General features: G+C 45.5%; 1 protein-coding gene and 1 long non-coding RNA gene across 2 annotated transcripts; one reads left to right on the top strand and one right to left on the bottom strand.

The window, feature by feature from the left end:
• The first annotated feature begins 13,818 nt into the window (after nt 1–13,818).
• On the top strand, nt 13,819–27,574 carry LOC120945289. The gene is made up of 4 exons (XR_005750551.1): nt 13,819–13,929; nt 20,483–21,646; nt 23,324–23,723; nt 27,045–27,574. It is a non-coding gene; the product is annotated as an uncharacterized LOC120945289 (long non-coding RNA).
• A 5,391-nt stretch (nt 27,575–32,965) lies between these two features.
• Nucleotides 32,966–61,029, bottom strand: ISY1 (ISY1 splicing factor homolog). Its single transcript, XM_040359350.1, has 11 exons — nt 60,890–61,029; nt 50,183–50,205; nt 47,664–47,715; nt 47,293–47,358; nt 45,448–45,490; nt 43,744–43,856; nt 43,276–43,393; nt 43,031–43,153; nt 40,179–40,291; nt 37,291–37,377; nt 32,966–33,187 (listed from the first exon to the last, which is right to left on the bottom strand). Exons 1-11 carry the CDS (start codon nt 61,001–61,003, stop codon nt 33,080–33,082), a joined length of 960 nt encoding a protein of 319 aa, XP_040215284.1. The 5' UTR covers nt 61,004–61,029; the 3' UTR covers nt 32,966–33,079.
• Nucleotides 61,030–72,089: the final 11,060 nt, after the last annotated feature.

Genomic DNA, 72,089 nt, shown 5'->3' with positions numbered 1-72,089 from the left:
AGAAAAGAAGAGGGAAGAAGAAGGCGACGGAGGAAGCCCGGGCTGGCCGCCGCTAGTAAAAGAGCTACAAAGAAGATAGTGGCGGCGCAGCCTGGCAGAAGGCACCGGAGAGCGGGAGAAGAACTGGGGAGCGCGGAGAGCAGAAGAAGAGAGCGGAGAAGATAAGAGAAGACTCCCGAAAACAGAAGAACACCCCCCAGAGAGCAGAGAAGTCAGAAGAAGACCCCCGGAGCTGACTAATAAATGATTTAAAAAACCTGTGTAGTGTGTTCATTTTTTTTACACTTTTCCTCCAGGTGAATAGGTAGGGGTACCATGTACCCCATACTCATTCACCTAGGGTGGGGGGGCCGGTATCTGGGGGCCCCCTTGGTAAAGGGGCTCCCGGATACCGATAAGCCCCCTGCCTGCAGACCCCGACAACCAACAGCCAGGGTTGTCGGGAAGAGGCCATGTCCTCATTAACATGGGGACAGGGTGCTTTGGGGTGGGGGGGACACAGGGCGCCCCCATGCCCCAGAGCACCAACCTCCTCATGTTGAGGGCATGCGGCCTGGCACGGTTAAGGAGGGAGGAGCGCTCGCTCGTCCCCACCCCTTTCCTGACCGGCCGGGCTGCTGCTCGGATACGGGTCTGGTATGGATTTTGGGGGAGCCCCCACGCCGTTTTTTTGGCATAGGGGTTTCCCCTTTAAATCCGCACCAGACTCATGGGCCTGGTATGCTCTTGGAGGGGGAACCCATGCCGGTTTTTTAGTTAAAATTTGGCGAGAAGTTCCCCCTCAAGATTCATATCAAACACAGTGCCTGGTATTGGCAGGGATCCAAGTCGGATCCCCGTTCATTGAAAGTCGGACATATGCCGGCTTCAAGTCGCAGGGCAAAGTCGGATCCAAAGTAGTACTAGTGTCGTGTCGCACCAGTGTGAACCCGGCCTCAAAGCTAGCCATACACTGACCCAAATTGGGCTAGTTTAGCGGTTTGGTCGACTTCTGCCAAAGGGACATTTTGTCGAACAGTGACTGCAGCCATTGATCAGTGTATTCTGATATTGGTGGATTCCACTGTTGGAAGGCTATGTCCCAATTGGAGGAATTCCTCCAACCACCTTGATTGTTTGGATGGAGGAATCTGGTATTTTTTTCCCCATTAGTCCCGCTGACTGAGTGAAAATGAAACGGTCTATGGCCAACTTTAAATCAGTGAGGCCACATATTACAAGACTGAGTAGCTTGCGAAGGGGGAGAGGGCACTGAATTTCTGAATTATTACAGTATATGTGAACCCTTATCTTGTTAAACAACCCATTAAAGCAGAGCTTCATCCAAAATGGGAAGCTCTGCTCTTTTTCAGCCTCCTACCTGCCCCCGCAGCAGAGAAGTCCTCCGCATGTGCAGTAGTGAACTGGCTGTGAAGCTGTAAGGCTTTTTCTTAGAAGGAATGGCAGCGGCAGCATTAGAGAGCCGATTGAAAAATCAGCTGGGGTGCTAACTTTGGGAGAATCCATAGACAGGGATTCCCATACCTCCCAACTGTCCCTGATTTTGAGTGACTGTCCCTGATTTGGAGCAATGTCCCTCTGTCCTTCATTCTCCTCATTTGTCCCTCATTTTGGTCTGATCTCTAGAGTTGTATATAAAATGCACTTTTTATCTATCAAAAAGTGTTTCCCAGTACTAAACCTTTCATCTGATTTCTAAATTGCTGCATTTGTAAATTCCAAAAGCCAATATAAAGAAATAGTAGTGGAAAAAAAAGCACTTGTGAGTTTAACCAATCTTATTTTTTCTGTACAATTCTCCTTTAAGGGGGCGTGGCAAGGGGTGTGTCCTATGCCTGCATACTTTTGCTGATAGGTGTCCCTCATTCCCATCTCAAAAAGTTGGGAGGTATGGATTCCCAATAATAAAAGTCAGCAGCTACAGTATTTGTCTCTGCCGACTTAAATGGAGCTCAGCTTTTTTTTTCAAATACCAAGCGCCCAGTAAATTATACAGGTGAAAAACATGGGGGGCCTAAGGGGGTGCAAATGGAGCTAAAGGGTGGGCCAGGAATGTCAGCCAGCTTTGCGGGGGGGTGTCCTGACCCTGAGATGGCTTGGTTTGAGGGCCCTTCTGCCAAATCGTAGGTGGGACAGCGGGGTAGCTACCAGATCCCATTCCTGGAGTCGAGGGACAGGAAGCCCCAATGTGTCGCAGAAAGCATCCAGGTCTTCAGGGTAGCATAGAGCGGCTGATTGGCTTTCTCGCCGTGCCGTCAGGCTGAAAGGGAAACCCCATCTGTAGATAATGTCATTTTCCTGCAGCGAGAGAAGAAGGGGTAGGAGAAGCCGGTGTTTCTGTAGCGTGATCCAAGAGAGGTCCAAGAAAAGCTGTATCTGTGCGTTATCAAATACTACCTTGCGAATGAAGCGAGCTTTGCGCACAATGTCCTCTTTCAGAAGGTAGGAGTGGACTCTACAAATGATATCACGTGGTTTAGAAGCAGGGCCTTTAGAGTGTAGCGCACAATGTGCCCTATCCATTTCAATGGGGTTGGCTGGGGGTTCTCCCAGGAGGTCATTGAATAGGGTTTGCAGGGTATTTTGCAGGTCTTCATGGCCCTCCGACTCAGGCAGGCCTCTGACGCGGATGTTGTTCCTACACCACCTATTGTCCAAGTCCTCCACATGGCATTGCACGTCCCTTAACAGCATACGATGGTCTGAACCTTGTAATTGAGTTTGGTGTATTGCCAGCTTAGTTTCTTGTATTTCTTCCTCCGCCATCTCCACTCTGTCTGAGAGGTGTTTAAAATTTGTTTGGAGTACTTGGATCTCAGCTTGGCAGGTTAGTTGCCTAAAGTCCTCTTTAGTTTGTATGGCTTGGAAGTATGCCTGCCAGGAGGGATGTGGCTGATGGTGGTGGTCTGGTCCCATCCTGTGAGGGGTATAGTGGGGGGTAGGAGGTGGCTGCTGAGGGTGAAGTGAGGCCGTGGTCTGGTCCTGTGTATTAGGCCACACTTGGGGGTCCTGGGCCATACTCCATGATGGGAGCAGTGTTGGTGAGGGGGGTCGATTCCACGGGTCCCCTGAGTAGGTGGGGACAGGGCAGTTGACCACCTGGGCATAGGTGGGGGCCTGGTCTGCTCCCCAACCGGTAGCTCCGGGGTGCCTGGAGCGGGATTGTCTCTGCGCTTTGGAGGGGGGAGCAGGGGCAGGGAGGTAGGCTCGCTGCCGTGTGACTCGCCCCTGGTGCCCTACTTGAGAACGCTCACTGTGCCGTGCATAGGTGGGATCAGGGGGGGGAACCTCTGAGGGAGCTAGTGAGCTGGGACCCCCTGCAGACAGGCCAGGGTCCGAAGCCGTATGCAGTAGTCGTGGAAAAGCATCTCTACACCTCAGTGAGGCCTAGCGGGGCAGGCTGATTCCCATTGGATGTCGCCTCCTGGGAGGCATAATGTAGGGAAACACTCACTGCGACCATTGAAGGTGGCGGCCCGGTTTCCATCTATGCCGGCTCGGGTGAGCTCCGTGGGAGGGCTGGGGCTCGGGAGCCCGGCAGTGGTGGAGACCGCATGGAGGAGGTGGAGGCAGCCAGCGACATCTTGTCCATACTGCCGGGCGGCATGGGGGGCGGACTAAAATAGTCCCGGAAGGTCGCAAAGGAGCCAGGCGGAGGTTGGGACGATCCCCATGATGTGGAGGAGCGAGTGATGACAAACTCGGTTTATGACATTTTCACCATATGCACATTTTGAATTGTTTAGGTTTGCAACAGGTTCAGTTAAAAGGGTAAGTCCTGTTTGGGGTTCTCCCCTTTATTTTTTTTTATATATTTTCTCTCCCCCACTACACATAAAAGTGTTCACAAATGTCACAAATGTATCTAGGTGTTTACCCCCTTCCCCCCCTTTTTTTTTTTTGATCTTCATTGTGAACTTCTCATATATACAGTATACATATATAGGCATGGGAAAGTAATATACACTTATTTAGATACCACGTTTTTTTTTTATCTTTCCTTGAAGAGGGGGACAAGGTCTCTCTCCCCGATATCTCTCGGTCCTTCCCTTTCCTTCTTCCCTCTGTACCTTTTTTTTTTTTTTTTACCCTGTCTTATCCCTCCCTTGTCTTTCCCTATGTCTCTCTAGCCTATTATCTCCCGACATTGGGTCTAATGTAGATGGAGAAGTCGGAAGGAATGAGGATGATATGTAAGCGATAAGGGGATATGTTATTATAATAACAACAATCAATATAAATCTACGGTAAGTAAAATTTTATTAAGGGGTTAGACTGAGACCGTGTATGTGTGTTTGTATAATGTTTGTTATTTTAAATAATGTGTATTTATTTATTTGTTTTTAATGTTTTAAAAAATAATAAAGAAACCTTTGTAGATCATTGCCCCGTTTCCTATACCTTGACATTTCAATCCTCATGCCGCGTACACACGATCGTTTTTCGGGATTAAAAAAAATACGTTTTTAAAAACGTCATTTAAAATGATCGTGTGTGGGCTTCACATCGTTTTTCGGCTTCTGAAAAACGAAAAAAAAAAAAATTCATGCTGCATTTTTTCACGTCGTTTTTTAAAATGTCATTTTTCGTGTTGTTAAAAATGATCGTGTGTGGGCAAAAACAATGTTTTAAACCCGCACATGCCCAGAAGCAAGTTATGAGACGGGAGCGCTCGTTCTGGTATAACTACCATTCATAATGGAGTAAGCACATTCATCACAGACAAAAAAGCGCAAATCTTCTTTTACTAACAAGGAATCAGCTAAAAGCAGCCCAAAGGCGAATAGAACTTCCCCTTTAGAGTGCCGTCATACGTTTTGTACGTCACCGCGCTTTGTTCATCTTTTTTCAAAAGATGGTGTGTGGGGCAACATCGTTTTTAATGATGAAGTTGGAAAAACATTGTTTTTTTCATGCCGAAAAACGATCGTGTGTACGCGGCATCAGCTTCAGCAAGAAGTCTCTCATTCTACGCAAATTTTTCAAAGCCCAAAATAAATGAAAGATCCAACAAGGGACATAAAACCTTTTCATACTGGCCCTGACAGTTACAGGTGAGCAGACATTGTCACTGGAGTCCCTCAGAGCTAAATAAATTTAGAGTGCATTTCAATCCAGCAGCATATACCAAGAACTGACAGTTGTGGACTAATCCTTTTAGTCGTCAAGTCATAAAATAGGAGAATAACTGAGAGCAAATTAGAAGCAACGTACTCTCAATCATGTGCTGTATAGTTTTATTACTCCCACAACTTTCTGACTTCCTCTCCCTTTTTGGTTTAATTGATAACTGTCCTTAGATGCCCTCTAAAGATAGTGCATCTAAAAAAAATGATATTGTGGAAACTGAAGTTCATGCTCTAAGAATGCTAGTTAACTTCTTTAGACAGGTATCTGCACCCCCCTCCCCCCTGAAAAGTGCCAAATGTGACATCAGAGGGGGGGCGGGTTCCAATAAGCGCGAGTTCCACTTTAGGGTGGAGCTCCGCTTTAAATTTTTATAATCAGATGCAAGGCGAGCTTCCTTCTCCGCTCTCCATTTTTCTATGGCCTCTGCAATGGCTGATAAAAAAGGAAGATGTTTATAAGCAAAACAAAATTCACTGTACAAATAATACATATTACAAAGATCATACCAGTTTTCTAATTGGGTTGACTTTGGGTAAAGGGTAGTTGAACTGTATAAAACAGGAAAGGAATATAAAAAGATATCCAAGGAATTGAGAATGCCAATCAGCAGCATTCAAACTCTAATCAAGAAGTGGGAAATGAAGGGTTCTATTGAAACCAAACCACGGTCAGGTAGACCAACTAAAATGTCAGCCACAACTGCTAGGAAAATTGTTTGGGATGCAAAGAAAACCCACATATAACTTCAGGTGAAATGCAGGACTCTCTGAAAACATGTGGTGTGGCCACACCCGCTCCGTGGCCTCTTGATGTCTAGGCCGCACAGCGGGAGTTAAGCGGCGACCGCGGCCTGGACAGGGTTAACACAGGCCACCGCTCACCTACCGCTATACGGCTATACCTGTGTCCCCCGCCATGCAAGCACGCACTCTCTGGTGGCTGAAAACGGGCAGGCCGTGACCGTACGGATTTCACCCAGCAGTGCCATTGTGCCGAAGTATATCGGTGTGACACGGTCGGCAACTGATTAAATGCTCCAATAAAGCTTGCTGAAAGCTCTGCAAATGCTTTGTCAAAGCTTGCTATTCACACTGCTCTTCTGCTCTTGTACAAGCCAAAGCCCGTGTGAAACAGTCCTTCCAGATTTGAAAAATACCCATCATAGACTTTACAGCTATAAGACAAAGGTGCATTAAAATGCATAAAAATATATGGGGAAAAAAAATTGCACTAATTAGAAGTGTAGACTGCTGCACATTTAGGCCCCATTCACATGTGCGGACCGTATGTCCGCATTTTCATCCATCCGTTGCGGATGAAAACGGGACATACATTGGTCCCTATGTGATTGCGGGTGTCAGCGGATGACCATCCGCTGACACCCGTAATCACCCGCCTCCCCAAAGATCCGATTTTTCGCACGGAAGAAAATCCTATTTTTCTTCCGTCTGGCAGATCGCATCGGGTGAACACGGACATACGGTCCGTGTTCATCCGATCCCCCCATAGGGGAGAGCGGAGGAAAGACAGGGCGGTCCCTGTACAGTGTGCGGGGACCGCCCTGTCAGCCGACGGCTCAACAGGGATTTTACGGAGGATCCCAGCTGAGCAAAGCGGACACATGGAGGCGGATCATTACTGATCCGCCCCGTGTGAAAGGGCCCTTACTCCTTGGATCAAGGATAGTGAAAAAATCGAAATAAAATATATTATAAAAGATTGCGCTGTCTCATAAAAGTTATAACAAACAGTGTATCAACTAGTAATTAATAGAGAGTTCAATAAACACGTGTCCATGTGTGTCAGAAATTATTCCATTGGTATTCCACCAACTGAGTGTGCTATCCACCGTTCCCATTAATAATAAAGTATATCAATCCAATTAAAAATAAAGTTGGCTTCTTACCAGACCCCGATGATTTCTAGATTATAAGAGATCATCTAATGCATGAGGCAAGAAAATGCCCGATGCCTGGCCACATCCTCGATGTGTCTCCCGATCTGCAAGATGGATAAATCCAACAGTCCCCGGCTCAGTGTCCCCACGTTGCACTCTCCTGACATTGTCTCCATACTAGACATTTACTCCACAACATTTACAGCACAGCTTACTCATGATGTGTTCCCATATCCTGCACACACACCTAAGGCCCCTTTCACATTAAAAATAGCGCTGCTATACCGCACGTAACTATGGTTACGCATACGCAATTGCTTTCTGAATCTACCCCATAATTTTTTTCTCAGTTTAGGCCGATATGTATTCTTCTACATGTTTTGGTAATAAAAATTGCAATAAGTGTGTATTGATTGGTTTGTGCAAAAGTTATAGCGTCTACAAAATAGGGGATAAATTTATAGCATTTTTATTATTATTATTTTTTTTCCTAGTAATGGCAGAGATCTGTGTTTTTATCGGGACTGTGACATTATGGCGGACACATCGGACACTTTTGACACATTTGTGGGACCATTGGCATTTATACAGCGATCAGTGCTATAAAAATGCACTGATTGCTGTAAAACTGTCACTGGCAGGGAAGGGGTTAACACTAGGGGGCGATCAAGGGGTTAATTGTGTTCCCTAATGTGTGTTCTAACTGTAGGGGGATGGGACTGACCTAGGAACTCACGATCTACATTTCCTCACTGAACAGAACAGGGATGTGTGTGATTGCAGTCTCCGCTTTAATTCATCCCAAAGGTGCTCTATCGGGTTAAGTTCAGGACTGTCATGGACCTTGCTTTGTGCACTGGTGCGCAGTCATGTTGGAACAGGAAGGGGCCATCCTCAAACTGTTTCCACAAAGTTTCCACATTATCCAAAATGTCTTGGTATGCTGACGCCTTAACAGTTCCCTTCACTGGAACTAAGAGGCCAAACCCAACCCCTGAAAAACAACCCTAATAAAACCCTGAAAAACACCATAATCCTCCCTCCAACAAATGATTTTGACCAGTGCACAAAGCAAGGTCCATGAAGACATGGATGAGTGAGCTTGGGGTGGAGGAACTTGACTGGCCTACAGTACTGACCTCAACCCGATAGAACATCTTTGGGATGAATTAGCCAGGCCTTTTCATCCAACATCAATGCTTGACCTCACAAATTTGCTTCTGGAAAAATGGTCAAACATTCCCTTAGACACACTCCTAAACCTTGTGGACAGCCTTCCCAAAATAGTTGAAGCTGTTAAGTTCATGTGCGTGTAAAGGCAGGCGTCCCAATACTTTTGGTGTGTATGTGTGTGAAAAGAGGGATATAGAGAATTATGGAGAAATATAACAACAAAAATAGTTAGAAAGACTACCCAATCCTGAAAAAAAATAAAAAGATTTATAGCAACATGCTTTATAATAAAAAAATACACGCAAACCCCATGTGTTTAACTGTAATACATATGTGAAATCCCCCCCCTCCGCGACTGAAGCAGAGACAGCGCCGCGGGTTTAGGCAGCGGCACGGCGCGGTGACAAGACACATACGGAGAGCCCGAGCTAGTGGCTTAGCAGGAGGGGTGGTGGTATTGCGAGCTGCACCCGAGCGAGTCGCAACAATCCGATTCTTCTCTTCTCTCAGTGCTTGCAGCTCTGATTAGTCTCGGCAGTGGCTTTCACAGCTGAGCAGAGTAAAGCCGCCTCCCCTCCTCCTTTATGTCTACACAGTACTGTGTGCATGCAGGAGGGGAGGTGGCTTCACTCTGCTCGGCTGTGACAGCCACTGCCGAGACAGATCAGAGCCGCGACCACAAAGAGAATGGGATCATGGCGCCGGGTCCCGGGTGTGCCGACTGGCTCGGGTTCGGCTTGCAATACCCCGCCTGCAAAGCCACTACCTTGGGCTCTCCATGTGTGGTCTGAGGTACATTATGGGTCTGTGGGGGGGGGGGGGGTCTGCACTGTTGGGGGGTCTGTATTGTAGGGAGGGTCTGTATTGTTAGGGGGAGTCTGCACTGTAGTGGGGATCTGTACTGTTAGGGGGGTCTGTACTGTTAGGGGGGTCTGTACTGTAGGGGGATCTGCACTGTAGGGGGGTTGGTATTGTAGGGGGTCTGTGCACTGTAGGGGGGTTTGTACTGTAGTGAGGGGGTCTGTAATTGCTGTTTTGATCGTTTCTATGCATTAAAGAATTTCTGGACGTTTTTCTAAATGATCCTCGGTGTGCTGGCGAATATGTTTGCATAATTGCCTTTCCGGTTCCCAACTGGTAATCGCTTCAGCATCCTTCTTTCTTATCGGCCATTTTCCACGAAGGTGTGCAATTGGAATATTTTTGAGACTGTAATGTAGGGGGGTCTGCACTGTTGCGGGGTCTGTACTGTAGCGGGAGTCTGCACTGTAGGGGGTATCTGTACTGCAGGGGGTGTCTGTACTGCAGGGGGTGTCTGCACTGTAGGGAGGGGGTCTGCATTGTAGGGAGGTCTGTGTAACATACAGGGGTGCAGCTGTGGGCTGTGTAATGTAAAGGGGTCCAGAGGTGCAGGGTATTGTGTAATGTTAAGGGGTCCAGAGGTGCAGGGTGCTGTGTAATGTAAAGGGGTCCAGAGGTGTAGGGTGCTGTGTAATGTAAAGAGGTCCTTAGGTGCAAGGTGACGTGTAATGTAAAAGGGTCCAGAGGTGCAGGTTGCTGTGTAATGTACAGGGGTCCAGAGGTGCAGGGTACTGTGTAATGTAAAGGGGTCCAGAGGTGCAGGGTGCTGTGTAATGTACAGGAGTCCAGAGGTGCAGGGTGCTGTGTAATGTACAGGGGTCCAGAGGTGCAGTGTGCTATGTAATGTACAGGGGTCCAGAGGTGCAGGGTGCTGTGTAATGTAAAGGGGTCCAGAGGTGCAGGGCTGTGTAATGTAAAGGGGTCCAGAGGTGCAGGGTGCTGTGTAATGTACAGGGGTCCAGAGGTGCAGGGTGCTGTGTAATGTACAGGGGTCCAGAGGTGCAGGGTGCTGTGTAATGTAAAGGGGTCCAGAGGTGCAGGGTGCTGTGTAATGTACAGGGGTCCAGAGGTGCAGGGTGCTATGTAATGTACAGGGGTCGAGAGGTGCAGGGTACTGTGTAATGTAAAGGGGTCCAGAGGTGCAGGGTGCTGTGTAATGTACAGGGGTGCAGGGTGCTATGTAATGTACAGGGGTCCAGAGGTGCAGGGTGCTGTGTAATGTAAAGGGATCGAGAGGTGCGGTGCTGTGTAATGTAAAGGGGTCCAGAGGTGCGGGGCTGTGTAATGTAAAGGGGTCCAGAGGTGCAGTTGTGGAGAGGGGGTACACAATAGTGACAAAAAGATATTGAAGGATGCAGAGGTATGCAGGGGCCACAGTGGGGTGTTTTTATATTTTAAGGTGGTGGGGGTGCCAGATATAGGATCCGCCCGGGTGCCAAATGCTCTAGGTACGCCCCTGCCCAAAACTATTCCCTTTTTCAACTAGTATGTGGGGGAAAAATAACACACAGCGTATACAGTAAACAATTTCGCAATAATCCTCCAAAAGTGATTAGTGAAAAAAAATAAAAATAAAAGTCCAGTGTTTAGTAACGCTGATCAATCAGGCACTTCTTAGACCTCTTATAACGTTGTGTGTGTGGAGGTCTGTGCGCATATCCTTGTTGTTGTATGTGGTGAGAATTTTTTTTCTGGTTATATCAGCCTTACTAAACTTAACTCGATTTTACATTTTCTTCTTTTTCACTAATCACTTTTGAAGGATTATTGGGAAATAGTTTACTGTATATTTATGTGTGTGTGTGTGTGTTGTGTTTTTCCCCCCAAATACTAACTAAAAAAGGGAATTATTTTGTGTAGTCTCACCCATAATGCTGCACAATTTGTTTAGATATTTCACATATGTACACTTAAAGTGGAGTTCCACCCATAAATATAACATTACATCAGTAGTTTTAAAAAAATGTCATTAGTCCTTTACAATTTATTTTTTATTTTTTAGATGCCTTCAAAGTGTTGTTGCTAGGCAGAATAGTTAATCTTCCCACTTCATGCACCTAGGTGCTTAATGCTTCCTAACCTACACCGCACAGACTCCTGGGAATGTAGTGGGTGTAACTTTCCAGGAGTCTGTGCATTCCCCAGTCTCAAAGAATCATGTGACTTGGACAGCACAGGTGCTGAAACCTGATCTGACACTGCTTGTGCAGCACTGAGCATGTGCGAGATTTGCAAGCCTGAAATCCAGGAAGTCATACAGTCTGGCTTCATGATGCCCACACTTAAGATGGCCCCAGTCAATTTCTATTTTATAAAGTGTCTAAATGCTGTAAAAACCTAACAAAACGGACCTTAGTTTACAGACTAACTTTACTAGAATACATTAAGCTTGTGTATTACAGGGGTATTTATATTTAAAAAGTGAAATTGTGGCCGGAACTCCGCTTTAAAGGGGTTGTAAACCTTTGTGTTTTTCCCCTTAATGCATCAAGGTGAAAAAACACCTTGCGGTGTCCAGCCCCTCGTTTTACTTACCTGAGCCCTGAATTTCCGTAGGCGTGATCCCGCGTCCTTCTCTCCTTGGAGTCCTGGCTTTGATTGGATAGATTGATAGCAGCGCAGCCATTGGCTCCCGCTGTTGTCAATCAAATCCAATGATGCGCCTCTGTGGAGCGGGGCCGAGTCATACACTCAGCGGCTATGTACGCCGTGTATGATATGGGAACGCGCCCGCACAAAGATTTTTCACAGCCCCTTGAGAGAGAGCTTCCCTGAGGGGGTTATCTGATGTGGGGAGGAGCCGTCGTGGGACCCCAGAACAGGAGGATCGGGGCCACTCTGCAAAATGAACTGCAGAGTAGAGGTAAGTATGACATGTTTGTTATTTTTTTAAACGTGAATCTTTAATATCACTTAAACCACATCAATACCAGGCACTTACGCCCCTTCCTACCCGGGACAATTTTCAGCTTTTAGCGCTGTTACACTTTGAATGACAATTGCGCGGTCATGCAACACTGTACCCAAGCAAAATTTTTATCATTTTCTTCCCACAAATAGAGCTTTTTTTTTGGTGGTATTTAATCACCTCTGCACATTTTATTTTTTGCTAAACTAACTATAAAGGACCAACATTTTTGAAAAAAAATGTTTTTTCATTTAGTTTCTGTCATAAAATGTTGTTTTCCCCTTCAATGATGGGCACTGATGAGGCGGCACTGATAAAGTGGCACTGATATGTAGAATTGATGGGCACTGATGGGCACCAATAGGCAGCACTGATAGGTGGCACAGATGGGCACTGACAGGCGGCTGTGATGGGCACTGACAGGCGGCACTGATTGGCACTGACAGGTGGCACTGATGGGCAGCACTGATGACGAAGTACTGACAGATGTTACTGCTGGGATTTGAGATTGGCTCTGTGGTGGGCAGTGGCACTGTGGTGGGCAGTGATTGGCACTGGCATACTTTATTATGGGGGCACTGGTTGGCAGGTGCTTGGTACAGGGATCGGCTCTCCCTGTCATCGTGAACCGAGAAATGCCGTTTATCGGCACTTCCTGGTTCACACGATGATCAGCTGTGATTGGTCACAGCTGATCACGTGGTAAGAAGCCTCTAACAGAGGCTTCTTATTACGATCTGAGAGGCGGCGTGTCAGACTGACACGCCGCAATGCGCACCGTCATGTTATCCTGCTGGACATCAATAGACGTCCGGTCAGGATAACAAAACCACTTCCCAGACGTCAATTTGCTATTGACCGGGCGGGAAGTGGTTAAAGGGGTTGTAAACCTTTGTGGATTTTACATTTTCTTTTCTTTTTTTCCACTAATCACTTTTGAGGGATTATTGGGAAATAGTTTACTGTATATTTGTGTGCGTGTTGTGTTTTTTCCCCACATACGAATTGAAAAAGGGAATAATTTTGGGTAGTCTCACCCATAATGCTGCACAATTTGTTTAGATATTTCACATATGTATATACACTTAAAGGGGTTGTAAACCTTCGTGTTTTTCACCTTAATGCATCTGATTCATTAAGGTGAAAAAACATCTTGCAGCGTCCGGCCCCCCGTTTTACTTACCTGATACCTGAATTTCCGTGGGAGCGATCCCGCCGTCGCTCTCTCCACGGGTTATCGGCTCTTCATTGGATAGATTGATAGCATTGGCTCCCGCTGCTGTCAATCAAATCCAATGACGCGGGCACCGAAGGGGGTGCGGTGCTGAGTCCTGCATTCGGCGGCTACGGTAACCCCCTTGGGAGAGAGCTTCCCGGAGGGGGGTTATCTGATGCGGGGAGGAGCCGAGAGAGCTGCCGTGGGATCCCAGAGAGAAGAGGATGTGAGGAGCCACACTGTGCAAAACGAAGTATCACTTTAAACGCATGGGATTTCGTATGCTTTTTAATATAACGCATATAGAGATAAATGGAGAGAGGTGTGTATTGGGGGAGGGGGTACAGAGAGAGAGAAGAAATTGTTCTGATATCCAGTATATATAAAGACCTGTATACTGGGACTTTTTCTTATTTCTTGCACCTCCCCAATCTTATTCTTTTTATAATCATAAAATAGTGAGACAGAATATCTGCGTCTCCCCAGGTTCTCCCTCCCCCAGTCACAGCAATGTGGAGCTCACAGGGGGAGGAGCAAGCTGAGCAGAATGAAATGCTAGTGCATGTGCCAGCCCCTCCTATACAAGAACAAAAGCAATGTCCCAGAAGGCATTGCCAGAAGGAAGTAGGAAGCTTTCTGGGCAGTCACATGGTCTGCTGACATTACCAGTCTTTCTCCTGCATAAGAACTAGCTGCTGCCATTTCCTAAAATGACTTACAAAATGGGATATGCAGAACACAGGGGTGAGTATAAATAAATATAAATAACAAAAAATATGCACTCTAAGATTGTCATCAATGTTAGGCATGCTATTTCAAGGAATTCGACTTTTAGGGCCAGATCCACGTAGATCGGCGTATTATTAGGCAGGCGTAGCGTATCGTTTTTACGCTACGCCGCCGCTACTTTGAGAGGCAAGTGCTGTATTCACAAAGCACTTGCCTCTAAAGTTACGGCGGCATATCGTAAATCTCCCGGTGTAAGGGCGCGGAATTCAAATGATGAACAGGGGGGCGTGTTTTATGTAAAATAAGCTTGACCCCACGTAACTGACGCTTTTTTCGTACGGCGCATGCGCGCGCATGCTCAGTATCACGTCGAATTTTCAAATTAAATTACACCCGCTCAATGCTTAGACGACGTGAACGTAATTTACGCAAAGCCCTATTCGCAAACGATTTACGCAAACGACGTAAAATTTTCTAAATTCGACGCAGGAACGACGTCCATACTTAACATAGGATACGTCTTATATAGCAGGGGTAACTTTACGCCGAAAAAAGCCTAACGTAAACGACGTAAAAAAATGCGCCGGGCGGACGTACGTTTGTGGATTGGCGTATCTAGCTAATTTGCATACTCGACGCGGAAATCGACGGAAGCGCCACCTAGTGGCCAGCGTAAATATGCACCTTAGATCCGACGGCGTACTAAGACGTACGCCAGTCGGATCTTAGCACAATTCCGGCGTATCTTGTTTTGTGGATACAAAACAAAGATACGCCGGAGCATCCTAGAAGTTACGCGGCGTATCAATAGATACGCCAGCGTAACTTCTTTGTGGATCTGGCCCAGAGGCTCTGTTCACACCTAGGCATTTTTTTGCTGTAAGCCTCAGCTTCAAAAACGCCCAGCAGGACAAATCCCATTCATTTCAATGGCCCCTGTTCACTCCTGAGCGTTCTGTCACCTAAAGCAAAATGGAGGAGAAGACTCTGAGCCGAGCTGCTGCACCACACTGCCTGCCACCCGCTACAATGGAGTAAGTGCCAGACCAGCCGGCAAACAAGCGGGGTGGCTGCTGCTGGTGGAGGGGGGGTGGTTGTTTGCCACTGGCTGTCCGAGACTCCCCTCCTCATTGGCTGAGACAGCAGTGCTGCGCCGTTGGCTTCCACTGCAGTCAAAGAAAGTCAGTCAAAGACTGCAAAACAATTACACAGAGCAGGTAAGTATAACCAGTTTGTTATTTTTAACAAAAACAACAAACAGAACTGTTAGTATCACTTTAACCACTTCCTTACTGGGCACTTAAACCCCCTTCCTGCCCAGAGGACTTTTTGCGATTCGGCACTGCGTCGCTTTAACTGACAATTGCGCGATCGTGCGACGTGGCTCCCAAACAAAATTTACGTCCTTTTTTCCCCACAAATAGAGCTTTCTTTTGGTGGTATTTGATCACCTCTGCGGTTTTTATTTTTTGCGCTATAAACAAAAATAGAGCGACAATTTTGAAAAAATATATATATTTTTTACTTGTTGCTATAATAAATAGCTCAATTTTTTTTTTTACATTTTTTTTTTTATCCTCAGTCTAGGCCGATACATATTCTACATATTTTTAGTAAAAAAAAAAAAATCACAATAAGCGACTGCTTTGCGCAAAAGTTATAGCGCCTACAAAATAGGGGACAGAATTATTATTTTTTATTATTATTTTTTTTTTACTAGTAGTGGCGGCGATCTGCGATTTTTATTGCGACTGCGACTTTATGGCGGACACATCGGACACTTTTGACACATTTTTGGCACCATTCACATTTATACTGCAATCAGTGCTATAAATATGCACTAATTACTGTATAAATGTGACTGGCATTGAAGGGGTTAACACTAGGGGGTGAGGAAGGGGTTAAATGTATTCCCTATATAGTGTTCTAACTGTGGGGGAAGGGGGGGTGACTGGGGGGGTGACCGATCTGTGTCTCTATGTACAAGAGACACAGATCGGACTCCTCTCTTCCCTGACAGCACCGCTGTCTGTGAGAGCCGGCAATGAGAAATGATGTAAACATATGAGATCATCTCTCATTGGCCGCACAGATCGCCTAGCAAACGGCCACTCCGATTGGCCGTTCACGGCGATCTGTGATTGGCTGTGTCCCTGGGACACGGCCAGCACAGCAGTTCCCCGCTGCGCGCTCGGGAGCGCGGGGAACGCGGAAAGGGGCGGACGTGAAAACACGGCGCCCCAGAGATGTAGAACCACCCTGCGGCCGTATATAGTCGTACGGCCGTCGGGAAGTGGTTAAGGACTGTTCAATGTGTTTGTATGAAAGCGGAAGCTGTTGTGTGCCTGGCTGTGTAGCAGTGGGGAACCCTGTCATCTACAACCCTTACAGCGATAGTGCTACACAGAATACAAATTGTTCTGCTTAGCAAGTAAGGAGAACCTCTAATCAGTTTCAGGCTCAGCAAAAATATAGGATTGGGTCTTTTAGAACTACTGTTAGGGGGTCACAGCAAGCAAATTGCAGGCAGTGGACCCAGTCTTTTATAAAATTGGAGGTCCCGCGAAAAAAAAATATTAAAAGCCAGCAGCTACAAATACTGCAGCTGCTGACTTTTAATAAATGGACACTTCCTGTCCAGCGTGCCCGCGATGTCGGCAGCAGAAGATGAGAAATCGATTATCTCTCTGCTGCCCCGGCCGCCATCCTCGTGAGGGAATAAGCTTGCGGCTTCACTGCCCGGTTCCCTACTGTGCATGCGCGAGTAGCGCAACGCCTTCCCAGTGGTCCCCGCTGTCTCCTGGGACCAGTGTGTTTCCCAGAAGGCAGCGGGGGAGGTGGGGGGGCGAAGTGGAGTGACTCCTGTGGGAGTCTCTTCCTGGAAGTGGGTGCAAATACCTGTATTATACAGGTATCTGCACCCCCCTTCCCCCTGAAAGGTGCCAAACCGGAGGGGCAGGGGGAGGGTTCCGAAAAGCAGAAGTTCCATTTTTGGGTGGAACTCTGCTTTAAAGCGGGGGTTCACCCGTACATGACACTTTTTTCCCTTAGATGGATGCTCGTTTTGTCTAGGGGAATCGGCTAGTTGTTTTAAAATATGAGCATTACTTACCGTTTACGAGATGCATCTTCTCCGCCGCTTCCGGGTATGGGCTGCGGGACTGGGCGTTCCTTCTTGATTGACAGTCTTCCGAGAGGCTTCCGACGGTCGCATCCATCGCGTCACGATTTTCCGAAAGAAGCCGAACGTCGGTGCGCAGGCGCAGTATAGAGCCGCACCGACGTTCGGCTTCTTTCGGCTACTAGTGACGCGATGGATGCGACCGTCGGAAGCCTCTCGGAAGACTGTCAATCAAGAAGGAACGCCCACTCCCGAAGACCCATACCCGGAAGCGACGGAGAAGATGCATCTCGTAAACGGTAAGTACGGCTCATATTTTAAAACAACTAGCCAATTCCCCTAGACAAAACGAGCATCCATCTAAGGGGAAAAGAGAAAAAAAAACTTCATTGGGTGAACTCCTGCTTTAAGAAAATGGAAGGAAGCAATCGCAGGAACACAGACACATCAGCAAAGTGGTAAGTGACGGGCCTGGGTGGGTATGAGAACAGGTAGATGTCTCCTTGTCCTATGTACTTAAACATTTACCCACCTACATCAGCCCTGGTAGGTATTGCTGGAAATAATACACTTCAGTAGAATCCGCATGTCATGATTCGGTTCTTCACTGAAAAAAATGCAATTAAATAAAAACGTAACATTTCCTATTACCCAGATAAAGTTTCACGTGTTTGAGTGTGCGCTAAATTATGATAAATGCATTCAGATTCATGTGATGGCATTTCAATGAACTGTTCATTCAGCAGAAAATGATCTCCCCTTAATTACATTACACATTTCTCAGGATCTGCTTTCTTCTCCGGATACTGAAAGTTTGTAAACCAATTGCTTTTAACCATATTAAAAAATAAAATAAAAATTACATTACAAATTACATTACAATAATTAGATTCCATGTTAGTTAAAGCTTCCTAACAAATGGCACTGTGTTATAGGCTAGTGATAAATGAATAAATAGAGCCCTGCCTAATCTAGAAAAATATATATATAATTTTGGTGTTCTACAAAAAGTTCAAGGGGCAGTTCTACTGGATTTATTAAAAAGCTGTCATCATGAAAAAAATAAAAATAAAAATAAAATAAATCCTGCTACAAACTCTTCTGTAGTAACATGGATGAGCCCTTCTATTTCATGTAATCAACAGTTGGATCTACTTTACGCTGTAGTTAATGGCCCGGATTCAGGTAGATTTGCCCCTTTGTTACGGAGGCGCATGGCAGCGTTTTTGCCCTGCGCCCCCGCAAATTTCCTGCGCTACCCGCGATTCACGGAGCAGTAGCTCCGTAAATTGCGTGTGCGCTGTGTAAACTTGCCCTGCGTAAGGGCGCCTAATGTAAATGATCCCGTAGGGGGCGGGAATCATTTAAATTAGGCACGCTCCCGCGCCGAGCGCATGCTCCGTCGGGAAACTTTCCAGACGTGCATTGCGGCAAATGACGTCGCAAGGACGTCATTTGCTTCAAAGTGAACCTGAATGGCGTCCAGCGCCATTCACAAATCACTTACGCAAATTACGTAAAATTCAAACGTCGCGACGCGGGAACAACGGGTATACTTTAGCATTGGCTGCCCCTGCTATTAGAAGGGGCAGCCTTACGCTAAACACGCCGTACGGAAACAACGTAAATTGCGTACGCAGGGCTCGCGTAACGTTGTGAATCGGCGTTAGTATGCAATTTGCATACTATACACGGACCACAATGGGAACGCCCCCTAGCGGCCAACGCAAGAATGCAGCCTAAGATATGAAGGCATAAGGAGGCTTATGCCACGCATATCTTAGGCTGTAGTCGGCGTAACGAGCTCTCTGAATCAGGAGGACTCGTTACGCCGGGGCAAGTAAGCAATTGCGCTGCGTAACTATGGTTACGCAGACGCAATTGCTTCTTGAATCCGGGCCAATGTTTCCTGCACAAATTAAAGGCTCAAGCACACAGATAACATGTAACATTCAGTTCAAGGCAAAACTTCTGTGTATGGATATCATTTTTTTTATAAATACCTTATCCCCCCCCCCCTTTTTTTTTTTTTTTTATATAACAAGACAATACATGTTCACTCGCCGCCCTCGTGTACTCGCAATACAGAGGTAGTATCCATAGCACAGTTTCATTATATGTAAATCTATAAAATATAACACTTATTATGTGGGTACAGTGTTGCATGGCAGACGTATTGTCAATCAAAATATACTGTATTTCAGGGCTCGACAAAATCCGGGTGCCTGGTCGCAATTGCGACAGATTGTGACCTGGCGCCCGCCGGTAATTGAGGCCGCGGCTTTGCGGTCAATTACCGGCCGTTGCGCGGCGGGGGAGGTGGGGGCGCACGGAGGCACAGGATGTCTTAATGCGCCCCACCTCCCCCGTCACGCGATCGCGGCGGGCCCACGAAGGCCGGTAATTGAGGCCGCGACTTTGTAGCCTTGTGAAGGCCCAAGCTTCCTTCTGTGACCTGGCGCCATCTGGTGGTGGTCGTTGGCATTACAAGTAAAACAGCAGTTCCTAAAGTGTTTTTTTCACTGCCATCTCCTTCCCTCTAATTAGAACCCCCAAACATTATATATGTTTTTATTCTAACACCCTAGAGAATAAAATGGCGATCGTTGCAATACTTTGTCACACCGCATTTGCGCACTTTTTTGGGGAAAAAATACACATTTTTTTAATAAAAAAATAAGACAACAGTAAAGTTATCCCAATTTTTTTTTATATTGTGAAAGATAATGTTACACCGAGTAAATTGATACCCAACATGTCACGCTTCAAAATTGCGTCCGCTCGTGGAATGCCGACAAACTTTTACCCTTTATAATCTCAATAGGCAACGTTTAAAAAATTCTACAGGTTGCATGTTTTGAGTTAGAGGAGGTCTAGGTTTAGAATTATTGCTCTTGCTCCAATGATCGTGGCGATACCTCACATGTGTGGTTTGAATACCGTTTACATATGCGGGCGCTACTCAGGTATGTGTTCGCTTCTGCACGCGAGCTTGGCGGGACGGGGTGCGTTTTCTGGCTCCTAACTTTCTTAGCTGGCTCCTAGATTCCAAGCAAATTTGTCAAACCCTGCTGTATTTATTGGCATATAACACTTTTTCACCCTGAAAATAGAGGTTAAACTGTGCCTGCATGTTATACGCAGGGGGCTGTGGAAAGTTTTCTTTCCTGAAACTTCCCTCTTAAAGTTAGGGTGCGTGTTATACGCCTGTGCGTGTTATACACCGATAAATACGGCATAGGCCTGAAAAGTTGGTGTGAGGTTTGATTTAACAAGCTGTGATTGGCTTCAGACTGAGGCTGTGTCTCAAGTCACTTCTGCACTGGGAGCTGACCGAGGTGCATAGTCAAAGCTTTTCTCCTGATATTCACTGCGATCCTTATCATTTTTATTAATATTTATTGCTATTACTATCATACTATTATTAATTTAAAATATTTGTTTTAGCTATTTTCAAGCACACTACCATTCAACACCACAAGGATGCCACGACCTTCACGTCCCAGATCCCGTCAAAGGCGCTAACATGAGGAAGGCCAAGAGACCGCAACAAGACTGCTGATCTCCACCCAGCACCACCATCGGCTATGGAGCAGCACAGCAAGGAGGAGATGATGTGTCCTATTTGTCTTTCAGGATATGAGGATGGTGAGGACACTCCAATTCTGACCTGCGCTCACCAGTTTCACAGCGGCTGCATCCAGCTTGACTGTGCTCTCCCTGGTGGCCATCATCCCCACCGGACCGTTTTTCTGGCACCTCGAACAGGCAGATTCCTCTCTCCTCTGGGCTTGGCCTCCTATACTTTACACTAGACAAGGTGGTCACAGAAACAAACTGCTGCGTATAAACTGTATTGAGCTGTTCATTAAGGCAGGCATCTATGGCAATGAGCGGTATTGCAGCTGTGGATAACTCCGTAGATCATTATATATAAAATCTGTAAAATATAACGTTTATGTGGGTACAGTGTTGCATTAGACATATTGTCAATCAAAGTATGTATGCCTGAAAAGTGACAGCTGGTGTGATGTCACAAGCGGGGATTGGCTGCAGACCAAGGCTCAAGTCACTTCTGCACTGGGAGCTGACCGAGTCGCATCGTCAGAGCTTTTCTCCTGATATTCACTGCGATTCTTATTTTCATTAATATTTATTTCTATTACTATCGTTGTTTATATTAATATTATATCTTTTCTTTTTTTCCTATTTTTAGGTACACCGGCATTAAACACCATCAGGATGCCACGACCTTCACGTCGCAGATCCCGCCAAAGGTGCTAGTATGAGGAAGGCCAAAAGTCTCTATTCGCCCATCGGATGAGGTCCAGAGCAAAATGTTGGTGGAGACAGGAGGACGCAGCCATCAACAGGAGCCGTTCGCCCAGAGACCTCAACAAGGCTGCTGAGCACCACCATCGGCCATGGAGCAGCATGGCATGGAGAGGATAGTGTGTCCCATTTGTCTTGCAGGATATGAAGATGGAGAAGACACTGACCTGCACTCATCAATTTCACAGCGGCTGCATCCAACGATGGCTTCAAGAAAGTGCAACTTGTCCAATTTGCGGGCTGCTATTCCTAAGCAGCAACAGCGCCCGAGATTCCAGAGTGAGTTTGGCATTGAGGAATTTATAGCGGATGCTTGTAGTGGTTTTGTAGTAGTTGTAGTGGTTGATTTAAAAAAAACAAAAATATAAAGGAGTAATTGTTTAAATGGTTTGCTACATCCAGGTCTCCCTCAATGTATGTGTTGTGCCCAGTTTTCATTTTTGTGATCTCATTGTTTTTTTTTCCTTCCATCACTAACTAACCTAAAAAAAAAAGAAAAAGTTTTATCTTCTTTCTTAATAGATTTAGACAAATAGTAGGCACGGTTGAAAAAAGACACAAGTCCATCAAGTCCAAACTATGTGTGTGATTATATGTCAGTATTCCATTGTATATCCCTGTATGTTGCGGTCGTTTAGGTGCTTATCCAATAGTTTTTTTTAAACTATTGATGCCCCCCGCTGAGACCACCGCCTGTGGAAGGTAATTCCACATCCTTACTGCTTTTACAGTAAATAACCCTCTACGTAATTTAAGGTTAGACCTCCTTTTCTTCTTATTCTAATGAGTGGCCACATGTCTTGTTAAACTCCCTTCCGCAAAAAAGTTGTATCCCTATTGTGGGGTCACCAGTATGGTATTTGTAGATTGAAATCATATCCCCTCTCAAGTTCAGTGCTCGCAACCTTTCCTCATAACTAACATCCTCCAGACGCTTTATGTGCTTTGTTGCCCTTCTTTGTACTCGCTCAATTTCCAGTACATCCTTCCTGAGGACTGGAGCCCAGAACTGGACAGCATACTCCAGGTGCGGCCGGACCAGAGTCTTGTAGAGTGGGAGAATTCTTGTTTTATCTCTGGAGTTGATCCCCTTTTTAATGCATGCCAATATTATGTTTGCTTTGTTAGCAGCAGCTTGGCATTGCATGCCATTGCTGAGCCCATTATCTACTAGGACCCCCAGGTCCTTTTCCATCCTAGATTCCCCCAGAGGTTCTCCCCCTAGTGTAGAGATTGCATTAATATTTTTGCTACCCAAATGCATTATTTTACATTTTTCTAGATTAAACCTCATTTGCCATGTAGTTGCCCACCCCATTAATTTGTTCAGATCTTTTTTCAAGGTTTCCACATCTCCACTGCTTATCCTTCAGATGTTTATGAACAAATTAAATAGAATTGGCCCCAGCACTAAACCCTTGGGGACCCCACCACCCACCCTGAACATTTCAAGTATTCCCCATTTATCACCACCCTCTGAGCTCTCCTTTGTAGCCAGTTTACCATCCATGTACTCACCCTATGGTCCATGCCAACAGACCTTACTGTGTACAGTAAATGTTTATGTGGAACTGTGTCAAATGCTTTTGCAAAATCCAGATACACCACGTCTACGGGCCTTCCTTTATGGTGCCCAGATGGCAACTCACCTCCTCCTAGAAGGTTAATAGATTGGTTTGGCAAGAACGATTCTTCATGAATCCGTGCTGATTACTGCTAATAAAACCGTTCTCATTACTACAATCATGTATATGGTCCCCTCCAAGAGCTTGCATACTAATAATGTTAACTGTCTAATTCCCAGGGATGTATTTTGGGCCCTTTTTAAATAAAAAGTCACTGTCTAAAGACTGTCTCAAGTCACTTCTGCACTGCGATTCTTATTTTCATTAATATTTTTTTCTATTACTATCGTTGTTTATATTAATATATCTTTTATTTTTTTCCTATTTTTAGGTACACCGGCATTAAACACCATCAGGATGCCACAACCTTCACGTCGCAGATCCCACCAAAGGTGCTAGTATGAGGAAGGCCAAAAGTCTCTATTCGCCCATCGGATGAGGTCCAGAGCAAAACGTTGGCGGAGACAGGAGGACGCAGCCATCAACAGGAGCCGTTCGCCCAGAGACCTCAACAAGGCTGCTGAGCACCACCATCGGCCAAGGAGCACTATGCCAAGGAGAGGATAGTGTGTCCCATTTGTCTTGCAGGATATGAAGATGGAGAAGATACTACAATTCTGACCTGCACTCAATTTCACAGCGGCTGCATCCAACGATGGCTTCAAGAAAGTGCAACCTGTCCAATTTGCGGGCTGCTATTCCTAACCAGCAACAGCGCCCGAGATTCCAGGGTGAGTTTGGCATTGAGGAATTTATACCGGATGCTTGTAGTGGTTTTGTAGTAGTTGTAGTGATTGATTTAACCACTTAAGCCCCGGACCATATTGCTGCCTAAAGACCCAAGGGGTTTTTACAGTTCGGGACTGTGTCGCTTTAACAGACAATTGCGCGGTCGTGCGACGTGGCTCCCAAACAAAATTGGCGTCCTTTTTTCCCCACAAATAGAGCTTTCTTTTGGTGGTATTTGATCACCTCTGCGGTTTTTATTTTTTGCGCTATAAACAAAAATAGAGCGACAATTTTGAAAAAAATGCAATATTTTTTACTTTTTGCTGTAATAAATATCCCCCAAAAACATATATAAAAACATTTTTTTTCCTCAGTTTAGTCCGATACGTATTCTTCTACCTATTTTTAGTAAAAAAAATCGCAATAAGCGTTTTTCGATTGGTTTGCGCAAAATTTATAGCGTTTACAAAATAGGGGATAGTTTTATTTCATTTTTATTAATTTTTTTTTTTTACTACTAATGGCGGCGATCAGCGATTTTTTTCGTGACTGCGACATTATGGCGGACACTTCGGACAATTTTGACACATTTTTGGGACCATTGTCATTTTCACAGCAAAAAATGCATTTAAATTGCATTCTTTATTGTGAAAATGACAGTTGCAGTTTGGGAGTTAACCACAGGTGGCGCTGTAGGAGTTAGGGTGCACCTAGTATGTGTTTACAACTGTTGGGGGGTGTGGCTGTAGGAATGACGTCATCGATCGTGTCTTCCCTATAAAGGGAATGACGCGATCGATGCGCCGACACAGTGAAGCACGGGGAAGCCGTGTTTACACACGGCTCTCCCCGTTCTTCAGCTCCGGGGAGCGATCGCGACGGAGCGGCTATAAACAAATAGCCGCACCGTGGTCCCGGATCGCTCCCCGAGCGGACCCGACCTCCGCATGTAGCGGGGGGGGTCCCGATCGGACCCCCCACCCGCTAATAGGCGAGGACGTACATGTACGCCCATGTGCCTGTACGTGCCATATTGTGGACGTATATGTACATGCGGGGGTCGGGAACTGGTTAAAAAACAAAAATATAAAGGAGTAATTGTTTAAATGGTTTGCTACATCCAGGTCTCCCTCAATGTATGTGTTGTGCCCAGTTTTCATTTTTGTGATCTCATTGTATTTTTTCCTTCTATCACTAGCGTACCTAAAAAAAAATAAAAAAAATAAAAGAAAATTTTATCTTCTTTCTTAATAGATTTAGACAAATAGTAGGTGAGGTTGAAACAAGACACAAGTCCATCAAGTCCAAACTATGTGTGTGATTATATGTCAGTATTACATTGTATATCCCTGTATGTTGCGGTTGTTTAGGTGTTTATCTAATAGTTTTTTTTTAAACTATTGATGCTCCCCGCTGAGACCACCGCCTGTGGAAGGTAATTCCACATCCTTGCTGCTTTTACAGTAAATAACTCTCTACGTAATTTAAGGTTAAACCTCCTTTTCTTCTCATTCTAATGAGTGGCCACATGTCTTGTTAAACTCCCTTTCGCAAAAAAGTTTTATCCCTATTGTGGGGTCACCAGTATGGTATTTGTAAATTTAAATCATATCCCCTCTCAAGTTCAGTGCTCGCAACCTTTCCTCATAACTAACATCCTCCAGATGCTTTATGTGCTTTGTTGCCCTTCTTTGTACTAGTACATCTTTCCTGAGGACTGGACAGCATACTCCAGGTGCGTCCGGACCAGAGTCTTGTAGAGCAGGAGAATTCTTGTTTTATCTCTGGAGTTGATCCCCTTTTTAATGCATGCCAATATTCTGCTTGCTTTGTTAGCAGCAGCTTGGCATTGCATGCCATTGCTGAGCCCATTATCTACTAGGACCCCCAGGTCCTTTTCCATCCTAGATTCCCCCAGAGGTTCTCCCCCCCCAGTGTATAGATTGCATTAATATTTTTGCTACCGAAATGCATTATTTTACATTTTTCTAGATTTAAACCTCATTTGCCATGTAGTTGCCCACCCCATTAATTTGTTCAGATCTTTTTTCAAGGTTTCCACATCTTGCGGAGAAGTTATTGCCCTGCTTAGCCTAGTATCATCCGCAAATACAGAGATTGCACTGCTTATCCTTCAGATGTTTATGAACAAATTAAATAGAATTGGCCCCAGCACTGAACCCTTGGGGACCCCACCACCCACCCCTGAACATTCCAAGTATTCCCCATTTATCACCACCCTCTGAGCTCTCCTTTGTAGTAGACCTGCACGATTAATCGTGAAGAGAATCGCGATTTCGATTCTCCTCCTCCGCGATCTCCCCTCAGAATGACCGACGATTCTCCTACATGTCACCGCCATCCACGTAACCAGTGTGGAATGCAAATGCCGCCGACATCGAAACCGACGTCAGCAGCCTGCGCCGCTGGGTAGATGCCTGAGCTTCTCTCACAACAGTAGTTTGTATCCATGCGCCACCCAGTGGTTGCCGGCGGTACTGCTTCTGATGTATTAAACCTTCTCACAGTTCTGTACAACTGTGTGTATCCATGCGCCACCCAATGGTTGCTGGCAGTACTGCTTCTGATCTATAAAAAAAGAGACCAGTGATATGTCTATAATGTTAAAGACCATATAACTCCTATGAAAAAATCAGAATCAAAGTTTTATTCTGCTTTTTTCATAGGAGTTATATGATCTTTAACATTATAGACATATCACTGGTCTCTTTTTTTATATATTCATATTTTCAGATAAATCACAGGTTTATTTATACATTTTTTTTGGGGGGGGGGTTTGGCATTACATTTTTGAGAATCGTGATCTTTTGTCTAAGCAAAAGAATCGTGATTCTCATTTTGACCAGAATCGTGCAGCCCTACTTTGTAGCCAGTTTACCATCCATGTACTCACCCTATGGTCCATGCCAACAGACCTTACTGTGTACAGTAAACATTTATGGGGAACTATGTCGAATGCTTTTTCAAAATCCAGATACACCAAGTCTATGGGCCACTCACCTCCTCCTAGAAGGTTAATAGATTGGTTTGGCAAGAACGATTCTTCATGAATCCGTGCTGATTACTGCTAATAAAACCGTTCTTATTACTACAATCATGTATATGGTCCCCTCCAAGAGCTTGCATACTAATAATGTTAACTGTCTGTAATTCCCAGGGATGTATTTTGGGCCATTTTTAAATAAAAAGTCACTGTCTCAAGTCACTTCTGCACTGTGATTCTTATTTTCATTAATATTTTTTTTCTATTACTATCGTTGTTTATATTAATATTATATCTTTTATTTTTTTCCTATTTTTAGGTACACCGGCATTAAACACCATCAGGATGCCACAACCTTCACGTCGCAGACCCTGCCAAAGGTGCTAGTATGAGGAAGGCCAAAAGTCTCTATTCGCCCATCGGATGAGGTCCAGAGCAAAACGTTGGCGGAGACAGGAGGACGCAGTCATCAACAGGAGCCGTTCGCCCAGAGACCTCAACAAGGCTGCTGAGCACCACCATCGGCCATGGAGCAGCATGCCAAGGAGAGGATAGTGTGTCCTATTTGTCTTGCAGAATATGAAGATGGAGAAGATACTACAATTCTGACCTGCACTCAATTTCACAGCGGCTGCATACAACGATGGCTTCAAGAAAGTGCAACTTGTCCAATTTGCCGGGCTGCTATTCCTAACCAGCAACAGCGCCGGAGATTCCAGGGTCGGTTTGGAATCGAAGAATTTATACTGGATGCTTGTAGTGGTTGATGATTTGAGGGAGAAAAAAAACAACAACTATGTAAATGTATATTATAACTTCTCTTTATATAGGAGGCTTGTAGTTAAAAATCCTTACAATTATTTTTTTTTTTTTTTAGAAAAACGTGTAAAAAAATATAGTATAAGGCATCATTTTTTTTTTTTTTTTACAGGATGCTTGTTGTAGTAAATAATACTTTGAAAAATATATGTATAGTAAGACAGCGTTTCTCAACTTTTTTTCAGCCAGAGCACCCTTTAGAATTCTGCACAATCTCGGGGGAAACACCAGGAGGTGTGGTCTGAGCGCACACACACACACTTTTTTTGTGTCCCTGCCCATTGCATCTTTCAATGGGTTGCCCTAGGGAAAGAAAATTCTTAATATCACAGCGCACCAAAACCCATGGTACTGAGGTATAGGTGTGAACGTATTTGCCACATGTTGCGAAGAGCAGCACCTTTTTGTGTGGTGTGGGGGAAAACACACAATTTTTCACTAGTCCTGCACCACACCCAGTGTGAACAAGCCCTGACATGTAGTATGTGAGGCAGAGATCTGTGCTCAGTAGGTTGGGATACAGAGTTGCCTTGTAGCTGTAGAAAAACTCACCAGCCTCTTTATCAGGTACACCTGTTCAATTGCTTGGTAACGCAAATTGCTAATCAGCCAATCACATGGCAGCAACTGCAATTGGGCATCTAGACGTGGTAAAAACGACTTGTAGAAGTTCAAACCGAGCATCAGAATGGGGAAGAAAGGAGATTTAAGTGCCATGGATTTTGTTGGGCTGGTCTGAGTATTTCAAAAACTGCTGATCTACTAGGATTTTCACGCACAACCATCTCTGGACTTTACAGAGAATGGCCCCAAAAAGAGAAAATATCCAGTGAGCAGCAGTTGTGTGGAGGAAAATGCCTTGTTGATGTCAGGGGAGAATGCGCAGATGGTTCGAGATGATAGAAAGGCAACAGTAACTCAACCACTCGTTACTACCAAGGTAGGCAGAATATCATCTCTTAACACATTGAACCTTGAAGTAGATGGGCTACAGCAGCAGAATACCACACCGGGTGCCACTCCTGTCTGCTAAGAACAGGAAACTGAGGCTACAATTCACACAGGCTCACCAAAATTGGAGAACAGAAGATGGAAAAACGTTGCCTGGTCTGATGAGACTTGATGTCAGATGGTAGGGTTGGAATTTGGTGTAAACAACATAAAAGCATGGATCCATCCTCCCTTGTATTAATGGTTCAGGCTGATGGTTGGTTGGGGGGGGGTTAGTTTCTTGGCACACTTTGGGCCCCTTAGTACCAATTGAGCACTGTTTAAACCTCATAGCTTACCTCAGTATTGTTGACTACAGTGTACCCAACTTCTGATGGCTCCTTCCAGCAGGATAATGCACCAAAGCTCAAATGATCTCACCCCTGGTTTCTTGAACATGACAATGAGTTCACTGTACTCCAATGGCCTCCACAGTCACCAGATCTCAATCCAAAAGAGCACTTTTGGGATGTGGTGGAGCGGGACATTCGCATCATGAATATGCAACTGCGTGATGCTATCATGTCAATATGGACCAGGATATGTAGTGTAAGTCAGTGAGCAGTATGTAATGAATTCTGTGGGTAGAGCTGGGTAACACACAGATTGTGGGAGTGGGTGATACAGGGATTTCTGTGGGTGGAAATTGGGGACACACGGCTTTTTGCGGGTGGAGATGAGTGAAATAAACAAGATGTATAGGGGGAAAAAAAAAAAATAGTATTTCTAGTTGATATGCCTTTTCATGCAGTAAGTTTTTTTTTTTTCCTTTTTACTTCATGAAAATGCACAAATGTGAAAAGGCATTTAACCCTTTCACTGCATTAATCTGTATTCATGTATAAATGGCCAGGGGCGTCTTTTTAATTTTGATTGGACCCTGGGCAAACATTTTCTTGGGTTCCCGTCCACTCTTAAACATATAACAAATACCAGGAAGACTCAAATTCAGTAAACTGCAGCAGATCAGGCTGTGATTGGTTGTCAGAGATTACAGCATATCATTACCACTCACTGACTGGTTGCTAGACATTACTGCTCACTGATTAACCACTTAAGACCCGGACCTTTATGCAGGTAAAGGACCTGGCCAGTTTTTGCGATTCGGCACTGCGTTGCTTTAACTGACAATTGCGCGGTCGTGCGACGTGGCTCCCAAACAAAATTGGCATCCTTTTTTTCAGACAAATAGCTTTCTTTTGGTGGTATTTGATCACCTCCTGCGGCCTTTATTTTTTGCGCTATAAACAAAAATAGATGACAATTTAAAAAAAAATCGCAATAAGCATTTATCGATTGGTTTGCGCAAAATTGATAGTGTTTACAAAATAGGAGATAGTTTTATTGCATTTTTATTATTTTTTTTCTTACTACTAATGGCGGCGATAAGCGATTTTTTTTTTTTCCGTGACTGCAACATAATGGCGGACACTTCGGACAATTGACACATTTTTGGGACCATTGTCATTTTCACAGCAAAAAATTCTATAAAAATGCATTATTTACTGTGAAAATGACAATTGCAGTTTGGGAGTTAACCACTAGGGGGCGCTGTAGGGGTTATGTGTGACCTCATATGTTTTTCTAACTGTAGGGGGCGGGGCTGGACATGTGACATCATTGATGGCGTTTCCCTATATCAGGGAACACACAATCAATGAAGCTGCCACTGTGAAGAACGGGGAAGCTGTGTTTACACACAGCTCTCCCCTGTCTTCAGCTCCGGAAAACCGATCGCAGGACTCCAGCGGCGATCGGGTCCGCGGGTCCCACGGCCACGGAGCTTTGGACCGGGTTGCGGGCGACCCACGGCTGGGCAATTAGAGGACGTACAGGCCATTCTGCCGACGTATATCTGCAGGAGGCGGTCCTTAAGTGGTTAATGATAAGCAGTAACCTATAGAGTTGAAGTTGATTACAAGTTCCCTGGGGGTGGTAATCAAACACCTTAAGTAAAAAAAAAAAAAAAAAAGTACCAATTCCATACCAGACCCTTCAGGCCTGATTTATAGGGGAACCCCACGCCCCAAAAAAATAAAAATGGCGTGGGGTTCCCCCCAAAAATCCATACCAGACCCTTATCAGAGCAGGCCCCAGGAAAAGAGGGGGGGCGGGAGCGCGCACCTGCCCCCCCTCCTGAAGCCTTCCAGGCCACATGCCCTCAACACAGGGAGGATGCTTTGGGGTCTGGATCCCAAAGCACCATGTCCCCATGTTGATGGGGACACGGGCCTCATCCCCACAATCCTTGCCCGGTGGTTGTGAGGGTCTGCGGACGGGGGGGCTTATCGGAATCTGGAAGCCCCCTACATTGTACCCCTACAAGTTCACAAAAAGTGTGTATTTTTAAAAGTCCTTTATTAAAAGAAAAAATTCCAGCGATGTAATCCATTCTCGAGTGGAGGATACAGAGAAAAAAACACTGCCACGATCCTGCCTCCATGGGAGGTACCCGCCAAATGACGCTTTCCCACCATGACAGCTCTTCAATAGCTGAGGGCGGGGCCACCCATCCTTTGCGCAGGTGACACCGCCCCCCCTGAGGTAACAAAGAAACGCCATGAGGTTACCCAGTGACATGTACAGGTGACCCCGCACCCCTTTGACGGAACAGGAAAATGCTGTAGGGTTACCCAGTGACATGTACGGGTAACCCCGCCCCCCTCTGGCGCAACGCATTGGTGGCCATCCCTTTAGAGCGCATGTGCTGATGACATCATTGGAGATATTTACAGTACCTATAGTATGCCTAGAATAAGTCTTACCTATAGATACAAAGAATACTGTAAGGTTTACTTCCTCTTTAAGTGCCCCCATCCCTCTGTGCTCGCGCACAGAACTGAACGGATAGTTAGAACGTGCACGCATATGTAAAACTGTGTCCGCACCACTTGAGGTTTCGCCGCAAACATAGTGAGTGCAATAATTCTAGCGCTAGACCTCTTCTAACTCTAAACTGGTAACCTGTAAAGAAAAAAATAATAATTTAGGGAGTTTTTTTAAGTATCGTAATTCATCACCATTCCAAGAGCGTGTGCAATTTTAAATTGTGGCCTTTTATTATTTATTTACTCTGAGTAACACCTTTTATATTTTACAAAAAAATTGGAGTAAATATGGTGTTCTTTATTCATTAAAGTGTATTTGCCCTATATTTTTTCCAAGATCTCTCATCTTGGGTAGACGTCACATGACGTCCTGGGCTTCCCGGCCGTCTAGGGGGGGGCGCGCGCGCGGTATTGTTCGGAACCCGTTGCGCGTCCCCGGCGGCCACGATGTCAGCCAGGCACACGCGATTGCCCGCAATCACGGCAGGACTGGATGTGTGTGTGTAAACACACATCCACATGCTGTCAGAGGTGAGACAGATGTGTGTTCCCAGTACAGAGGAACACACATCGGTCTCCTCCCCTTGTGAGTCCCCTACAGTTAGAATCACACACTAGGGAACATATTAACCCCTTCAGCGCCCCCTAGTGTTAACCCCTTCCCTGACCGTCACATTTATGCAGTAATCAGTGCAGTTTTATAGCACTAATTGCTGTATAAATGTGAATGGTCCCAAAAATGTGTCAAGTCTCCGATATGTCCGTTGCAATGTCACGGTCACAAAAAAAAAAAAAAAAATGCAATAAATCTATCCCCTATTTTGTAGACGCTATAACTTTTGCGTAAACCAATCAATATACGCTTATTGTGATTTTTTTTTACCAAAAATATGTAGAATACGTATCGGCCTAAACGGAGGAAAACATTTGTTGCGGATATTTATTATAGCAAAAAGTAAAAAATATTACATTTGATCAAAATTGTCACTATTTTTGTTTATAGCGCAAAAAATAAAAACCGCAGAGGCGATCAAATACCACCAAAAGAAAGCTCTATTTGTGGGAAAAAAAGGACACCAAATTTTGTTTTGAAGCCAGGTCGTACGACCGCGCAATTGTCAGTTAAAGTGGCGCTGCAGAATTGCAAAAAGTGCTCTGGTAAGAAAGGGGGTAAATTCTTCCGGGGCTGAAGTGGTTAAAAATCGCTGCGCAAATACCATGTGACATAATTTTTTTTTTAACAACTAGCATTTTTACCTCTAGGGTCTTTGCTAAAATAGATATATTTTATGTTTGGGGGTTCTAAATAATTTTCTAGCAAAAAATAAGGATTTTAACTTGTAAACCAAAAGTGTCAGAAGACCTGGTCTTAAAGTAAACGACTCCTGGCTTTTAGATCACAGTAAACATCATAACTCTGCAAAAAAAGACATGAACTGTGTTGATGGCCTAAGACTGCTCTCAAAAAAAAAGTTTAAATCACTCTCTCCATATGTACTGTGTTACCATGATATGTGAAATAAAGTGTAAAAGGTGAGCAAAAAGAACCTGGTTGGAATACCCAGGTCCTACTAAATATAAAAGAAAACAAACCGTCATACCAGATAGTACAAAAATCAGTCTATATTTTTTTTCTCTCTTGAGTTTCTGTACAAAAAAGTAACAAAACATGGGAAATGTACAAGGATCTGAAGGGTTATTTTAAGTATTTACAATATTATATGCCTAAAAGACGCTTGGCATCTTCACTCTGCGCCATTAGGGCTTCGCTGGCATACTTTTGCAGGAGTTCCATTTTCTTTCGTCGGATCAAAGCTTCCTCAATCTAAAAAAAACAAACAAGGGGGATCAATGTAAAAGACTCAATACAAATCTCCATTCGCTACGGATTGTTACAAGAATTAAAAAAAAACATAACTAGAAATAACATTTGGAAATACAACTTAAACAAGATTTAGACACAGCATACACATTCATTGTATAACAATAGCATTGTAATAACAAACAAGTTATTTTTGATATTCCAATATAAGCTTACCCCTTTCATGTTGCAAGTGCTGCCTGTCTGCTGGTCATTTCTTTCCACAACTTCCTGGATTCCCTGCATGCTTGGTAGCTTCTCCTCTGTTCATTCCTTTGGTTTACTAATTTCTAAGGACCCTATATCTCAGGGTACCTTGCTGCCATGTCATCTTGCAGCAAGGATTCCTGTACTGACTGCCTCCCAAAACTTCTCTCTGCCCCTCTGTAGTTCAGGCAGCAGGCTCTGTGTATGTGTGACACAAGCCATGAATATTCACAGGACAGTAACTATGTCACAGGATTCTTCAAACCTCCCAAAACTTCTCCTCTTAGAGCCTTTGTAGATCAGAAGGCAGGTTCTGTGAATTCTGTGACACAGCAGTGCCTACTCATAGGGCATAGTGAATATGTGTCAGAATTCTAGGTAGTAAATGTGTGCAGATTTTTTTCAATAAGATTAGGCTAGAAATGGTTGAATTACAATGTGAGGATGAATATATGATTTTACATTTTAGGATTTAGACTTTATTCACATGCCCTATGAGATCTGAACAGTGGATTCTTGTAGCAGGAATCACAGGAGGTTGTGGACAGCTGTCCGCCACTGATCACATGTGGCCACGCACATCCAGCGGTTACCTGTGGCCAGGGACTCAGTCATCTATACATATAATAAATGCTTTTAACCCCTTTCTCTATATAAAGAGGGAATGATCAGCAATCAGTTGTGCACAGGTTTTTCAACATGGTAAAAGTTCACTGTAAGCGATAGCAAGCACTTGCAAATAGGGTTGCACCAATACCACTTTAAGACCAAGTACCAATACCTTTTTTCTCGCCGATATCAATTACCAATCCTTTTTTTTAATGTCATGTGACAGTGGCACTAATATGCAGCACTGATGAGGCATTTACTGTGTCAGGCATTTTATTTTTTTTACAATTAAATTCTTTACAAATTATATATACCGTATATCAAATACTCAAATTTTTTTGTGCTGAAAATGCCCCCTCGGCTTATACTCGAGTCACCTTTTTGCACCTGATCTCCCAGAATTTAGGCACACATGTAGCCCCACTCTTCCTCTACAAGTGTGCAAAGTTTGTTGTCCGAGGGACCTACGGCTGGGGAGCAGCGATTTTTCAAAGCTGTGCACCCCTTCCATAGACTCCCATGTTAAACTAATTTCTCTGGTGAGTTTGGGGACCGAGTACCGGCCGGTCCTAGACAAGTGTGCAAAGTTTGTTGTCTGGGGGGGACCTAGGGCTGGGGAGCACCGAATTTTCAAAGCCAAGCACTTCTTCCATAGACTCCCATGTTAAGCGTCAGTCTAGTCATGGGGACAGTGAGGCATGGGCACATGGACAAAGTGAGGCGTTGGCGGGGGGGGGGGTAATGGATGGCGTCTGTGTTTTTTCTTATTATTTTTACTTTTAAATATTTAATACGTTTCCTTTTTTTATATCAACCCTGTTGGGGGGGACTTTGGTGAGTTGTCTGTGGTCTAAACAGACCTCTGACATCTCCACTTTGAGACAGGGAAAGGTGACCGAGGACACCAATTTTCCAATCCCTTTCTCTGCAGCCTCAGTTGCACTGAAGATGAATGGACATTAGATAGTGACTCTGTCCATACATATATACCGGCTACTTCCTCCGCTCTCTATCCTGACCGATATGGGACAGGGGAGAGCGGAGAAGCACAAAAGGGGCCAGAGGAGCGCACGGGGGAGGACATGGGGGGAACTGGAGCAGAACACGGAGGGGGACAGGACTGGCGCACGCGGAGAACACACACAGAGGAGGACATGGAGGGGAGACTGGACGAGGATACAGGAAAAAGTCAAGGATGATCGGTGTGGCGGTGGGGGGAGTTACAATCACCAATCTCCCTGTGTGGTTTTCAATAAAGCCGAGGGGAATTGGAGACGCGGCTGTCAGATGCTTTATTGAAAACCACACAGGGAGATCAGTTATTTTAAATCCCCCACCGCCGCACATATCGTCCTGATGCAAATGCTCGGTATGGGCACTGATTACAGACATTACAGTCACATTACAATTTGGTACAAGAGGAATTAGAGGGGCCTGCTCATTAGAGCTTACAATATGGAGGTACTACTAGTATTGGTATAACCTTACTTGCAACATTTAAAAATGCACACTGCTCTGCTGTTAATCCCCATATGGCCAAATCATAGTTACATAATGAGTACGGTTGAATAAAGACACCAATATATCCAGTTAAAAACCTACGTGAGTATGTGTGTTCATGTCGATAATCATTTCCCATATCCCTGTATATTGTGTTCACTAAGATGCTCATCCAAGAGTTCTTTAAAACTATCAATGCTTCCTGCTGACACCACTGATTGTTGAAGGGAGTTCCACATCCTTGCCATCCTGACAGTGAAAAACCCCTACGCAGCTTAAGGTTAAACCGCTTCTCCTCTATTTTAATTATGTGGCCTGGACCCTATAGAGGTTGCACAGGCAGTCCAGCTCCTCCATGATGGCCCATCAATACATGTCATTGCCAGAAGGTTTGCTGCATCTCCCAGAGCATGGAGGAGATTCCAGGAGACAGCCAGTTACTCTAGGATAGCTTGATAGGGCCATATAAGGTCTTTAACGCATCAGCTCTTTTGTGCAAGGAGAAACAGAATGAGCACTGCCAGAGCCCTACAAAATTACCTCCAGCAGGCCACCGGTGTAAATTTCTGACCAAAGAATCAGAAAAAGACTTCATGAGGATGGCTGACGTCCTCTAGTGGGCCCCATGCTCACTCCTGGGCACTGTGGCGCTCGATTGGCATTTGCCATTAAACACCAGTATTGGCAGGTCCGCAGAATACTGGTGGAGAACCGCACTCTGCATGTAATGTGCCCTGAACCCTGAATGTAATGTACCTGAACCCTGCCCTCTGCATGTAATGTACCTGAACCCTACCCTTCTAACCCCCTGTACTGTGCCCTCCATGTGTTGCACCCTCATTCCCTCCACCAGCTTTCACCCATGTCTCCCCCATAACCCTCCCATCCCAGCCATCTTCCCCCAGCAATACATACTGTGAAAGCTAGAATGTGTATACAGCGAGAGGACCTGGCATGTTTCCTTTATCTTTAATGTTCTTTGAGTAATTGACCTAAAAGGATCACCAGGATTCCCTGGCAAATAGCAGTTTCAGATGATGGTCAGGATACGCAGCCTACTTATTTCCCTGAGTGCATGTAGATTCACATCACCCATCTAGCAATTACAATGAAAATGTACCATCTCTGTTGGATACTTCATTCATGTGAAAGAGGGACTTCAGTAATTTTTGTGCTTATTATACGTCAGCCGCTACAAAAAGTGAAGCTGCGGACTTTAAAACACACAGGATATAGCGATGTGGTCATCTGAACCGTCTCTTCTCTCCCTCTCCTCTCCCCGACATTACAACTGTGGGCACCCAGCTGTGATAGCTTTTGACTTCACAGCCGGGTGCGTGCTGTGCCTGCTGAATGGTCCGACAGTGTTCTGGGATCTGTGACGTATGCCCCGAAGAGACGGAGAGGAGAACTATGCGATCCGAGTGAAAGTGGGAGCAGTTACCTGTCAAAACTAGCTAACTGCTTCGCCCCCCAAAATAATTATATACTGGATGTGGCAGAGGGAGGCGTTCTTAAAGCGTAATTTTCTCTTTTGGGTGGAGCTACACTTTAAACAGTACTACCACGTCTCCTTCTACAGCCTCCATCCATACTGTATGTTTGTGTGTATAGAACAGATTAGGAATCTCATTACTGGAGACAATAAAGATGCATTAGTAATCAGTGTATTATGCTCATCCATAACAGATCTACTGATTTGGGTGAAATTACCTTGTATGATAAACTCAGTACATAAAAGTACAGCTTACCTCTTTCTGAGATGGTACTGGCACATGAGCAATAAACTTCTGCTGTCCTTCCTCCCCTTCATTTTCAGGGTCGCTGTCTTCTCCAGACTTAGGAAAACAACAAAACACAATGATCAAATTGGTGAACAATAGATAAGCATTTCAAACTTGTGATTTAAAGGCACTATGCTAGAAATCTCCATCTTGTCTCTAGCAATCTCTAGGGGGGTGCATATTATTGTGATGTTAAACTTGTCCTGCAAATAGCAGTATGGAGAGAGTGAGGGTACAGTAATCAGTTCATTAATATGCTCATCCATAACAGATCCAGGGTGGCAGTCTTCTCCAGATTTAGAAAAACAACACAATAAACAAATTAGTAAACAGTACGTAAGCCAGTGGCGGCCGCTCTATTAGGGGCACCGCCCCCCTAATTCATGCGCCCGGCCCCTAATCAATGTGCAGGGAGCTGTATGCATGGATTTCAATGTTTTTCTTTTTTTTCTGAGCACATAATTAGAGCCTGAGGCTCCAACTGGCTTTAAAAAAAAGGGTGGGCTCGGGGGGGAAGAGAACTGCGCCCTGAGCCCACCCGGTTGTGTGACGATAGCAAATTAATATTTTCTATTGTCTTCCTGCATCACCTCCTGGCCAATCGAGAAGCGGGTCTTAAGACCAGATTGGCCAAGAGGACAAGCGACCGTATTTGCCACCGAGGAGGAGACGCAAGGGGAAGCTGCCCGAGACCCAATTCAGCATTTTCAAAATCAACATGTCCATTTGTCTTATGACATGTTCTGGCCTGGTCATATTTTACTTTTTTAAAGGATTTATATAGCGCCAACAGTTTACGCAGTGCTTTACAACTTGAGGGTAGACAGTACAAATACAATACACTTTAATACAGTAGGAATCAGAGGGCCCTTCTCCTTAGAGCTTACAATCCAAGAGGGAAGATCAAGAGAGACACAAGAGGTAATAACTGTGGGGGATGTGCTGATGGAGAAAATAAATGTACAGTTGTTAGTTGGGGGCCAGATAGGCTTCTCTGAAGAGATGAGGCTTCAGGGATTGTCTGAAAGTAGACAAAGTAGGAAAAGTCGGACAGATTGGGGTACAGCATTCCATAGGATGGGAGAGGCTCTAGAGAAGTCCTGAAGGCAAGCATGGGGTGAGGTGACAAGAGAGTTAGAGAACAGGAAGTCTTGGGAGGAGTGAAGAGAACGATTAGGTTGGTATTTTGAGACTAGGTTAGTGATGTACCTGGGGGCCAGGTTGTGGATGTTTTTGTAAGGTATGGTTAGTATCTTGAATTAAATTTGTAGGTTGAGTGGCAGCTAATGGATGGATTGTATCATAAGCTTCATTTGTCAACTGACCCTTTATCATGCTCACAACTTGTGGACCACCCGTTCATTCAAATTACAATGCTCTAGCGAAAAGCCAAAACTGCCCACCTGTCACAGATAGGTATCATTCTGATTACAGTAAGTATTGCAAAATACAGTGTACACACTCCAAGCACAAAGAGAAAAACCCTTATGGAGGTTGGCCATAGATGGGCAGATGTCGACTTTTTCATACCACACCTGAGACCTGCAGCAATCTTTTTTCTGACAGCATAGAATTCAGATGCAGTCATCTTTGTGTATTCAAGCAGCCACACGTGTCTCAGTTGTATGAATACAACAGCCGACAGCAGAGACTCCTCTATTTATTATACAACAGAAGCCTACAGTGCCTTGCAAAAGTATTCACCCCCTTGGCTTTTTACCTATTTTGTTACATTACAGCATTTAGGACCGGGCAAGGAGGGCATTAATCAGAGAGGCAGCACAGAGACCTAAGGAAACCCTGGAGGAGCTTCAGAGATCCACAGCAGAGACTGGAGTATCTGTACATAGGACGACAATAAGCCATACGCTGCATAGAGTTGGGCTTTATGGCAGAGTGGCTAGAAGAAAGCCATTCCTTTTCAGCAAAAAAACAAAATGGCACGTTTTGTGTGGACTCCCATCATGCTTGTTCGACAGAAGCTGGGTATGGAGCTGTATACATGAGCCGAAAGTTGGCCAGTAACTGCCAAACCGACTGTTTTCGGGCCCATGTGTACCTAGCTGTAAGCTTGAGATTGCGTTTTAATCTGCTACAGATCACTATGCTTCCCCTTATCTTTGTTATCCTATCCCCTACATCCCTATTCCTTTTTTTCCCCCCACCTTCCATTTATGTTGTTGGGTCCAGTTCTGTGAAGAATATAGAAAATATTGGTTTTCCAGAGCAATCTTATTTTTATAAAAACAAAACATGCCTATACTTGACTGCTCTGTGCAAAACCACCCTAATCCACCTATTCTGGGTTCCCCTGCTCCAGGCCCCTCCTACTCAATTGCCCCCACGGAAAGCCGCTTTCCTTGGGGGGGGGGGGAAGATAAAAGACCTGTGCGCAGCAGCCCCCCCTAACACTTACCCGAGCCTCATCTCTAACCAAATATGTTGCACGAGAGCCTCAGCTGTACGGGACTTTCCCTCCTGACTGGCTGAGACACAGCAGCTGGCGCCATTGGCTCCCGCTGCTGTCAAAGTCAGTCAGCCAATGAGAGACAGGTGGCATGGCCGAGCCATGGCTCAGTGTCTGAACACACAGAGCAGTGGCTCGGCTCGAGTGCCCCCATAGCAAGCTGCTTGCTGTGGGGGCACTCGACAGGGGCCAGGAGCACCGGCAAGGGACTTGAGATCTGGGCTGCACTATGCAAAACCATGGCACAGAGCAGGCAAGTATAACATATTTGTTTTTCTTAAACAAAAAACATGACTTTAATATCACTTTAAAAAAGTCAAAGTACCCCAAACCTACCATCATCTGTCAAGATAAAAAAAAAGACACTTAACTGAACAAAGCATTTTACCTCATCCGCTGTCACTGCATAGATATTGACTTCTTCCTCTTCTTCGTTTTTATCACCAGATGCAAGGCGTGCTTCCTTCTCCGCTTTCCATTTTTCTATGGCCTCTGCAACGGCTAAAAAAAAAAGTAACAGGTTTTTAAGCAAAAGCATTTTTTGTATACAAAGAATATGTACTAGAAAGATCAACCTAGTTTTCTTAAAATGTTATAATATTGCTAACAAACTAATTGGGTTGACTTTATTTTTTCCCTTCACACAGCCATAAGAAAAAAGAAAAATAAATTCTATTTCTAGGGGTATTTGGACAATAGAGCATGAATGAGAAATGAAGTAGAGAAAGTAAGCCTCTCCCCCTCCCTGCAGTCTTCAAGGACACAGGTCTCAGAAGACTGCAAGACCATTCACATTGCGAAGCCCGGCTCCAGCAGTCGGCACCCAGCTGTGAGGCCGCAAGTTGTCACAGCCAGGTGCCCACAGTTGAGATGCTGGGGACAGAGCAGCGAGGGAAGCAATGGCTCGGGTGAGCACATTGCTGCATCCTAGGACAGGCGAGTGTCTGTTTATTAAAAGTCAGCAGTTACAATTTTTCTAGCTGCTGACTTTTAACAAACACATAATTGACTGGAGCTCCTCAAGGAGCAGCCAGCTGTAGTTCATGGAGTGCTTACAAGTCTACCAAGATCCCCTTTTCTATAGGTACAGGATTTATGGCAGGATGACTTACCAACTAGTGTCTTAAATCTCTTGGACACAAATGGCAAGGTATTCAGGGGTAGTTTCAATTGCCACCCCATCAAAAGGAGCATAAAAAAAAACACCCAACTCTCTCAACTTCATTCTAGAGGTGCACCGAATGGAAATTTTGGTGCCGATAATGAAAATTCTGGATGCCATTAACCAAAAAAGACAGTTTAAAAAAAAAATATATACTTTTAAACATAATTGTATTATATTTGACTTTTTGATTTAATATCAGGGATTAAAATTAATTTTTTAGGGCTGCACTGAAATTTTGTCCGAAAACTGTGTTTTTGTTATTGCCAAAAGATTAAAAAATGGCAGATAATTGTGGCTGAATTGTCCGGGCCGCCACAGTAACAATGTCCCGCCTCCTGTGATAGACGGCACACTGATCCAATGGCGGGACATTGAATCAGTGCGATGTGATCACAGGAGGCAGGACATTGTTACTGCGGCCCGGACAATTCAAATCTAGCCCCCCGACACAGCAGGAGATTGCAGCTCTGATCCGGACACTGACAAGGCTGCATCTTCTGGGCACTGGTAGGCTGCATCTAACATGCACTGGCTATGGTTAGAGACTGCATTTTTCTTAAGCTTTTTTTTGCACTAAAGATGACAATAATGGGCAACAATAATTCCATATTAGTTTAAATTGATGATATTAATTAAAAAGTCGAATACAATTAGGTATATATAAAAACATAAATTTTTTAAAAAAATTTACAAGGTTTCGGTTCCAAAAATTTCCATTTGGTGCACCGCTAAAATTTGTTGTGGCCAAAACAAACATCAGTTAAAAACACTGCAACAAAAACGCACCTCCGCATTGAAAATGAAACAAGAACGCATCAATAAAGCACTAATTTTAAGTTTTTGAGTCACATGACCCATGACAAATTTTTAGTAAAATCACAGCAAAATAGTGTGCATTTTCAGGCACCATTATCAGCAAAATGCCGAAAACATCATTTTCGCACGGTATGTTTCGAATGCTGAAATTAGAGGCATCTTTACTTCATTCCCCAAACATTTGCACATAGATCATGTGATAAAGAAAGCATAACACCTTAATTTTGTAATGGCTGCAGCAGTGTGGTAGAACTAAGAATTAGGTCAATAACACAACACCACATAAGTCTGTATAAGGCCTCATGCACAATGAGCGTTTGCTCAGCTCCTCTAAATGCCTCTTCTCCTGGCAGGAGAAAAGCTTCTTAAAAAAATTCAGTAAGCGCCATGTTCTTCTCACATGTTTATACAGGTTGGTGCAGGTTTATTATTAAAATATTCTATTGGCCAGCATATTAAAGGGTCACTAAAGGAAATTTTTTTTTTTTTGCTGAAATGACTGTTTACAGGGTATAGAGACATAAAAGTTAACCGATTCCTTTTAAAAATAGATTAAATTCTATCATATAATGTGCCTCTAGTTTCACTTTCGGTTTTAAACTGGTTTCATGTTTATGTGAAGTAAAGAGACCCACAGAACAAAAACAAACAAATCCAGGGCAGTGTTTTGTTTTTAAAATGAATCTGATTGGTTCTGAGGAGTTTTAGACACACAGCTTGGACCACAGTGAGAAGCTCCCATGAGTTTTTTCATAAGGAGCCAGACAAGCAGGAAGTGTGGAGATCAGAGCAGAATTACAGCTACTTCAAAGCAAAAACGAACAATAAGGACATGAAACCAGTACTGCAGTAAGGTAAAGGAAGCTATTTAGCTAAAAAAAAAAAAAAATCCTTTAGTGATCCTTTAAGTTATTCTGGCCATTAGAATTAAAAAACGCGCCTAAACATGTCTAATGTTAACGCATGTTTTGGCTCTGCCCAAACGTGCTGGCGATTTTTATTTTATTTCAGCCTGTAAACGCATATGTGTGCATGGACACACAAATGCCTGAAAAGGTGAAGCCTTAGTTATAACAAGGCAGCATATGATTTAGGTTTCCTGAACCAATGCAATGCAAAAATGTATTATTTTTACTTGGGAGGTAACCTTTATTAATTCTTTTATTTTTTTTTACGTATTACCAAGATGATTTGATGCTTACATATCATGACCCATACAATTAGATACATAGGTGCTATTATACACTATGTGATATTACCGCTTCTCTCTTCTTCTTGTTCTAAAGGTACCAGCACACCATCATCTTCATCCCGGTACCCATAATACTCAGCATCAATTTCTTTCATCAGCTCAGCACGGTTTTTTCGAGGTGGGGGAGCAGCTACAAAAATAAAAAAATATTTTGAGATTTAAAGCACAGCACTATTGAGATCATTTAATCGTTTATAATAATACCATCAAGATTTATCTGCAGAAGAAATTCACACGTCAGAAATGACTTACGTTCTTTTTCAAACAGCTCACGCACTCCTGGCAGATCTTTGGCTGCTCCAAAATACTTGTAACCACGGTTTCCTGGGACCGCTTTCCCTTCATGGTCCAACATTTTGGGACCTATACGCTGAAATCGCAGAGAGGGGACAGTTTATGGCTTTTCTAGCACAGGAGTAAGGACCACTTAAATGTAATGAAAATGTATATGTGTTAAGCCAATGAAAGCATAAGGTACAAGATAATTTACACATAAAAAAATCTGAATTACTGCCCCAGCAGTTTATGTATGAGAGGAATTAGGCTCAGTTACAGGTAACAAAAAAAAGTAAGGAAGAAGGGACTGGATAAGTATGCATGTAAATAATAAATCCCCTTTAAAGAACCCATCAACCCGCAGCAGAACTTCATGCCATACCCACAAAACACATGTATAAATTCTGCAGAATACTCCAATGGACAAAACAAGACTTTACTTACTCCATAATCAGGACCCCCTAGTTCTTTAATGCGGATCTCCCAATGCCCCTTTTCTCGGATTAACTTATTTATTTCATCATTTAAATCTCGGATCCTAAACTCTCCAAGGCCAGCTGAAAGCAAAGACAAATTTAACAGTTAGACAAAAAGACAGCAATATTAAATACAGTAAATCTGAACTAGGGTATAATTCTATTACATTTGCAAAAAGAACAAGGATTAGAACCCCAAGGCCAGCCATGGGAAGTTTAGCAGGAACCGGCTGAGATTCGAACCATGTATGTTGAACCATGTATGGATGGGCAGGCTGAATGTGCCAAGTTGATAGATTACCTTGGGTACAACTAGCCTGACGGATTTTACATGGGATGATCACTAGCGGCTGGTATATAACAACTTCCCCGGCCTAGAGGATACAAAGGATCGGCAGGAGGGGTTCCCTTATCAAAACTGTGTTGATGGGGGAGGCAAGCAAATTCCTTTCAGAAATTCGCTCAGTGTATGGGCTGCTTAAGAGTTGACATTGGTGAAACCAGCTCCCCACTGTCAAAATACAAAGACTCTGTGGGGAAGATTCCCCCATCCACCTTGAATGTGTGGATGAAGCTGGTTGAACTAGAAATATGTCCCATGTATGGCCAGCCTAAAGCCAGCCATACACGGTTTGAATCTTGGCAGGTTCAGCAGGAACCAGTCGAGAATCAAACCATTAATGGGCAGGCTGAATGTACCAAGATGAACGATCTATCAACTTGGTTACAACCAGCATGCCCAATTTGCTTCCGATTATCACAAGCGGCTGCTACGGCTGTTGGCGATAATCACCTTCTCCCAGGCTTTCCCCTCCCGGGGCTGCAGGAAAGAAATTTGCAATGTCTATGGGCAGCTTAAGTTATTGCTGGTGTGAGAGATGACCTTTTGATCACTGAGCTGTTTTATCCATTAATCACCTTATATTGACAAAAGACTGGATGTTAATCTGCATTTAAGATTAAATAATTAAAATTAAGAAGCGACTCTGGAAAAAAAAGGTACAAGAAGGGAGGGGGACAAGCACCACTTAAGTGCATCTTTTTTAAAGAATAGCATGTGACCAAACACTACTTCACCTTCTTGACATCCCAGTGCAGGCCCCCAAATCCTATTACCATCCATGCCTGCCAGTCTCTTCTGGGATAAATGATGGCCTTAATAATTTTACCCAATTCTTGTGAACCTAGGCCATCATGGAGGTGTGTCCTCACACAGTCTGTGGTCAGAGCATCCCTGGACTGAGTGGTGCTCCCATCACTACATGAGGGCTACAAAATCAAGGTGGAAGGAACCACCAATAAAGAGGCGCAAGGTACCATGACATTACTGGACCAGCCTAAAGACTGCAGGGAAAAAGTTAGGTATGGGGTGTGTTTTGCACGGTCATTTTTTCTTTTAAAAAACAGATTGGCTTAAGATAGTTCTACATGTAAAGTACACAGCTGGCAAAAAAACAGTCTTTAAAAGGGCCAAACGTTTTACAAAAAAATAAATAATAATATATAAAAAAAAATCAAACCTTGACAATTACAATCCCAAAACATCTTTGGGGAAACAAGGAATGTATCCTCAGCAGTAAATGTAAATGATTCAGTTTAGGGACAGCTTTTAATCCTGCAAAGTTATTTTAGTGTCACTTTAGTTGTGGTTTTAACAAAACCAAAAACTTACCATTTTGAATCTGTGCTACTTTCTTTGAGATTTCCCCAATAATCTGTTTCAAAAGAGGTTAAAAAAAATGTAATTCAGTTTCAAGACAACTTTCATAAAAATCCCTATAGATGTTCATATTTTATTCCATGTACAGAATAAATGTGTTGGCAGAATAAATGACCAGAAATGCAAAACAAAACTCGATCTACATTGCTAACCTCTAAAAATAAAAGGGCCAGTTTCTCAAGCATTGAAGTCCAATATACACTTTTAAGGAAGCCCATACATTCAAATTATTTTTATTTTTTCATTCAACCAGCAGGTTGGACGATTTTGGATGGGGGGAATCCTCCCGCTGTGCTACTGTGTTCTGACAGCCCCGGCATACAGAATACAATGATCAGTGCTGCCAACTATAGATGGCGGCACTGATCGATCGGGAAAAACCCAACTGGCTGGTTGTACAGATATCAATCGGTAGATCAACTTCTGTACAGTTAGCCCATACATGGATTAAATGGTCTCTGCTGAACTGGCCGAATTTAGATCCATGCTTAACTATGCATTTTCTAAGAACTGAAAAAAAAACACACACACGCACACACACACACACACACACCAAAAAAAGATTAGCTTCTAAACTGACTGCACATAATAACCATATCACAGTAAAACAAACCCTTATGGAAAGTACAAAACTTTCTTTTAAACTTAGGAGCTGTGTGTGGCCAATAATCCTTAGCATTTTATACATTGCCTGGTATGCCATAGCAGCAAAAAAGCTCTACTTCCATGAACCAAAAGCAGCCTTTCTATGCATGCTTCAGCTGTGTGTAATGATGAACAGTATGAGGAACGTGTATTAACCACTTCAATGCCGGGCACTTTCACCCCTTCCTGCCCAGGATAATTTTCAGTTCTCAGCGCTGTCGCACTTTGAAGGACAATTGTGCGGTCGTACAACACTGTACCCAAACTAAATTTTTATAAACTTTTCCCCCCACAAATAGAGCTTTCGTTTGGTGGCATTTGATCATCACTGTGTTTTTTATTCTTTGCTAAACAAATTAAAAAAGCCTGAAAGTTTTTCTTTGTTATAAAATTTGTTTTTCTCCTTCAATGACGGGCACTGATCACATGAGGAGCACAGGCTGGTCTGTGTAGTCCAATCCAATAGAAGAGCAATTGTAGCTCAAATTACTGAAAAGGTTAATGCTGGTTTCCAACATAAGGGTGCCAGAACATGTAGTGCAACACAGTTTGTTGTGTATGGGACTGTGTAAACGCAGACCGGTCAGGGTGCCCGTGCCGTCCTGTGTTCACAGCCAAAAGTGCCTACAAGCATCAGAGCTGGACCACAGAGTAATGCAAGATGGTGGCCTGGTCTGATAAGTTCAAGAATAGCTTGAGAAACACAATAACAAATTTTAGGTGTTGACTTGGTTACAAAATTCTCCAGATCTGAGTCCATTGAGCATCACAGGGGTGTCAAACTGGCGGCCCTCCAGCTGTTCCGAAACTACAAGTCCCATCATGCCTCTGCCTGTGAGAGTAATGCTTGTAACTGTTAGCCTTGCAATGCCTCGTGGGACTTGTAGTTTTGCAACAGCTGGAGGGCCGCCAGTTTGACACCCCTGATCTATAAGGATGTGCTGGAAAAACAAGTCCAATCCATGGAGGCCCAACTTCTCAACTTACAGGACCTAAAGTATCTGCTACTAACAGCTTAGTGCCAGATACCACAGCATATCCTTCAGAGGTCTAGTGGAGTTCATGCCAACGTGTTATAGTGAGTGGTCATAATGTGATGGCTAATCTGTGTACATTAAAAAAAAAAAAAAAAACTAAAAACTATAAATTTACCTGTCTTCTCCACTTCTCTGCTTTTGGCAGTTCATTACATTCAGAAGCAAGAAATGGCCTTCGTTCCTGGATGAGGAAAAAAAGTCATAAAGTCATATATTGTTTAGGAATGGACAAATCGCAGAAGGGAAACCTATACTGCTCCTCTGAATGGGACTACCAGAGCCATTGTTGCATTTTTTTGCACATATTTTAAAGTCTGATTTAAAGCCTGAAGATTATTAAAAAATTCCCAAAACAATATTTTCTAAAGATATAAAAATACAGGGAGCACTGAACATTCTCACCACCAATGTAGATTCAAATTATACAGCTCAAAACCTTTTCACAAACAAAAGCGTTACTAAATCTTCATTTTACTGACATCTTACCTTGACTTTGCCATCTTCAAGCTGGGCCTGGCGAAATCTCGCCAAGGCCGTCCTAAAAAAAAAAAAAAAAAAGAAGAAGGATCAATTATCAGTTGACAAAAAGGTCTATAGATATTCAATATTTCAGTAGTCCCTAAAGTCGACAACATGGGTTAGAACATGATAGCATCCCTAAAGGGGAACATGATCGTATTTTCCAATTTTGTGATGGCAGGCTGTTGTCGGAAAACCCGACCATTTGTATGCTCCATCGGACAATTGTTGTCAGATTTTCCGGCAACAAATGTTTGATACCATGCTTTAAAATTTTCCGGCAACATATGTGTCTTGGTGGATTTTTCGATCGTGTGTACACAATTTAGTCGGACAGAAATCCAAAGTACAAACACGCATGCTCAGAAGCAATGCTCACAATAACACATTAGCAGAAGTTGCCCAAAGGGTGGTGCTAAAGAGCTAAAAAATCACGTAGTTTTGCGTTTGTTGGCCAACAATTCTTTGCCGTTCGTATGCAATACAAGCTCACGGCCAATGCCCTTCGGACAAAAGTCCTACGCTTTGTCCGATGGAAATCCGATCGTGTGTATGAGGCTTTAGACTCACCAACAACTATGTAGTAAGAAAGACTACCTGACAAATGTATTCTACTTATGTCCTAACTGTATATTGAAAGCCCTTACATTTTACAGTTCTTGGCTAATCTCAAGGGGATTGTACAGACTGTCGTGTGTGTGGCCAGCTTAACTGTTTGCCGACCAGCCGCCACAGTTTTACGGCGGCAGGTCGGCTCTGCTGGGCGAGAGCACGTAGATCTAAGTAATTTCTCCCAGCAGCCAATAGGGGCGCGTGCCCGGCGGTCGCGATCACTGCCGGGCACCTGCGATCGCTCGTTACAGAGCGAGAACCGGTCCTGTCAGGGGAGAAATGCCTGACCGTCTGTTCATACAATGTATGAGAAGCGATTAGTCATTTCCCCTAGTGAGGCCACCCCCCCTACAGTTAGAACACACCCAAGGAACATACTTAACCCCTTACCCGCCCCCTAGCGTTAACCCCTTCCCTGCCAGTGGCATTTTTTGAGTAATCAATGCATTTTTATAGCACTGATCGCTATAAAAATGCCAATGGTCCCAAAAATGTGTCAAAAGTGTCCGAAGTGTCCGCCATAATGTCGCAGTACCGAAAAAAAAAAAATCGCTGATCGCCGCCATTACTAGTAAAAAAAAATATTAAATAAAAATGCCATAAAACTACCCCCTATTTGGTAAACGCTATAACTTTTGCGCAAACCAATCAATAAACGCTTATTGCGATTTTTTTTTACAAAAAAATATGTAGAAGAATATGTATTGGCTTAAACTGAGGAAAAAAAATGTTTTTTTAAATATTTTTGGGGGATATTTATTATGGTAAAAAGTAAAAAATGTTAATGTTTTTCAAAATTGTCGCTCTATTTTTGTTTATAGCGCAAAAAACAAAAAACGCAGAGGTGATCAAATACCACCAAAAGAAAACTCTATTTGTGGTAAGAAAAAGGACGCCAATTTTGTTTGGGAGCCACGTCGCACGACCGCGCAATTGTCAGTTAAAGCGACGCAGTGCCGAATTGCAAAAAGTGCTCTGGTCTTTGACCAGTAATATGGCCCGGGGCTTAAGTGGTTAAAGTGGAGTTCCAGCCTGTAAAAAAAAAAAAAACTATAGCTGCTAACTATTATTATAAGGACACTTACCTGTCCAAGGATCCCTAGACAGGTAAGATATGTCGGTACCCCAAGCTGATTCGTCCATTTGCCACCCGCCTTTAAGCTGCAATAGGCAGCGGTCAGGGCTGGTTATATGCAACAGCTACAAGGCACAAGGCATTGGTGCATTTGTTGGGAAAAATTAGGTTAAAACAGGTGTGGAGGCTTCACATCGCTTGCTGACTGCCTGTCCCGTTGCCTCTGGAGCACAAACCAAGCACGGCTCGAGCTTCAGAGGTGAGGGAGATTTAGATGTATGTCCAAATCTATCCTTATGCTCTGTACAAACACGATCGGTGTTCCCGTCGGAAAAAAGTTGGATGTTTTTTCCGACAGAATTCCTCTCAAGCCTGCCTTGCTCACACACGGTTACACAAAAGTTTGGTGGAATTTTGACTGCAAAGAACGTGGGGATGTAAAAGACTACGACAAGCCAAGAAAATTAAGTTCAATGCTTCTGAGCATGCGTCAAATTGTTTCCGAGCATGCATAGGAATTTTGCGCGTTGGGATTTGTACACACGATCGGAAATTCCGATCAGTTTTTTCCCTGACATGAAAGAAGAGAGCCTGCTCTATCTTTTTCCAGCAGTTTTCCTGTTGGAAAAAGTCTGATGAAGCATACACATGGTCGGGATTCCCAACCAAAAGCTCTCATCAGACTTTTTCCAACAAGAAAACTGATCGTGTTTACGGGGCATAAGAGGGCATAACTGATGTACTCAAAATAATCATCATTTAAGAAACGTAGTGTATATTAGAAATCGTTGACACTTACATAGCCTTCTCCGCATTACGAGCCTGTAAAAAAGGAAACAGAAAATAAGTTACAAAATTTTAGATATTATTTCAGTAAATTTGATTAAAGTGGTTGTTAAGCCTCTCTAGCCTGTATACACCATCAGCACTGCCTCCTATTGTAGTATCCCCCTCTGTGTGTAAATAAATGCTGCAAATACCTAATTTCACTGCCGAAAAGATTGTGATCACATGACTGGCCAGCTTTCTCCTTTCCTCCTCTGAGAGATGCAGCAGGCAGGGCTGACATTCCTGTGCTGATGTCAGTCTGGAGGGGAGGAGAACAGGAGCAGAGAGCTGGCTGGTCATGTGATCGCAATCTCGGCTTTTAAATTAGGTATTTACAGCATTTATATTTATAAATCATTCACAGGGGGGGACACTGCAATAGAAGGCAGTGCTGATTGTTTATATAGGTTAGTGTTCTGAGAGAAGCAGGAGGGGGAGGGGAGGCTTACACACAGAGAGGGGAGGGAACACAGGAGCAGAGGGGATAGCAGACTGCTGATGACAGAGCTATGTAAACTGACCACGGTGTCTGGTCTCAGCAGCATACACCGTGGTCAGTTTACAGAGGGGTGGGGAGAAACTGTCAGGATCAGACAGGTATTTTTTTTTTAGGCGTTACAGGGGGCCAAATGACACAGGACAAGCACTGGGTCATATAACATGCACTGGATCATATAACACAGCGGCACATTAGTACAATTGTTCTGACAGGACATCATATGACGTCCTCATCTTTTAAAGCTGCTAGGGGGCGCACGCACCCGCCGCGTTACTGGGAACAAGATCCGCGTGCCCGGCGGCCGCGATGGCCTCCGGGCATCCGCGATTGCCCAGTTACTGAGCAGGACCGTGGATCTCTGTGTGTAAACACAGAGATCCATGTCCTGTCAGGGAGAGGAGACCGATGAGGTGTCCCTCGTAGATAGGGACATAGATTGGTCACCTCCCCAGTCAGTCCCCTCCCCCTACAGTTAGAATCACTCACTAGGCTACACATTTAACCCCTTCCTCGCCCCCTAGTGTTAATCCCTTCCCTGCCAGTCACATTTATACAGTAATCAGTGCATATTTATAGCACTGTTCACTGTAAAAATGTGAATGGTCCCAAAAATGTGTCAAAAGTGTCTGATGTGTCCGCTATAATGTCGCAGTCCCAATAAAAATCACAGATCGCCGCCATTCCTAGTAAAAAAAATTAATAATAAAAAAAAAAATCATAATTACGTCCCCTATTTTGTAGGCACTATAACTTTTGCGCAAACCAGTCACTATACGCTTATTGCTATTTTTTTAAAATTGGATATTTATTATAGCAAAAAGTAAAAAATAGTGTTTTTTTTTATTTTTTTTTTGATCAAAAAGGTTTTTATTGCTCACACAACAGATAAACATAGTACAGATGACATTGTACATTTAAAATTGCAAAAGAGTATATCTTCAAGAATACAGTTCAACCATCAGATGCATTTTGTAAGTTCACTTATGCACGATCGTTTTGACAACAGACCCATCTGGGCACCGACCCTTCCACTCCACCCCCGCCCTCTCTCCCCATTCTCCCCCCTTCATTTGTCCGCCCATGTACGCAGGCCCGGGGCTCCGCAAATCAGTCCCTGTCTCTACATCCCCCCAAGTAACCGCTCTTGAACTAGTTCCACGGGGCTCAGCCCCGGCGTTGCGAGCCATGGGTCCCACAGTCTGAAAAATTTACCTGCATTGCCCCTGTGCTGGTAGATGTATTTCTCCATCAGTAAAGTCTTGCCCACATGTTGTACCCAGACCTTAACAGACGGGGGCTCCCTTGACTTCCAATGTATAAGGATAAGCTTTCTCGCCTGGAATAGAGCCCTGGCAAACGCCACTCTAGTGGTTTCTTCTGCTATCGCCCCTTCCAACACGCCCAAGAGGCAGCAAAGTGGGTCCAATGGGACACTAGTCTGAAATACCGAGTTCAGGGTCGCCAGAACCTCCGACCAGTACCTGTGGAGCTTTGGACACCGCCATAGCAAGTGGACCAAGTCTCCCTGGGTTGCCCTACATCGACCACACAGTGGGTCTGGGGCACAGCCCATTCTAAAGAGTTTGACAGGAGTGTAATGCACCCTGAGTAAGATGTAGAGCTGAGACACCCTTTGCGACACATTCAGCGAGCACGCGTTCACCGCCAGCAGGGCCTCTTCCCATACCTCCCCCTCAATCGGCCCCAAGTCTGTCTCCCATTGCTCTGGCACCTTCATAGGATGCCCCTCTAACAATGACGACAGGAGCATATTGTAGCATTGCGAAATCATGCCTTTGGTATCCTGCGCTTGAAACAACGTTCGGAAAACCGGAGTGGGGGACTGAACCCACTCAACCGCTGTCCCCTGCGCTCTCACTGCATGCTGTAGCTGTATGTAATAAAAGTGCATATTGTGCGACAGGTTAAATCTACTTTGTAGTTCACTGAAGGGAAGTAGGGCCCCCCCTCTAAAGATATGTTTGAGATGCGTGACCCCACAGGAGCTCCACCTGCGACCCTGCTCAAGCTTGGCCAGCTCCCCATAGGCGTCATTCCCCCAAATGGGACTGAACTCTGTGAACCCGGTTACTCCCTGGAGCTGTCTAGCCTTGTTCCATATCTTCTGGACAAGCGCATATGTGGGCATTCTCCTATTGGGTTTTTGAAATTTACACGCCTCCAGCCCCTCTGGTATCAAGGCTGCCCCCGATCCCCGCAGCATAAGTAGAGCCGCCGAGGCATCGGGTTGCACCCCCGCGGTTCCTATCAAATGTTGGAGTTGGGCTGCTAAGTAATATATCCAGGGATTTGGTAGTGCCAGCCCACCCCCCTCCTTCGGGCGCTGCAACTGCTCAAGTTTGATCCTAGGGGTTTTGGTGCCCCACAGCAGCTGCCTGAATAGAGAGTTGACCACTCTGAATACTTTCAGGGTGATCACCATAGGAGCATTGTGCAAGAAATACAGCAACTGGGGCATCAGTATCATTTTGATGAGATTAGTTTTGCCTGCCAGGGACATTTTTAGTTTGTTCCACACTTGAATTTTGTCTCTGAATTTGGATAACAGGGGGTATATATTTAATTTACAGAAGTCAGTAATCGTGGGGGATATCCAGACCCCCAGATATTTAAAAGATGACACTACGGGTACTGAGCACGCGGGGCCACCCCCCTGCGCGGGTGCCCCATCCAGGAACATCAGGGCTGACTTAGTCCAATTAATGGTAAGCCCCGAAAAGCGGCCAAAGTCAGTAACAATGGCCATGGTCTGTTGCAGAGATCCCTCCGTATCCTCCAAAAAGAGGAGCATGTCATCTGCGTATAACATGATTTTCTCATGTATGTCTCCATATCTGAACCCCCGAATCGCCTCGCAGCTCCTCACCAGGACCGCAAGGGGCTCGATGGCCAGAGCAAAGAGCAGGGGGGACAGGGGACAGCCCTGCCTAGTCCCCCTGCCCAGAGCAAAGGCATGGGACATCCTATCCGCCATACGTATGGCCGCCTGAGGTGTAGCATACAGAAGCCGGACCCATCCCTGGAACCTAGGGCCGAAGCCAAATTTGGTCAGTACCGCCCATAAATACCGCCAGCCGACACTGTCGAAGGCCTTATTGGCATCTAACGACAACAGTGCCCTACTGCCGACGGCCTCCGAGGGGGTCTGCATGTTCAGGTACAGCCGCCGGAGATTCGTCGCCGTGGATTTGCATGGCATGAATCCTGCCTGGTCTGGATGTATGATGGACAGAATAATTTTGTTCACGCGCATGGCCAGGACTTTTGCAAGTATTTTGACGTCGCTCTGTAGCAAAGAAATGGGTCTATACGATCCGGGATCCAAAGGATCCTTGCCCGCCTTTAGTAATAAGATAATATTCGCCCTTGTCATGGAAGGAGGCAGGGCCCCCGAGTCGAGCGAGGCGTTAAACACCTCGAGCAACCTAGGCAGCACCATCCCCCCATACTGAGTATACACCTCCATGGGTAGGCCGTCATCCCCCGGGGCCTTACACGTGGGAAACGAGGCCACCGCCTCCCCCAGCTCCTCCAGAGTCAACGGCTTCTCTAGCTCGGCCCTTGCCCCCTCTTTCAGGGCCGGGAGAGCTATCGCATCCATGTAGCGCTGCAACTCCTCGTCCGTGAAGTCATCCCTTGAGCTGTACAGTGACGAGTAGAAAGCCGCTAACTCGGTCAAGATTGATTCAGGTTCATTCACCAGCCTACCCTTTGTATCCCGAACTGCTCCTATGGCCGGGGACGCCTGTTGTGACCTCGCTATTCTGGCCAACAAGCGGCCTGTTTTTTCCCCTTCCTCATAGTAGGCCTGCTGGGTAAAGAATCGCTTTTTCTCCGCGGTGGAGGATCTCAGCCGGTCCAGGGCGTCCTGGGCCGACATCCACCCCTCCCTCGCGGATTCCGAGGGGTCAACAACATAGGTCAATTCTAACCGTCTCACCTGGTCCTCCACCTGCTCCATAAGAGCAGAGGAGTTGTGTTTTATGGACGCAATCTCCTCAATGAACGTTCCCCGCAGGCATGCTTTAAAGGCATCCCAGCCCAGGGCCCTCTCCGCCCCCTCCCAGTTGTCTCGGAAGTATTGTTCTATTCTGCGGGTAATATGGTCATGGGAGGTGAACAATTTTAGCCAGAAGGCGTTTAGTTTCCACGGTGCCTTGGGAAGAGAGGACACCGGGCGCGTGACCAGGTGGGCCACAAGTGGGGAGTGATCAGAGACCCCCCGTGGAAAATATTCCACCCTAGGGATCATATGAAGTACCTGCGGGGACCCGACACATAGATCGATGCGGGACAGTGAGCCGTGCGTTTTGGAGAAGCACGAGAACTGTTTGGTCGCAGGGTATCTAGCTCTCCAAATATCTAGCCACCCTACCTCTCCCATTAATCTGCTCAGGGCTGTCCCCCTACTCCCCTGGGGCATCCTAACCGGTGGGTGCCTATCCTCCCTCGGATCCATACATGCATTGAAGTCCCCCATAATCATCACGGGGACATCCGACTTATCACCCAGGTATGACAGCAGAAGCTGTAACACCTCTTTCGAGAAAGGGGGGGGAATATATACAAAAGCAATAACCATCGTTACCATAAATACTTTGCAATATAGAAAGACATATCTACCGAGCGGGTCAACCTGTGCGTCTATTTCCTGGTAGGCCAAGGAACCGTGTACCAGCACACTCACCCCCCTTGAATATGAGGTGTGAGTGGAGTGGTATGCCTTGCCCACCCAGGAAAATCCCAGGTACCCAACCGTGTCCTTGGTAAGGTGAGTTTCCTGCAACCCCACAATAGCAGGGAGAAATTTCTTCAGGCCCGCCCGTATCATAGACCGTTTCAGTGGATCATGTACCCCGCGCACATTCCAAGTCACTATCGGGGTGGTGGCCATAGCTGAGTCTGAAAATAGTTATCGTCCAGGGTATAAGGCCTCGAGGCCATTTCCGAAGAGCTAGGCCCCAGCCGGGGCCGGGTCTGGTCCATCAAGTAACCATGCATCATGTGGCATAAGTCTGTGAGCAGAGTATCAAAAATAACCAATAATAAAAAGGAGAAAAAACAATTAAACATACGTGTCCGCCTCTCGGCCCCGTCCGGGGCAGAGGTCGATATCCTGTTGCGTGGATCCAGCAGTCCCTGTGTGCCAACAGGGCACCAAAAAACTAGGGAAGACTCCCCCGGCCGGGGTTCGTCGCTGGTACCAAATAGCTCATACGTGTAGGCCCCCCCCTGTAGCATGGAGTCCAGAGGGGGTGCGATTCAGCTTCCGAAGCTCTTAGGTAACGCTATCAAAGTGAAATCAGGTAAAGTTCCGGCTTGCAGGTAACAACAAAACTGGTCTGCGGCGAACTTAGCGGCTATGTAGGGGTGTCCCTAGGGCCTCAGTCCCCCCTGTCCTCCTCGCGGCGTCTCCTCAAGTCCTGTTCGTTGTGGTCCAGCCACTGTGCGGCCTCCGCGGCAGATTCGAAAAACGTGGCTTGACCCCTCACCGTAATCCTCAGCTTGGCCGGGAACAGCATGGCGTAGTTAACTTGGATCCTTTGCAGGCGCTTTTTAACATCCACAAACTTGGCCCTCTTGCGTTGCACCTCAGCTGAGAAGTCGGGGTAGAACGACACTCTGGCACCGTTGTAGTGCACCGATCCCCTTTCCCTGGCCAGCCGCAGGATGGTTTCTTTGTCCCTATAATTTAGGAGCCTGGCTAGGACGGATCTGGGGGGGCCGCCAGGGGGAAGGGGTCTGGGAGGCGTTCGGTGCGCCCTCTCTACCGCGTACAGCGTGGAAAATGCCTCCTTGCCAAAAGTCTCCTGGAGCCACGTCTCAATGAACGTAGTGGGGTCCCTACCTTCCACCTTCTCGGGGAGACCCACTATGCGGACATTGTTCCTCCTCAGGCGGTTCTCAATGTCGTCTGTTTTTGCGGCGGCCTGTGCGGACTGCTGCAGTGCTGTCCTAGCATCCCTGGTGAGGGGTGGGAGCGCGTCCTCTACCTCGCTGATGCGTCCCTCCACAGCCGTGGTTCTCTCCCTAATTTTCTGGAGGTCATGGCGCATGAGAGATACTGTCTCAGTAAGCTCCCCAAACTGTGCCTTCAGGCCGTCCACAGAGGCTGTAACTGAAGTTGTGCACTTCTGCACCGCCCGGAGGATCTCACTAAGTGTGGGTTGTGGGGCATCATCCTGTAATTCCCCAAATATGTCCTGCATAGTGTCCGTGGAGCTCTCAAGTGGCAGCGTGTCATCCATAGCAGAGTCTCCATTGAGGCCCTGCACTCTCTGCGCCCACGTCGGCTGTGTATGCGCCGGGGAGCTGGTAGGGCCCTGCAGCCTTTGGGTGTAATATAGCATGTCCTTGGGGGGGTTCTTTCCCCTGGTGTTTGGCCGTTTTGGGCGCCTTACCTCCAGCCTCTGCCTGTCTTTCAGGCCCGCGCACTGCACGCTGCTGCTGAGAGGCCCCCGGCGCCATCTTGGATCTCCATGGCCGAGCCGACCGCGGCTCCTTTCTCGGGTTTGCGGGTCATTCGGATCCCCGCCGCTCGATCAGACACCCCCCGCCGAGGTCCGTGAAGTGCGCTGTCTCTTTTGGTCCGCTCGTTGGCGTCGGATGTTGCCGGTAACAGGATCGTAGCAGGATCAGTAGCGGGAGCTCCGTGAACTGCGACTGTTCACATGCCCGTCCAGGCCACGCCCCCGTTTTTTTTTATTTAAATTGACACTTTTTTTGTTTATAGCACAAAAAATAAAAACCGCACAGGTGATCAAATACCAACAAAAGAAAGCTCAATTAGTGGGGAAAAAAAGGACGTAAATTTTGTTTGGGTGCCACGTCGCACGACCGCGCAATTGTCAGTTAAAACGACGCAGTGCCGGAAGCTGAAATTTCGCCTAGGCAGGATATGTGCACAGTAAGCAAGTGGAGTAGGATCCATTTTTTTTTTTTTTATTGTGTTAATAAACGCTTTAAGTTTCTGGTATGAATATAAACATCCATGGAGGAGATGACAGGTAAAGCTGCTGCTGCGTAGTTGAATGGGCTCCTCATGTACTGAAACTGCTTACTCTCTAAATTGTTAAAGCGGTGGTTCACCCTAAAAACATGTATATACCATTCCATCCAGCATACTGCCGACATGTACAGTATGCTGTTTTTTTTTCCGCTGTACATACCGTTGTATAGCTAAGCACCCCCCCCTACTCCGCGCTTCCGGGTAGTGCCTCCTTTGGGAGTGGGCATTCCTATTCAGAGACTAAGTGATTAACGTGATGACAAAAGCTTCCCTCCGGCGCATAATGCGCGTCACCAGTTTCCGAAAGAAGCCGAACGTCGGTGCGCAGGCGCCATATATAGCCGACTCGCAGTTCGGCTTCTTTCGGAAACTGGTGTCACGCATTATGCGCCAGAGGGAAGTTCTGGCCATCACGTTAATCACTTAGTCTCTGAATAGGAACGCCCACTCCCGCGGGATCCACTACCCGGTGGCGAAAATAGCTGTACGGCGGTATGTACAGCGAAAAAAAAAAAAAAGCATACTGTACATGTCGGCAGTATGCTGGATGGAATGGTTTATACTTGTTTTTAGGGTGAACCTCCGCTTTAACTACACTCTGCGAGACTCCTACGTCCATGTCCTGTAATGAAGTAGGGGTCAAAGTGTGCAGCAGGGTAGAATGCTGAAGAGTCTGATGGAGGCTGCAGCACTGGAAGAGAGTGAAGGTTAGAGACAAAGACTGACAGAGAGGTGAGTATCCTACGGATTCTATTACAGAGGACCACCATTTGTAATTTTTAAGTAATTGTGCTGCTATCCTGAAATCTGCATTCAAACGTTTACCAACTCCTCTACAGGCGCTGATTTGGATTTTGACTTGTTTGCAGAGGAACACCGCCCAAAGAATATTCAGCAACCGACACACTTACAGGTGTGTCAGCTGTCTGCATCCCCTGTCATGCTCTGTGGTTCAATCTGCCAACCCCACATCCCTGCTGTGTCATGTCACCAGTGGATGAAACCACAGCAGGCAGAGGGGAATCTCACTCACTTCTGGGGCTATAGCTCAGCAACAGAGTGAAAATCCAACTTCGCACTTGATAATGAGCAAAGTATTAAAGAGGAGCACCAGGCTCAGAAAAAAATACAGTATTGCTAGCTGCTGACTAAATATTAGGACACTTATCTGTCGATGTATTCACCAGAGCCGATTTCTCAATCGGCTTTCGGGTGCTGCCGCCGCCATTTCTTATAATGGAAACCGGCAGCCGTTCTGCCGGTTCTCTACTCCACTCTAAGCTTTATGAATGGCCCGGCGCTGGGGGAAGCGAACCTCCTGGGTGACTTTGCTGTGGCGAGATCAGCCAGAAGTGGGAGCGAGTACCTGTCAAAACCAAGTACCCACTCCCCCCCGATAGGTGCCAAACGTGGCAGCGGGGGGGGGGGGGGGGGGTTAAGCAGAGCTTCCCTTTTGGGTGGAGCTCCGCTTTAAGTATCTTGTTTTGCAGGTAAGCTTCGTTAAATTCTTGACAGCCAAAAAAAACATATATATATTTTAAGTAGACAACTTAGTCATAGGAGTTATAATATGTCTCTTGAGAAAACTTTTTGCTGTAGTTCTGGATAAAGTGTGAAAGGGTTGGAAGACCCATCAGGTAGTTATTGCTGTGAAGATTCATTCTCTATATGTGCTGGTAATCATTGTAACGGAGACAGAAAGTGATGAGAAATCCAGCATTTTACAGCGGTCACTGGAACAGGAATCTTCCACTGGAAACACTTGCTATGAGGGGTTTCTACTCTCTTCCCGCCATGTCTCCAGAGCAGGAAGTGAGAGAACTTTCCTAAGAGGACATAGACAGCTGGGGCGGGAGGTGCGGTGGCGCTAAAGTTCCGCTATTTTTAGCTGCGCTTCACCACTGATTTTGCGGTGCTATTCGGCTGCTAGCGGGGTGGTTTTACCCCCTGCTAGAGGCTGAGAAAGGGTTAAAACCGCCCACAATGAGCCTTTGCAGAGGCGCATTGCTGGCGGTATAGCCGCGGTGTCCCATTGATTTCAATGGGCGGGAGCGGTATACACGCCGCTCCTTCACAGCTCCAAAGATGCGGCTAGCAGGACTTTTTGATGAGGGGACTAGCAGATTTAAAAACACTAACAAATTAAAGCAGATGTTCCACCCCAAAAATATATTAAAAGCCAGCAGCTACAAATACTGCAGCTGCTGACTTTTAATATTAGGACACTTGCCTGTCCTGGAGTCCAGCGCCGTCCGCAGCAGAGCACGAGCGATCGCTCATCACTCTGCTGCTCCCTCCTCCATCCACGCTGAGGGAACCAGAGTGTGAAGCGCTGCTTCACTGCCCGGTTCCCTACAGCGCATGCGCGAGTCGCGCCGCGCCCGCCGATTGGCTCCCGCTGTGTGCTGGGAGCCAAGTGTTCCCAGCACACAACGGGGGGGGGGCGACGGGATGTGACGCAATGCCCGTCTTTTGCCCGTGAATGCCGGGCCGGACGTGGGTGCAAATACCTGTCTTTAGACAGGTATCTGCACCCCCCTCCCCCCTGAAAGGTGTCAAATGTGACACCGGAGGAGGGGAGGGTTCCGATCAGCGGGACTTCACTTTAGGGTGGAGAACCGCTTTAAAGCCACACTCCAGCTTACACTTTATAGCAAGTTTTTTTTGCCTTTCAAATAAAGGTTTTACATAAATAAAGGCTGATCCTTGTAAGCACTCCTGTCAGTGGTGTTTCCCTCAACCCTCTTAAACGCTACACATGCAGGGCTGCTTGTTCTGCTAAAATACAACAGACTTACTGGCTGGATCACCAGGTGAAAATAAGGGAAAGCATGTAAAAAAAAAAGAAACAAATGCAGCCATCACAAGTAAGACTTGGTCAGCTGCAATATAAGTGCTTGTTTTGGGTTTATTATCACTTAAAAGCTGAGAAAGGATGCAAAGAGATCTGACAATGTATGATATACAACCACTAATCGTCATCAGTGTAGTGGGTGAGAGTCTCAGAGCAGAGCTTTGTACTATGACTGGAGGCTGCAGCACCTCGCCTGTAATCCGCTTCCAGTGTGTAGAAAGCAGTGTATGTGCGGCAGGTTAGTTCCCTGACACCCCGCACTCATTATAAAGTATTCTATGTCTCTGTATCTCACCATCTCCGGCAATGTGTCACTTCCCAGGCACCAACTAAAACACGAAGCTTGCCCCACCACTGGCCGGCGCACCGGAAATGACGTCAACAAAAGAAGCCTTGTCAGGAAGATCATTAAAGTTCCACGTGCGCCACCTGCTGATCACACGATGGTAGTGCAGTTGTCTATAGCAGTTCAACAGAAAAGAAAAGTTGCTTCTGCTGCATGTTATATACAATGAGTTTCCTTTCCTTCTTTTATTTCCATTTTTTAAATGCACAAAGCTAATGGGCTGTAAACTTGACAACCTCATATAACCTAATATAAATTGATATTACTATGACAGGCTGGGTTATTCTTTAACCACCTCAATACCGGGCCTATTCTGGCACGTCTCTCCTTCATGTAAAAATTATAATTTTTTTGCTAGAAAATTACTCAGAACCCCCAAACATTATATATATATATATATATATATATATATATATATATATATATATATATATATATTAGAAGACACCCTAGGGAATAAAGTGGCGGTCATTGCAACTTTTTATCTTGCACAGTATTTGCGCAATCATTTTTCAAACACCTTTTTTTGGGGGAAAAAAAAATGATTTCATGAATTAAAAAATAACAAAACAGTAGTAAAGTTAGCCCAATTTTTTTTTTGTATAATGTAAAAAATGATGTTACGCCGAATAAATAGATACCTAACTTGTCACGCTTTAAAATTGCGAACAGTCATGGAATGGCACCAAACTTCGGTACTTAGAAATCTCCATAGGCAAAGTTTTAATTTTTTTTTACAGGTTACCAGTTTAGATTTACAGAGGAGGTCTAGTGCTCACATGTGTGGTTTGAACGGCGTTTACATATGTGGGCGGGACTTATGTGTGTGTTCGCTTCTAAGCGCAAGCTACCGGGGACAGGGGCGTTTAAAAAAAAAAAATTATTTTACTTAATTTTTTTATTTTTACACCTTTTAAAAAAAAAAATTGATCACTTTTATTCCTATTACAAGGAATGTAAACATCGCTTGTAATAGGAATGGTGTGTGAGAGGTACTCTTTATGGAGAGATGTGGGGTCAATAAGACCCCGCATCTCTCCTCCAGGCTTAAAAGCATGAGATCGTGAAAAAAAAATCACAGATCTCATGCCGACAGCCGCAATTGCGGCTTTGTTTACTTCCAGGTACCCGGACATGGCCTCATAACGTCGCGCCCGGCCCTCCAACAGTCATAGAGATGACCGGTGACCATTTGGTCACCGGAAATCTCTATCCTCGTCATCCGGCGCCGGCCGATTCGTTCTCTGGGCCCCCGATGGCACGGGAGAGCCTGGAGAAGTACTGGATGGCGCCGGGAGGGGGGATGTCCACTCCTGTTGCCTATAAGAACGATCAAGCGGTGAAACTGCTGCTATGATCATTCTTATGGTGCGCAGAATCACCAGCTGAAAAGAAGCAGGCATCATTCAGATATCCCCCCTCAATACCAGGACGTCATATGACGGCATGCGGTATTGAGGTGGTTAAAATGGTAGTAAGCTCATTCTTTTTAATTTGTACCTACAGGTAAGCGTATTTTAAAGCTTACCTGCAGTGTTGCTCATCTTCCTTTAAAAAAGTAATTAGTTACAGTTACAAATTACTTGTCCGAAAAAGTAATTGAGTTAGTGACTCAGTTACTACATTGAAAAAATAATTAGTTACTCAGCAAAGTAACTGTGACTTTTTTGCCAGCAATACTATACAATATCATTCATCATCACACTCCACCTCCACATGCCCAGCAAATGCAATACTGTGTACAATTAATAATATCATCACACTCCACCTCCGCTCCACATGCCCAGGCCCAGCAAATGCAATACTGTGTACAATTAATATCATCACACTCCACCTGCCCAGCAATATTGTAAAATATCAGATTCAGTGTACAGTGTCACTACTCTACCTCCACAACATACCCAGCCCCAGCCCTAGACTAGGCCGCCCCCCCCCCCCCCCACTCCCAGACACTTCCAAGTTCCAATTCTCCCTCCAGTCCTCTACACATGCATGATTGATGCCGCTCCTCACCTGCGCAGGGCCACGGTCGGTGCACTGCTGCTGAGCTCTCAGCTGGCTGACTATCCGGACCGGTGGTGGAGCGGAGCCTCCGCGGGGGAGATGTCGGCGACTGTCGGCTGAGGTGAGGTGAGCCAGACTCACTTGTGACACACTGCAGGCGGGCGGGAGACTCCAGGCGCGTGCATGCGCCAGCGCCACCCATGATCACTTAGTTCCAAAGGATGGCAACGAGCGACGCTGCAAGCCTGAAGACACGTCGCTCGCTGCCATCCTTTGGAACTAAGTCTTCCACATATGCCTTGCATTTCTTTCTGCCGTTTTTACTTTGGCTAAATGTTAGTAGCCTGTGCTTTTATTATCTTAAATAAATGTTTGAGTCCAACTGAGAGCACTTAGATTTTTGATTCCTTTTTATGTTCGGGTCCGTGTGTACTGCTGACTTATGAGGATTTGAAGTACTACCCTGCTTCCTGGTCTCCCATGCTGAGATATCTGCTTAATTGACTGCTTGCTTCCTGGTCTCCCATGCTGAGATATCTGCTTATTTGACCATCTGGTAAAACAGTGGTCCATGTGTGGAGGTGAGAGTACCCATTCTTACTGGTGGAGGGATCACTTTAAGTTTGGTTTCATCGTCACCTGGTGAAGATTTTCTAAGATCTGGCATTTTGGATTTTTCACAAATTTTTGGACTTTATCACTATTTATTATATTGTACTTTACACATATATATATTCATCTGAATATATATTCTTATTGGTTTTGCGCTGCACTGTTTCCTTTTATATCTGGTGGCATTAGATAAGACAAGGGCATTGCAAGGACAGATTAGGAATAGATGGGGTATGGCAGCCAATGGTCAGGGATCTTCTTGGGTTCGTGGCCTGCTGGGAGAGCCTATTTATTTGGGTGAGGACAGGTGATCGGGGTACTGTACTACCTGAACGGCTGTCTTGGTGGACGTGTGTTGTGCTGCACCGTGCTGCTAGGCTGGAGCCTGAGGTCTATCTCAGGGACATCTGGCTGCTAGGCTGGCTAAGGACCTATCCAGAAGCAAGAGAGCAGTGCAGGGTTGGGATTGCGGCTTGCAGTCCAACCAGAAGTGACGGTTCTGCCGGTCGAATAACCTGTTATAGTCGGAGGTAGAGGGGAAGCTGTCGCCACTAAGGGACCATCCACCTTGTTACCAGGGACCATCGTGAGTAGCTGAAGCAAGTACCAGAGCAGTATTCTCACAACCGCGGACAGTGAAGAAATTTGAAACTTTGGCAGGTATCAAGTCAAGCACCAAGTCAGTGGAGGTTACGCTTGCAGAGCAGCCTTGTGTGCCAAGCCAGGGACCGAATAGGGACGCAGGGGTAATGCTTGAGGAAGATACTCAGTGAGAGGAATGGAAGAGCTCAGGAGATCCAGTGACAGTGGATCAGTGGGTCTAGGTGATAGACTGGAAGCTCATATGAGTCAGGATCGAAAGAGGAGATTGTGGAGGAAGTGAAAGAGTTCATTACAACCTTTGTTAGAAACTGTTCAAGATTGTCACCATAGGAGACAGTGTGTCTACATATGCAGACATGGCATCTGGCTGGGCGCCTTTCCCTGCATGGCTGTCTACCTATAGAAGTCTCAGAGTCTGCTAATTAACATTGCAACTACTAAAGGGTGTCCTGACCCTAACCCTCTCTCCCACAGTTCTGTTTAAGAGACAATAAATCTCTTTGCATTTAAGAAGTGTCTGGTGCCTATCAATCTACCTTACATTGCACCCACCATGCCCCATAAACCCACTCTACACAGAAGGATGTCAGCTGTCCCTAACTTTGAAGGTCACCATTAGGCCTTGAGAGGCCCGGGACTTGGCTACATAAAGGCAAAAGCTTTTTCTTTTTTTTTAAGTTTTCGATAGAATGGACTGGACCTGTCAGGTTTGTATTGCATATCTGTGCCCCTGTTAGTGAGATTCACCCTATTGGTCCTGTTTACCATTATCATCGAAAGTGAAGGTAAAAGAAAATCCTTTTTTGACTATGGCACAGGAAATTAGTGAAATTCTCCTCAATGGGACACAGATGGCAAAAATAAACCTGACATGATTTGGCTGCCAAATGAACGGGCCACTTTTGGTGGTATTTGATCACCTCTGCGGTTTTTATTTTTTGCGCTATAAACAAAATAATAGCGACAATGGCCCAGATTCAGGTAGATTTGCCCATTACTTACACCTGAGCCGCTCAGCTGAATTTCTCTGCGCTGGAGCAAATTTGCCAAATTGCCACCTGATTCAGGAATCGTTTGTTCATTTAATTTGCTCCTGTTTAAGGCAAAGCTGAGGGCGCAAGGCCGTGCAAGTCAAAGTGGGTGTGCCCCTATGTAAATGAGGAATTTTCGGCTCAGCAGAGGATTGCGCCGGGCGCGCGCATGCGCAGTTAGAGCGCTGCCGTCTGCGCATGCGTCAAACTGCGCCTAGCATAATTTCAGGGCAAATCCTGCTCAGCTGCTTGCACTGAGCAAATAAATAGGAGCAGACTTGCGCAGGTTCTTTGCTGAATTTCATCCTGCTTTTTCCTACCCCCCCTGAGCAAGGAAATTCAGCCCTTTTGCAAGACATGGCACCTCCCAAAGGGACCAAAAAAAGGAAGGCCAACTTTGTGGCTGCAGAGATGGACATCCTGATTGCTGCACTCCAGCAGCATAAGGAAGTCCTATATGGTGCCCAGCGGGCAAACACCACCATTGCCCAAAGGAGGGCTATATATGAAGCCATTGCCCTGGACATCAATGCCCTGGGTAATGAAGTGCGTACCTGGGATGACATCCAGAAAAAGCTCAACGACATGAGGCGCAGGGTCCGGGATAAGCTGGCCCTTATCAGGAAGCATACCGGTGGCACGGGAGGTGGGCCGCGATGTATGATCCGGCTCAATCAGGAGGAGCAGCTTATTGCACAAACGTTTGTGCAGGAGCAGGTGGAGGGACTTGAAGGGTTCGACTCCACTGTTGGGAACTTGGGGACTGGTAAGTTATTTTCCTTTCATATCTGCTGTGCATCATGGGAGGGGGTACAAGTGAACATATTTGTGGGTAGAAGTGAAGATGTAAGTATTATTTTCCTTTCATATCTGCTGTGCATCATGGGAGGGGGTACAAGTGAACATATTTGTGGGTAGAAGTAAAGATGTAAGTATTATTTTTCTTTCATATCTGCTGTGCATCATGGGAGGGGGTACAAGTGAACATGTGAGAAGTGTGTTGCACCAGCAAAATATTTCGTTTTGGTGTCATCCACAGGTGGTGATGATGATGATGAAGCTGGGCCGTCTTCGGCTGCGGCTCGACCCAGCCCATCCAGACCAGAGCCAGGGGTCCAGTCAGGCCCCATGGACATTCTGGCTATGCTGGTCCAGGAGGACATCATACCGGGGCCAAGTATGGAGGAGGAAGTGGTATTGGAGGAGGATACCTTTTTCCTTATCCAGGAGGACTCTGGCTCCCTCCAGGAGGAGACCACCATCCCTGACCAACCCACCACCCCCCCGCCCAGCACGTCATCCCCCTCCAGGGCAAGCCCCTCCAGGGCAAGCCCCTCCCTTGTGGACCCCTCCCCTTCTCCCTCTGTCCGTGGCCGAGCCTCTCCTCCCAGGAAGGCTCTCTCAAAAACGAGGCATATACCCTCCACCCTCCGTGACGGTCTGCTGGAGGAGCAGGCCCTACAGACCCGCCATATAGGGGCCATGGTGGGAGAGGTGCGTCGTCTGGCGGACAGCATGGCATCCACCTCCACCTCTATGCAGCATGCCCTCACCCTGCATGCGGACCGGGACAAACATGTCGCACAGAGCCTGGGGGAAATTAGTGGCAACTCTAAGGCCATAGTCACCTGCTTGGTGGCTCAGGAGACCACACCAGCTTTGTTAAGCAGGATGACAGCTGCGGTGGAGGCCAATACCGCTGCTGTGCAGGCCAACACCGCTGCAGTGCAGGAGGAGGCGAGAGTTACCCGCCGGCATCAGCGAGATACCACCACCCGCCAAATGAGGATGTTGGCCCAGACCAACACAATCCTCGCCCGCCTGGCCAACGCCATGAAGGGCATGCAGCCACCACCTGCACGGAGTGTGGAAGTAGGGGTTGATGCTCCTCCCCCCCCTCCTCCCCCCCCCTCCATCCCCACCCCATGCCTCCTCTGCACCACGGAGATTGAGGAGCCGGAGCCGGGGCACCCTTGGCCCAAAGAAAAAAACCAAAAAATAATTTTATGTCTACATTTTTTTTCCCCACAGAATATGATTTTTTTATTATTTTTATATATGCTCAGGATATGAGTTTATATTTTTTTTATATGCTCAGGATATGAGTTTTTATATTTATTTGTAGTCCCTACACACGGTGAGGAGTGTATACTACAGTGTGACTGGTGTGTGAATGGGGGGGGTGGCACTCCTGCTGGAAAAGGGGTGTCACCCTCTGCCATGTGAAAGGTGTATGAATGGACAGCAACATAATTGGAGCCTTGACACGGCGTTGCTGCTCCCTAATACCATGGGGTATTGTTGGGTCTAATCCAATTTGGGGTGCATGTGTCGTGTGTGTGCTAGGGACTACAGTGGTGTACATACATGCATTATACTTGTGACAAGATCATGGTGTGTTTAATGTGCAAAGAGACGTTCCACAAGACCATTCCGGATTGCTCTTCCCTCAGAAGATCCGGTAGTGTTTCTTGGGGGGGGGGGGGTTGCGTGGTTCGGGGGTAAGGTCAGTGCGTAGCTCAATGTGCATGCCCCTTCTTTGAGCTAAATTGTGGAGAATACTACATGCCCCTACGATTTGGCATACAAAGTTGGGTGAATACAATAGGGTCCCCCCTGATTTATCCAGACATCTGAATCGAGATTTAAGGATGCCAAATGTGCGCTCCACCACCGCACGGGTACGTGCATGGGCTTCGTTAAATCTTTCCTCTCCTGGTGTTTGAGGGTTACGAAATGGGGTCATCATGTGACGTCCCTGGGCATATGCAGAGTCACCTGGAAGGGAAAAGACAGGAGAATGTTAGTCGTGCATGTGCCCCTTGTGATGTCTGCATCATGGGGGGGGGGCAGTCATACCTGACACCCATGTCACTCACCAATCAGCCAGCTGTCTCCATACATGTTCTGGTCAAACTCGGTTGGGATGGGGCTGTGTCGGTAAATAAAACTGTCATGGCTTGACCCTGGGTGTTTGGCACGGACATGCCATATGAGGCCATGTGCATCCACAATCATCTGCACATTTATCGAATGCCAATGTTTCCTGTTGCAGTAGATATGCTCGAGGAGCCGGGGGGGGGGGCGTAGTGCCACATGGGTACAATCTATTGCACCCACAGTGCGTGGAAATCTGGCTAATGCATAAAAATCACTGATTGCCTTCTGCCGCAGGTCAGCCGTGGTTGGTTTGATAAATTGTGTGCCCATTCGTCTGAGTATTGCAGGGATCACTTGGTGCACACACCTGCTCATGTTGGATTGGGACATCCCCGCCACCATTCCACCTGTGCGCTGAAATGAGCCACTTGCCAAAAAATGAAGGGTTGCCACTACCTTCACCAGTCGCTGCACTGCCTGTCCCCGATGGGTCGGGCTGCTGATGTCATCCTGCAGGATTGTTACCAACTCAAGGATGACCTCAGGGCTAAAGCGAAACATGCGATACACCTCAGTATCAGTCATCTGAAAAAGGTTGTAGCGCCCTCTGTAAATCCTCTCCCGTGCCCTCCTACGAGTCGGCTCAGTCAATAGAATATCAAGAACCATAGCTGCCCCTGGCATGTTGGTGCACAGATGTGAGGTCCCGAAAATGTGGGTGCTCTGCTTGTTCAGCTCGTCTGTCTAGGTGCTGCTGAAGTTGCGCGCTCCTTCAGATGACATTTGGCCATCTTTTGCTAACTTGCCCCTGCTTTTAACAGGAGCAAGTTTGCCCAGGGAAAAAAGCTTGCGCGCTTCCAGCGCAAGATGCGCATCACACGCGCATGTTGCTGAATCATCGGCAGTACCTAATTTGCATATTCGCTGAGGGAATTCCATGAAGGCGCAACTTACACCCCGCGCAAAATTGCGCGAAAATTGCGCCGGAGCAGCTAGGCTGCGTGCGCGGGAAAATGGCCGCATTTCTGGCTTAACTGGTTTACAGAATCAGCGGCAAATTTGCATGGGAGCAAATCAGTACTTGCGCGGCGCAAATCACACTTGCTCCCGCGCAAGTCGTACCTGAATCTGGGCCCATGTTGAAAAAAACCCCAATATTCAATATTTTTTACTATTTGCTATAATAAATATTCCCCAAAAATATATAAAAAAAAAGTATTTTCCTCAGTTTAGGCCGATACGTATTCTTCTACATATTTTTGATAAAAAAATCGCAATAAGCGTTTATTGATTTGTTTGAGAAAAAGTTATAGCATCTACAAAATAGGGGGTCATTTTATGGCATTTTTATAATTTTTTTTACTAGTAATGGCTGCGATCTGCGATTTTTATGGTGACACATCAGACACGTTTGACGCTATTTTGGGACCATTGTCATTTATACAGCGATCAGTGCTATAAAAATGCACTGATTACTGTGTAAATGACACTGGCAGGGAAGGGGTTAACCACTAGGGGGCAAGGGGATTAGATGAGGTGACATCACTGCGCGTCCTCTGCACCTCATTTAGTCAGAGAATGCCTTATATTTACTGAAAAAATACAAGGCAATCTATGATTGGTGGGGGTGCCAGATAGCCCCCTGATGGTTAGTGTGCACATTTGCTCACAAAGAACCCCAAGATTGTGGCTATAACTGTAGTAGCACCGACTACCAGACTGACCTTCTTTAGTGCCCATGAGGTATGGCATATGCACACCTGCATTGTGCCAAGATGAACCCGTGTAAGTGTGCAATACAGAGCATTTCTGGAGTTAAGATTTAACTGATTATTTTTTACATTTCAATTCTCCATGGTCCTTAAAAACTGGGGGGTGCAGAAAGGATGCATCTTTTACCTGCATACAGGCCCGTCACTACAGGACAGGCAAAACAAACAATTGCTTGGGGCCCCGAGCTGGCCTGGGGCCCCCAACTTCCCCTTCCCAGGCTGTAGCGTGGCCAAGCTCCTCTTCCTTCCTCCTGTCTGTTCCCGGCCGGACTGACAGGAAGTGCACACTGAGTGCTCACTTGCTTTCAGTCCGGCCAGGAACACAGGAAACTGAATCTCCTGTGCCGTGCGGTACCCGGCCCGGGCACTATCTGATTGGGAACTGGGGACCCATAATGATAGAACACCGGACTGACAGGAGGAAGAGGAGCTCGGCCACACTACAGCGGCAGCCTACAGGGAAGAAGAGGATTCGAGAATAGAAAAACATAGGGACTAGGGAGGGGGGAGGGAGTAAGAACATGGGTGTAAAAAATTAGTGTAGCGCTAACGTAGGCTTTGCGTGCGGGTGGGAGGTGGCTTGGGGGCCCCCATTTTGCTTGGGGCCCCCAAATTCATTCAAACGGTCCTGCCTGCATATTTTGAGCTAAAGAGGGTCCCTCTTTATCCTCTCAGAAAATTGGGAGGTATGTACAGTATAAACTGAAAGTGTATAATACTGTAATGCAGGCCGTGACAGGCTGAGTGATTTGAGGATGTAACAATTGTTGATGCGGGATGTCATGGTGCCCATACACATTACAATTGAACTGGACAAAAAATGAAATCATTTGGTGTTTTTAGGCAAAAAAAAACCCTTTAATGCTGAACACTGACACCATCTGCTGTACCATATTTATTATTTTGCAGTGCAAAAATTAAATTCAAGCCATCAGAGATAGCAACATATGTTTTATCCTTCAAGTGATATCTACCTTGAATGGTCAGTTTTTAAATGATGACCAATCAACCCTAAAAATACACTTTTGATTGCACAACACATGGTTTAAGCATATGTGAGTATATTTTTCACAACATTGTTTTATTTCATTGGATATCTGATTGAAATAAACTAAAAACTGATCACCCTTGCATGCTAAAACATTGATTGATTAAATTGAACTTTGATGTGATTGATTCATAGATTGATTCAAATCAGTCTACAACATAAACTTTCTGATACACTGTATGCATTGCTTTATTAAAAGGTAAAACATTGCTTCCAATACCTTTAGGAACAAAGTTCTGTCTCTCTTATCTCCTTAGTTGTTAATCATTTTTCTGATGATTTACGGGCCTCCATAACTAATGTACTGTTTAACTAGCATAGAGTTATGCATTATAGTTATAGTATAACCTTCTGTGATTTGTTCATCTTCAGGAGCTCGTATAAAGTAAGTGTAGTGGAGATAAACGTATCATTGGGTCAAACTGATCGGGGAGTCTATCTACCTATATACTATGGTCTAAAGGGGATTTAGTATATTATTTCTCACTGCAAAAATCCAGATGGAAAAGGTTTAGTATAAAAGCATATACAGGACAAGTATCTTACCTCCCAACCATCCTATATTCCATGGGACTGTCCTGGGCTTTCAACAAAATCCTGACATCCCGGGGTCCAGACTGAGTTTTCTTTAGGGGGTAAGAAGATTTGGTCTGGGATGGGGGATTGGGGGAAGAAGGATTTGTACCAAAAGGGGTATTCGGTGAATTTTGCACTCTCCTGACCCCCACACTGTGCGTTAACACCCCAGACTCCTGCACTCTTTTTTGTACTTCTGAACCCTAGTATGCATTACACGCTGCTGAGTTCTCCTTTCTGACCAGTAAGTACACCTGACCCCCGCAGCACTGTGTGTTACATACTCCTGACCCTTGAACTCTTTGCATTGCACGCCATGGACCCCTGAACTCTGCATGTATTCCCAAACCTGACACTGACTAGAACACTGGCATGTACCTTGGTTGGAAACCAAGCTGATGAGAGGGCTTCCTTGTGGCTCTGGTCTGAACACCCTTCAGTGTCCTGGTAAAGACTGAAAAGTTGTGGAGACCTCTCTTGTACCTCCTGCCCAACACTCCTGAAATTGGAGACAGAGAGTGTAAGGGCAAAGTATGGCATGAGTGCCGTAATAGCGGGTTGGCGATGTCCACTCCGTAGATGGGTAGAGCTAATAGTTGCAGTCCTCGGAACAGGATGCAGGA

The sequence above is a fragment of the Rana temporaria genome, chromosome 7 (genome assembly GCF_905171775.1).
Source record: "Rana temporaria chromosome 7, aRanTem1.1, whole genome shotgun sequence".
Lineage (NCBI taxonomy): Eukaryota > Metazoa > Chordata > Amphibia > Anura > Ranidae > Rana > Rana temporaria.
This window is presented reverse-complemented; position numbering and strand designations above follow the sequence as displayed.

Bases quoted from the DNA above. Each gene is read 5' to 3' on its own strand.
- ISY1 (XM_040359350.1), bottom strand. From the start codon at position 61,003: ATGATCTTCCTGACAAGGCTTCTTTTGTTGACGTCATTTCCGGTGCGC. The intron at 47,359-47,663 runs GTAAGATGTCAG...TTCCTCATCCAG, and splicing joins TTGAAGATGGCAAAGTCAAG to GAACGAAGGCCATTTCTTGC. The intron at 33,188-37,290 runs GTAAGCTGTACT...TGTTTTTTTTAG, and splicing joins CAGTACCATCTCAGAAAGAG to ATTGAGGAAGCTTTGATCCG.